Source organism: Polypterus senegalus, chromosome 10, assembly GCF_016835505.1.
Source record: "Polypterus senegalus isolate Bchr_013 chromosome 10, ASM1683550v1, whole genome shotgun sequence".
NCBI lineage: Eukaryota > Metazoa > Chordata > Cladistia > Polypteriformes > Polypteridae > Polypterus > Polypterus senegalus.
The window spans coordinates 54,174,577-54,246,665 of NC_053163.1; positions in this window are offsets into that span (position 1 = coordinate 54,174,577).

Sequence of the window (72,089 nt, forward strand, 5' to 3'; positions counted from 1 at the left end):
CAAGCCCTTTAGCTGCCTCCCATGCGCACGTGTGTGACAATATATATATTGCTAAAGAATGCTTTCAGCACCTTGTTGAATCAATGCCACGTAGAATTCAGGCAGTTCTGAAGGTGAAAGGGGGTCAAACACCGTATTAGTATGGTGTTCCTAATAATCCTCTAGGTGAGTGTATGTATGTATGTGTATATATATGTTGATATATGTAGATGTGTATATGTATATATATATATAGATATGTGTATGTGTACATATGTGTATATGTAGATATGTTTATATGTATATATGTATATGTATATATGTTTATATGTGTGTGTGTCTGTGAGGGTGTCTGTGTGTGCGTGTGTGTGTGTGTGTGTATATATATATGACAGCAACACAACAGTGACAAAACAATTACATTGACAATCATGTTACGTTATTTTTAAAATATTTCTTTTTCTTTTTCATAACTTTTTTAACACAGTACTTCTCCGCTGCGAAGCGCGGGTATTTTGCTAGTATATATATATATATACAGTATATATACTGTATATATATATATATATATTTATATATATATATATATATATATATTGTCACACTTGGGTCACAGATTTGCACAGAGACACAGGAGGTCATATAAGCAATAAAGGATTTTTATTCAAACACTGCAAGCAAACATTTGTCTCTTCAAACTTGCTCCTTGAGAGAGATGATAGTTTCGTCTATCAATTAAAGGATAGCGTACGTATCTTATTTTTCAAAGGAATATGCGTCAGGAGCAGTCTGAGAGAGAGAGAAAGCAAAACAAATCAATACCAAAACTGACAGACGTCGCACTAGGCTTTTTAAATAAGCGGAGTACCGCGCGAGTTTCTCGTTATAGCACAAGTGAGAAGGGTAAGGAGCAATGTGAGGGTAGTCTGTTTTTCAGGGTTGGGGATTTCCCAGGGGCATCTGTATCCTCTTGGGGTGCGATCAGCACTCCAGCTCACTATACAGTATATATATACATATATATACATATATATATATATACACATATATATATATATATATATATATATATATATATATATATATATATATATATATATATATATATACTGTATATATATATATATATATATATATATATATATATATATACATATTTTATGGTGACGCCGGGACGCCCCTTCACTAAATATTCAGGGGGAGCAGCCATGTACTGTGCAATACCTCCCCCTAGACGCTAGATGGCTGGTCCCCTGGGTTGGTGCAGTGCCTCGGTTTCCAGCAGGGCTCCATGGAAATTGGGGTTTGGTGCAGCCCTGTTGGGTCCCTCAGGTACCACCAGAGGGTGCTTCAACTGGGACTCCTGAGCCCTTCTGGGCAGTATTTTCACCACACCAGCCAGAAAAAAATGGGGCTAGCAGCCATCACTCAAGGAGCCAGAGTCAGGAGGAGGAGGTTGAGGTTGCCTGGAAGGAGTGGTGGAAAAACAGTGTGCCTTTTGTTGGTGTTTTGTGCTTTGTGGGACTGTGCTGTGCCTGTGGGACACGAGGAAGACGTGCCCCACAAATGAACACAATAAATGTTTGTTTTATTTTTACCTGTGTTTCCCTGTCTCTTTCTGCCAGGTCAAGAACCTATATAGCGCGTTTCACTATATATATTTCTTTTTGTTTTTGGTGAAAAATGAGAAGGTTCAAAATTATGTTATACCACAACATCATCTTTGTTTCCTATGGCACCATTGTTTTGGGGTGTTTGGTGTCAACCCATTGTCATAGCATTCTCCCACAATTCTGAAGATTGTGCACTGCATGTGATGTCATTGGATCAACCTTTTACTCAAAGTACATCTCCAAAGTATTAAAGTTTTAATGGATAGTAATAATGCCCAAACCTTCAAATCATTTTGTTCATTTTGACTACCTTTTTTTTAAAAATCTCTTGCTCTCATTTCCATCTACTGATATTTGGTTACATTTCCAGTTTTTATAAAAGACAGAATTGACATTTGGTGCTAACCTTAGCTTGCCTTTTTATTATGTATATATCCTTGTCTTCTACATTAAAACATTTACTGTGTCATTGAGTCGGTATACTCAAAAGTGACATCATATGTCTTCCAGTGGATGTTCCTCCATTCTAAAAGCAGAAACGAAAGAGTTCCTTTGTTGGACCCTTAATCCACCTATGCTTCCCCAGGCAATGACACTGCCAGACACTCTCAAGGCTCTCCTGTTTGAAAATGTATGGAGATCGGGGGGATGGCTGCTGACTGGCTGACCATCCATAAGCGTTACCTGGTAGGTGACCACCCAAATATAAGATTGTGATCGGACCTGTGCATGTAATACTCCATTCTACAACTTATCAAATCAACAAACCAGCTGCTCTGGTGCAGTGTCTCAGGCTTTGTCTCAGGTGCTGACGTCCAAGGTTCGATCCCTTCGAGGAGAAGCAAAAGTGAGTACACCTGTTTAGCCTGAATTAGGGTGAAACATATCGTGTACTCTTGGTATTATTTGACAGGTACTGTATATCATATATAAATATATATATATATATATATATATATATATATATATATATATATATATATATATATATATATATATATATATATATATATATATATATATATATGTGACGGACAGCGGGTCCCATGCCCGGCTGGGACTCCTGCTGTGTATATTCCGGGGGAGCCACTACGGACAGCTCAGTACCTCCCCCGGGGTGCTTGGTGGCAGCCTACATGGCGGACAGTGATTCCCCAACTACCCGCAGGGCTCCATGGGAGATGGAGTCCTCCACAGCCTGGTTGGGGGCTCGGGTGGCCGCCAGGGGGAGCTGTATGGATTCTGCAGCCCAGCTGCTTGAATTCTCAGCCCCACCCGGAGGGGCAATTAGGACCAGGTGGTCAGGCACCTGGAACTCTTCCGGGTGGGGTATAAAACGGGCCAGCCACCTCCACTCGAGGCCAGAATCGGGAGGAAGAGGACGAGGTTGCCTGGGAGGAGTGGTGGTGCCAGGAAGCAGTTGGTTTGTGTGAGTTTTGATACTTGAACTCTGTTGGGCCTGTGGGACACGGGGAAGACGTGTGCCCACGGCTGAGGAAACAAAAATAAAGCCCTTTGAGTGTGAACACGCGCTCTCGTAGTCTGTGCGGGTCGGGCTATATAGCTTGTTTACAATATATATATATATATATATATATATATATATATAGTGTTCCAAGCCTGGTAAAAATGCTACTACAAACATGGTTGCCTGTAGCAAACGAGTGATTTTTTTGTATACCTTTCATCCCACTGAAATATGTGTTCAAGATTTAGCTAGTATTTTGCTTGATTTTGGTGGGGCACTTTTTTTCTACAACACTATCAGATAATAAGAGCGTTAGCTCAGGTCTTCTGATTTCAAAATAATATTTAAAAAGTAATGTATTTGACAAATATGTTTAATAATAAAACAGATAGTGAGTCCCTGGAAATAACACTAAATGTATACCAGCTAAACATTCTGGTATGAAAAAAGCCAAAGTAAGGAAATTATCTTTTACGTACTACACAATATTTAGATAATACAGTATTGAAATGGTATACAGCAGGATACTTAGTCACTCACAGAAACATTGGCAAGTTTAGAAAAAATAGTCTTTGGCTGTAGCATGCTGCTTGCTTAGTGTACATTTAAATTTAATTCTACCACAAATATTTGTACTAATTAAAAAAAGGCTTGCCTTTTGGATAACAAGTTCCTTTGGGTGCAGCACGGTGGTGCAGTGGTAGAATTTCTGCCTCGCAGTAAGGAGACCTGGGTTTGCTTCCTGGGTCCTCCGTGAGTGGAGTTTGCATGTTCTCCCCGTGTCTGCTTGGGTTTTTTTTCCAGGTGCTCCGGTTTCCTCCCATAGTCCAAAGATATGCAGGTTAGGTGCATTGGCAATCCTAAATTGTCCTTGGTGTGTGGGTGTGTGTGCCCCCTGTGGTGGGCTGGTGCCCTGCCTGGGGTTTGTTCCTGCCTTGCGCCCTGTGTTAGCTGGGATTGGCTCCAGCAGACCCCTGTGACCCTGTAGTTAGGATATAGCGGGTTGGATAATGGATGGATGGATGGATGGAAGTTCCTGTGGAAGGGATTAAACAGTAATTCTGATAATACATATAGGAAATGAGAAAATACCAAATGATGTAATAATTTTAAAATGACAGCTAAATAATTGTGCACACATATGAACTAATAAAGAAAAATACTGGTCAGAAGGCAAAAAAGGATACAGAAGGGACACAAAACACAATGGAGTTCAATTGCCCAGTGACATTCTGCCATATTCTGCAGCCACAATGGACCAGTGATAAGGTGGCCTTTTCAAAATGCTAAAGGCAAAAAAATCTTTATAGTTTTCTCAAAATCATTCATTATTAAATTAACTTTAAGAAAAAGACTTCACTAACAGATCAATCTTATGATCCTGAAACACATCAATTCAAACCTTACTATAATCTTCAGGTAACATTAACAAGAAATGTCTACACCTCTTTGGTTAATTTGAAATGTTCAGTGTGCTTGGTCTCCTAACTCATGAGCTTTGGTCCCCAACTTTTTGGCATGCAATGATTTTAAACATGTTAAGGAATTTCATGTGACAAAGAAGAAATTAGAACAATCATTCACAGGCAGGCAGTGTGGTGTAGTGGTTAAGGCTTTGAATGTCAAGCCCTGACATTGTGGGTTCAGATCCACTGCTGACAATGTGTAAGCATGAGGAAGTCATTTGACCTGCCAGTGCTCAAGTTGGAAAACCCAAAAGAAATGTAGCCACTAGTATCATCAATGTTGTAAGTTACCTTGGATAAAGGCCTCATCCAAATAAGTAAATATATGAGGAGACACATCACTTTTAATCATTGAGGTTCCCAATTTAAAGGTTTTCAAAAAGGAAACTGTTTGAAAGTGTAGATGATGTTGTTGAAAAGTAAAGTAGGTACAAGTACAGAATTCAGATTCACACAAGAAGGGGATACATACAGTATGTTTGTTTTTCATTTGTGCTTGACTCTTGAAGTTGAGGTATGACAGATTAGTGACCAACTGAGAGATATTAGATTGAGATGGTTTGGGTACTTGCAGACGAGACATGAGGGATACATAAGGAAAAGAATGTTAAGAATGGAACCACTAAGCAAGAGGAAAAGAGGAAGGCCAAAGAGGAGGTTTATGGATGTGGTGTGGGAGGACATGAAGGCAGTCGGTGTGGCAGAAAATTATGTCAAAGAGATGGATGATCACTGTGGTGACCCTTAAGTGACAGCAGCCGAAAGAAGAAGATGGTTCTTGAAGTTGACAGAAATTATATAGAAAAATGAAAAGTATATCAAGTATATTTATTTTATTCTAACAATTGTGTGGTGCATTACTAACAGTTAACAAAATGATTTTCAGAACTTTCTGGTTGACCCTTATAATACTTAGACCAAGCCTTTAGTACTATATCTCAGTTGATTTAGGATTACCAGAAAACTGAGTTGCACATAAAAATCCAGCTTCTTTGTGTTTGGAGTAATAATTCTATAATAAGAGTTCATACTTGATATGTGATATTAAACGTTAACTCTGTGTTGGTGGCATTCAGTAAACCCTAAGCATGCATTTTGCACATTCTGTCCTCTAATTACCTGAGAAGTTGTTTACAGCACTCAGAGCCTACACTCAATGAGTGCAATACCATAATAAACTGAATTGAATCTAATTCTTGCTGCATCTTATTTCTACTATTTGTAAAAGGAAAGTTACAAATTAATGCACATTCTGAGTTATTTTGTCTAACATTTGCCAACCATAGCTTAATTTTAGATGTAACTGTTTCTATGATTTTGATCTGATCGGGTGTATATAGTAGTGTACAAAATGAATAAATTTTTGAGTCATATTAAAGCACGTCCTTATGTTATGTTAAGGTTCCCTCAGGGGTTATGCAGTTTAAGTGTACCTGCCTTATCCTAAAGTGCCATACTTTTGTTCTACTTAAATCACAAATGTCTAAAGGGCAAATATTGACGTGCAGAGTTTGTATGCATACCTCTCATTCATTCCAAGTGTTGTGTGCAGAAATATCCTGCTCAGACCAGCACTTTCCTTGTGCAACACTAGAATTGTCTTGTTGTCTTCCACTTACCTGAGAACACTTCATTCTCACGTCACAAAACTTTTGTTCTTAGGCTACTCATTAAACACTGTAAAGCTCATTTCTCAATTCACTTGGTCCTCCAACCTTTTGTTGTTTGCAGTCAGGCTAGTTTATTGTTTTTAGTGAAGCTCTTAAGGAAAGTGCATTATCTTGATGAAGGTTGGGTTTATTTTCCCTAAAATACACCCAAGTATGGTTTCTATACCTTAGCTTAACTGTACTCAATTCCAGGTTTTAAAACATTAATGTAACATTCTGTCACCTCATTCTTTATGATAGAAGTGCTCGCATTCTAATTTATCTAATCCACTTCTGGTAATCTATGTGTTTTCTCTTTGAAAGATAAGCAGTTTTTATCTAAGCACATTGTATTTAATTATTACTTTACATTGTTTCATTAATTTTAATTAAATTTTACCCAACAATCAGTTTACTTCAATATTATTAATCTTTAAAGATTTCAATACTTGTTTCTTTTTAAATACATCTGGTCTACTAAGGTTACTAAAACAATACATTTTTATCTCTCTTTTACTTCCATTTGAATTGTCCAGTCAGAACAATCACCATTAAAGTTTGCTCTTTCATAATACTGCAGTCCTAATGGCTTGTGACCATTGATTTAGGGCTTATTACTGAGTTGCACTATTGTCTTGAGGCCTTATTGCTGCTCGACTCTTGAAGATTTATAATGCATGGACTTAAGTGCCATCTTTGCCAATCCTCTTTGAGATATCATGAAGAGAAGCCAGACAGGCTAGGATGTCACATGAAGTCATGGTGGCCAGGTTTACACATTAACGTCTGTGGATTTTTCCATTTCAGCTCCATCTTTCCTCACACAACCTAAACATGGGCATGTTAAATTTACTGGTGACTCTAAATTGGTCCAATATGGATTTGAGTGAGTGTGCCTGGTAATGAACTGGTATCCTACCTGGCACCCAAGGCTACTGTTTCTTATTCACACTAAAGGGATAAATCGTTAAAAAACAGATGGATGGGCTATCCACCTTCTCAGTTTTCTCTACCTCTCTCAATGCGAAAACTCACAGTTAAAATATCAATTCTAAATATATACGTCAATATATCCATCCATCCATTGCCCAACCCGCTATATCCTAACTACAGCGTCACGGGGGTCTGTTGGAGCCAATCCCAGCCAACACAGAGTGCAAGGCAGGAAACAAACCCCGGGCAGGACGCCAGCCTACCACAGTACATCAATATATCTATATATGAATATATCTGGATCATATAAAACATTATTTCAGCTGCATATAAAGTATTGAGCCAGCCATGTAAACAAAGTTGTTAATATACATTAAAGAAGGTCAGAATGACACAAAATTCTATCTTCGGTCACAGAAGGGAACATAGAGCACTGAAGTATTTCATTCATTGTTAGCTGATAGCCATCAACATTTTGCTACAGACGGCTGTCAAATTAAGGAAGTTGTAGGCCCTGGAAATCACTAACCTGCTACCATCCCACTGGCAGTTTAGCTGGTAAATGTCTGAACTGTGTATTTGGTGTAACTGACTTAACAACCTAAGAAAAACACAACGTCAACCATCTCAGTGGAAAGATATAAATAATTGAGGGGACCAAGCAGTAAACACTGAAAAATATGATGGGAGAAACACCGAAAATACTGGTTTTGCCTCAAAATGGATGTAAGAAAAGAGCAAATCCAAAACCCGTACAGTTAAAGCACATCCAGAAAAGTTCTTCAGTGGTTTCAGGAGGCCACAGTAGTCAGCGATGTCAAAGAAGCTAAATTAAAAGCTTGGTAGCGTGGAAGGTCTGACGCCTGTAAGAGAACAGACAGACCCCAAAAACAAGTTAGGACACCACCCTGCTGACCCCGTATAAATGAAGTTCAAAAAACACAAAAGAAACACGCAAAAATTGTGAAAAGATCTCTCCAGGCATTTCATAGTTGAACTGTTTCAAGATGGTTGATCTTTTGATCTTAAGTTCTTTGGTCGGGGAGGACAGACACCAGAAGTCATTATCAGTGTTATTATAGCTATTAGTCTTCTGGGCTGTGTAGGGGGTATGAGTAAAGTCCTCAGGACACAGTGCCACACCCTGAAGCAGTGGGGAATTACAATCACCAGAGCCCTTATGCTGCTCCCTATGTGCACACATTTGACACAGCATCACTTACTAACATGATGTGTGGCACAGTAGATGAGTAACGCTGTTCTAATGACCAGGGTTCCAAGTTTGAAGATTGTTTAATTTCCTTTTAAAAGGTGGGGTATTTCCTGGTGCTTAACACGCTTTCCATGTGTTAAAGACAATGCTACAGTAGTTTAGGTTAATTGTCCATACTACCTTTAACAGATATGAGACAATGTGAGTGACTGCAATGGACAATCATTCTCATCCATTGGGACTTACCTTTCTTTAAATACCACTACAATAGAGATTGACTCCCCATAAATGTGACTTCAGAAAATAAATGAGTAAATGAATAAAATATGCACATACTTTGTGCAGAAGTCACATGTTTTCTTTGAAAGTTAATGTTTTCCTTGTTCAAAAGCCATACTGAAACTGAAAATGACTTCCACAAGTCATCTTACTTGCCTGCCTTTAGCACCAAATTTGCAGGTTTGACTGGAAAAATCTGGATGTGCATTGGGTAGAGTGATGTGCTGACATTACGACATAAGGGTTCCAGTTTATTTTCAGTTTTTAACTGTAGCTCTGGGAGATTGAATAAAACAGACACATAATGACTGGTAAAGACCAGCTTTGTGAACTACACTAATAGGTAAGATACTCATCAAAAGCAAAAATCTAAACAATGTTGCTTTGAGTTTCAAGTTTCTCAGATTGTCAGCACTAAAAATTTAGAGTAATTGAATTAGAGCATCTACATCTTTGACACTACTTATTAATTCCAAGGGTATTCCTATATTGTTATAGTGGATGATGAATAAGTGTTTATTTAATTAAAACACTCTTAAATGGACAAGCTGGGAATCAATACCCAGTTTTACAGGTGACCTTGCATAACATAAATAAGCGTTCATCCTCAAGGTTATTTTCCAAGTAACATCATATTAGCATATAAAATACAATGTTATCCATTCAGCCAGTAGATTATTGCCTGTTAACCATCAAAGAATCAGCCTGGTGTTCTTCAAGCCTGATGAACCTTGTAGCTTGCATACATCTGTGCTCATGCCACCTCACTATTCAATTGTGGGAATTAAGTGTATTTAAAGTGTAAGCTGAAGTGTAAAAGGCTACCTAGCTGGTAAAAGTCTGAGAGAAATATAATGGAAGAGACAGACCCTGAAATGTGTGGCTGGTAATCCAGAAGGATCCCTGTGATAAGGTAAAGAGAAATATAAGAGGAACAGAGAACAAACCACTCAAACTCCTTCAAATGCCAATCCAATCCTGAACTATCCCACTAAAAAATTCAGGACACCCCACAATCCACCATATGATCTTATCCACTTTAAGCATCATCTCTGATGTTACACAGAAACAATTCCATGATCTCTGGTCCCTTTTTGGGACAACACAACCATAAAGATGCAATCAATATAGGAGCAGAATTCTCTTTATTTATTAAAGTTGTGGGTCATAAGCGATTCATATATTTTTTTCTGTGTTATCCCACACTGTGGATAGAGTGTTAATAAAAATCTATAGGTACACCAAAGCATCTGAATACCTTCAGGGCGCAAAATGGGTTACGTTTGCCTCCACCAATGTAACAGTATTAATTTGGTGATTTTTGAAGGTGGTGGTAGAGAGCGAGATAATTGATTTGTCAGATACTACAAGAACATTTGAAAATGTCATTGTGATTTTATGGAAGGCAAAGCCATTTACTATAATTTTGATTTTCATGACACTTCTCTACATTATGTGCATAAGTGTGGGTAGTTGCTGGTATATTCAGTAACATTTTGACATTTCTACTTTATTCATGCTGTTTAGGTCAAGATTGAAGTCGACATGTTGACTTTATTCTCGTAGTTTGACATTACATCATAAATATATCTTCATCTTAAAATGAATATTTCATTTACTAGGTTTTCTCAAACCCTGGCATAAGTTAATGTAGCACATTAAATGCTTTGTGTTAAGTGTTCCCCGACCCAGTTGTTAATCAGTACATGCTTCTTAAACTGATTTTATCTTGCATAAAGAAGATGCCCAGGCAGCAATCACCACACAGAATACATTAATTTCATTATATTCCTGCTCCCTGAATATTTAAAATGCCAAGACATGTACTTTTTTTTCTTCTCCATTGCCCTAGTACGCTTCCATAGAAAAGACAACCCTCAATAAAATGGAAAAAACATGGTGACTACACACACTGCATGATTTGAACACAGAACTCTAGAGCTGTGCGGTAGCTACTCAAACTACCATTTGGCCAGGTGTTTGCTGGACAATATGAGGCTGTCAAATAATAATGAAATTGTCTTTAATGTATTTTTTTTTAAACTGCTTTTTCTTGATTTAAGTAACATGGCCGAGAGGCCCAGTGACATTGTGGAGCAAGAAGGGGCATAGGACTGTTTTTCAGCTTTGGACTAAAAGATTATTGTAAACCTTTGCCAACTAAACTTGAAACCTAAACAATAGATGTACTTTGTTAGTGGTTTGATTACTACTCTGCCTAATAATTCACACCAAAGTGACACATTGGAAATGTGCCAAAGCTCATCCATCCAATTCATGCAAGCTCTGTCCTGTATTGAAACACGACAAATTGAATGACATGAGCATAATTCATAGTTTTTGAACAATGCTTTACAGCAAATTCTTTACATTCATGTATGTTATGGGGTAATAATAGTATTGATTTTATTTTCAGTTTGAGTCTGGATTGTTTGTTTAGTAACAGAGTTAACGCTGTGGCTAAGGATCTACAGTTGTGCTTGAAAGTTTTTGAACCCTTTAGAATTTTCTTTATTTCTGCATAAATATGACCTAAAACATCATCAGATTTTCACTCAAGTCGTAAAAGTAGATAAAGAAAAACAAGTTAAACAAATGAGACAAAAATGTTATACTTGGTAATTTATTTATTGTGGAAAATGATTGAATATTACATATTTGTGAGTGGCAAAAGTATGTGAACCTCTAGGATTAGCAGTTAGTTTGAAGGTGAAATTAGAGTCAGGTGTTTTCAGTCAATGAGAAGACAATCAGGTGTGAGTGTGCACCCTGTGTTATTTAAAGAACAGGAATCTATCAAAGTCTGCTCTTCACAACACATGTTTGTGGAAATGTATCATGGCACAAACAAAGGAGATTTCTGAGAACCTCAGAAAAAAAGTTGTTGATGCTCATCAGCCTGGAAAAGGTTGCAAAACCATCTCTAAAGAGATTGGACTCCACCAATCCACAGTCAGACAGATTGTGTACAAATGGAGGAAATTCAAGGCCATTGTTACCCTCCCCAGGAGTGGTCGACCAACAAAGATCACTCCAAGAGCAAGGTTTGTAATAGTCAGCAAGGTCACAAAGAACCCCAGGGTAACTTCTAAGCAACTGAAGGCCTCTCTCACATTGGCTAATGTTCATGTTCATGAGTCCACCATCAGGAGAACACTGAACAACAATAGTGTGTATGGCAGGGTTGCAAGGAAACAGCCACTGCTCTCCAAAAAAAAACATTGCTGCTCGTCTGCAGTTTGCTAAAGATCACATGGATAAACCAGAAGGCTATTGGAAGAATGTTTTGTGGATGGATGAGATCAAAATAGAACTTTTTGGTTTAAATGAAAAAAGTTATGTTTGGAGAAAGGAAAACACTGCATTCCAGCATAAGAATCTTATCCCATCTGTGAAAATGGTGGTGGTAGTATTATGGTTTGGGCTTGTTTTTCTGCATCTGGGCCAGGACGGCTTGCCTTCATTGATGGAACAATGAATTCTGAATTATATCAGAGAATTTTAAAGGAAAATGTCAGGACATCTGTCCATGAACTGAATCTCAAGAGAAGGTGGGCCATGAAGCAAGACAACAACCCTAAGCACACAAGTCATTCTACCAAAGAAAGGTTAAAGTAGAATAAAGTTATTATTTTGGAATGGCCAAATCAAAGTCCTGACCTTAATCCAATCGAAATGTTGTGGAAGGACCTGAAACGAGCAGTTAATGTGAGAAAAACCACCAACATCCCAGAGTTGAAGCTGTACTTTATGGAGGAATGGGCTAAAATTCCTCGAAGCCGGTGTGCAGGAATGATCAAAAGTTATCGGAGATGTTTAGTTGCAGTTATTGCTGCAAAGGGGGGGTCACACCAGATACTGAAAGCAAAGGTTCACATACTTTTGCCACTTACAAATATGTAATATTCGATCATTTTCCTTAATAAATAAATGAATAAGTATAATATTTTTGTCTCATTTGTTTAACTGGTTTCTCTTTATCTACTTTTAGAACTTGAGTGAAAATCGGATGATGTTTTAGGTCATATTTATGCAGAAATAGAGAAAATTCATCATCCTTGAGATGTTTCTGCAACTTAATTGGAGTCCACCTGTGGTAAATTCAGTTAATTGGACATGATTTGGAAAGGCACACACCTGTCTATATAAGGTCCCACAGTTGACAGTTCATGTCAGAGCACAAACCAAGCATGGAGTCAAAGGAATTGTCTGTAGACCTCTGAGACAAGATTGTCTTGAGGCAGAAATCTGGGGAAGGTTACAGAAAAATTTCTGCTGCTTTGAAGGTCCCAATGAGCACAGTGGCCTCCATCATCCGTAAGTGGAAGAAGTTCGAAACTACCAGGACTCTTCCTAGAGCTGGCCGGCCAACTAACCTGAGCGATCGGGGGAGAAGGGCGTTAGTCAAGGAAGAGACCAAGAACCAGATTATCACACTGTCAGAGCTCCAGAGGTCCTCTGTAGAGAGAGGAGAACCTTCCAGAAGGACAACCATCTCGGCAGCAATCCACCAATCAGGCCTGTATGGTAGAGTGGCCAGACGGAAGCCACTCCTTAGTAAAAGGCACATGGCAGCCCTTTTGCAGTTTGCCAAAAGGCACCTGAAGGACTCTCAGACCATGAGAAACAAAATTCTCTGGTCTGATGAAACAAAGATTGAACTCTTTGGTGTGAATGCCAGGCGTCACATTTGGAGGAAACCAGGCACCGCTCATCACCAGTCCAATACCATCCCTACAGTGAAGCATGGTGGTGGCAGCATCATGCTGTGGGGGTGTTTTTCAGCGGCAGGAACTGGGAGACTAGTCAGGATAAAGGGAAAGATGACTGCAGCAATGCACAGAGACATCCTGGATGAAAATCTGCTACAGAGCGCTCTTGACCTCAGACTGGGGTGACGGTTCACCTTTCAGCAGGACAACGACCCTAAGCACACAGCCAAGATATCAAAGGAGTGGCTTCAGGACAACTCTGTGAATGTCCTTGAGTGGCCCAGCCAGAGCCCAGACTTGAATCCGATTGAACATCTCTGGAGAGATCTTAAAATGGCTGTGCACTGACGCTTCCCATCCAAGATGATGGAGCTTGAGAGGTGCTGCAAAGAGGAATGGGTGAAACTGGCTAAGGATAGGTGTGCCAAGCTTGTGGCATCATATTCAAAAAAACTTGAGGCTGTAATTGCTGCCAAAGGTGCATCGACAAAGTATTAAGCAAAGGCTGTCAATACTTATGTACATGTGATTTCTCAGTTTTTTTATTTTTAATAAATTTGCAAAAACCTCAAGTAAACTTTTTCACGTTGTCATTATGGGGTGTTGTGTGTAGAATTCTGAGGAAAAAAATGAATTTAATCCATTTTGGAATAAGGCTGTAACATAACAAAATGTGGAAAAAGTGATGGGCTGTGAATACTTTCTGGATGCACTGTAATTGTGTTTACATTTTGTATACTTGTCTCTCCTAGTTAAGGATGCTAGAAGCTTGCACTGACATTAGTGTAGGACAGGTACACACAAGCTCAGCAGTGCAGATAAAAAGATTAAACTCTGTGTTGTTAGGATTGAAGATGAAAACCATAATCCCTGATGACAGAAAAACTCCACACAAGGACAATTATTGAGAACCACAAGCTAACCAAGAGCAGAGTTTATTCTAAACACAGAAAACATTGAGGAGAAAGTGCAGTACAAAGTCAAGTACCCCCTCCCCCCAATAGGGTTAAAATTAAAGAAAATTAAAGAAAGGAAGTTTACTTGTCACTTCACACTTTTGTGCTATACCCGTTAACTGAAAACAACACAAATCATTTCTAATTAATTATGCTTCCAAAATTTGGGAAGTTTTTCAGAAAGTGATTTCCATTTGAAAACAATTATTACTTTTTTTGATGCATGTTTTAAGTAATTTAAGGTTTACATCGATTGAATATTGATAAATATTTTAAGGATTGCATGTAAATTAAATTTATATGCAAGAAGAGAAGACAAATAGTGTAACCTAATCATCCTTACGTTTTTTCAATTTACTTTTGGTATTGCATTTACATTTATTTGCAGTGCTTTTACACTTTTATCTAAAGCAACTTACAAAAGATGTCGACATAATCAAGTAATCTGTCTTGGGGACTGTTTGGGAACAAATGTTACAAGATAAGGTTATGAAATTAATCATCACAAGTGAAGAGCATTACGCCAAATTCAACACAAAACTTATTCATCTATTACAGAGTTGTAAAGGTCAAAGCTCGTTTCAGAAGATTGAAGCACAAAGTGGCCATGTCCAAAGTAGAGTACTTTCACACACACATTTAGAATTATGCTATGCCAAATTAGTCAAAAATCTATGAGGAAATTTGGGGACCCAGAGAAAAACTATGTGACCATACAAAGAATCTGCAACTTGACATGAACTTTCATTCCCATAAAATAGTGACATAACAACAGAGAACTTGACCTGGTATAAATACCTTGGCAATAAAGGCACTGCAATATCTTTACCACCTCAGAGATTTCAGGCTGCCCTCCCAATTACTAAAGAACTTCTACACATCCACCACTGAAAGTATTCTTACAGGAAGTCTCATTGCCTGTTTTGGGAACATCATGCAGCAGAACCGCAAGGCTTTGCAAAATGTGGTATGACCAGCTGAACGCATCATTAGGTGTGCACTCCCTAATGTTGAGGACATCTAATGGAGCAGGGCAAAGAAAATTATCAGTGATACCATCCCAACAAACAGCCTCTTTTATGTGCTGTGGGTAAGAAAATGGTACTGTGGCCTGAAGGCCAGTTTGGAAAGGTTCAGGAGGAATTTCTTTCCCACATCTTTCACAAGGAAAGTGTCAAGAGCTACATGATGCCCTATTCTTGATTCTCTTATATTGAGTTATTTAACCTGTTAAGCTATTATTGAGTTTTTATTTTATTCTGGTGTAATGCATACTGCTGCATTCATTTAACATAGTGATTTTGATTGATACTGTAAAGTTGTGTGTTATTGTCTATTACTTATGGTCCTTTTATATGCTTCTTTAATTAACAGTCTTGGAGCACTTCTCCACATATTGGACTGTGTGTATAATTGTATGTAACAAATAACAATTTCATTTGATTAGGAAGCTCAATTGGATGATACTTGATGATACTGATATACTTTGTAAAACCCTGAGGGGAAATTGCCTTTTTGAATTAGAGAGTAGGATCTCTTCTGGCAGAAACAGAATTTGAAATGACAGCCTTCCAGACACCAGCATACAATTGTGCTTGAAAGTTTGTGAACACTTTAGATCAGGGGAAACAGGATGCACCCTGAGCTCAATTTTGAGCTTCATGGCAAAGGCTGTGAATTCTTATGTACATGTGATTTCTCAGTTTTATTATTTTTAATAAATTTACAAAAACCTCAAGTAAACTTTTTTCATGTTGTCATTATGGGGTGTTGTGTGTAAAATTCTGAGGAAAAAAATTTATTTAATCCATTTTGGAATAAGGCTGTAACATAAAATTTGGAAAAAGTGATGCGCTGTGAATACTTTCCGGATGCACAAGTAAGACACCTATGGCGCATGCAGGGAGAAGCCACGCCCACCAACTCCAAGACCATTGGATACAACGACAACTTGCAGAGCCACGCCCACCAACTCGGACGCGACAACACAGAAAGAATGGTGTCATTTATATTCGTCTGTCGTAGAGGCCTCATATACCTCCGAGCCACCTTGACTGTTCATAGAGGCATGTTTCTCGCGGGGGTGAGTCGCCATATGCAGCGTGTAAAGCGATTTGCGAGGGGTATCCCATGGGATCCTTAAAACAATCCTTTACAACTGAGGTTAAAACACAATGAAGTAAGCAGTCTTTATAAAACGAGTTTTCGGTTACAACGCATGACCGCGTGCACCGTAGCAAACTGTTTTACATGCTACATACTGCAATTCGCATCCGCGACAAACATGCATCTTCTTCAATCACAGACAATTATATGTTGCTCTCTCTAGAGTTCCATCTTTTCATTCACTTACTGTTATATTCTCACACCAACCCGTTTTAGACAACCGTCTCTTTCCAGAAGTGTTTAGCATTCAATAAATAATTATGCATAAGATTGAGCGTGTGTCTACCTGGCGCAGAGAGGCGTGGGTAAGCCGTTGAATCCCATTCGGGCTGCAAACCGTGGAATTCCCACTAAGTGCGACTCATACGCTCCCACTGGTTACGTTACTACCCTTTGTACACACCCCCCTCCCACCTCGCTACTACCGTGGTCGGGGGTCTTGGTGAATTATATATAGAAAACCAGCCAAAACCACACAGAGCAATGAAACGTCTATGTGAGTCACAGGTGCACCTGGACTGTGTAAAGATGACAACGACTCAAGTGACAAGTTGGAGGTGGGCACAGGAGCGGGCATTGTATACTGAATGAGAAATCAACAGACTAGCATGACGGAGGAAGCTGAATGGACGTCCTTCTCTTCTCCTCCCGTTCCACACTCCGCGCCTGAGTGGCGTGCACCCTCATCCCTCCGTCTGGCAGGAGAAGGTGCGATGGCAGTCCGCCAGTTTTCATTCACGGACGATTGTGTGTTAGTTTGTTCCGTGCATTGTTACAATGTTGCTTTTCTTGCTGATTTATTACATTACCGATTTTTCAAATATTAATTTTCTCCCTGTGCTTAAAAATCATTAAAAAACCGGCCTGATTATGTGGCTTATGGTACGCCGCGGGTTGGCTAGTAGACAAATAAAGAGCCTTATATTTAAGATGTGGTAAACTTTGTATGTTACTGCAGCACAGATGATTTTTTCATGATATAACAAGTCCTACATTCAGAGACAAGGCATTTTAAGGTAAAATTGCTTATTTCCAACAATTGCACCACAAAATATGATAAAAGGTAGCACATGAATACAATCAGCAAAGCATTTTCTTTACAGAAACTGTTGGAACTTCTTTTAAGTGTTGACGTCAAAATCTCCTTATCTTGTTAAATGATCCCTAAAATAAATTCACTAGCTCTTGAAAGTATACAAGTTGACCATTAATATGTTGAGGATGAGTGAACTGCACAGACTTCACAGGTATGGAAACACGGTTTTTCATCATGTTTCACCCTTCTTTTTATTATGATAAAAATTCTGTGTCCTAATTCCTTTCTAATATTTGTGAAACCTATCACAGACAGTTTTTGTTTCTGTAGGTCACTATGGTAATCTTCATATAATCTGCAATGAGAGAAGTATTATTGATTGTGCAGTATAAATTAAATAGACATATTTTTAAATTATGCAAGCCACTGGGCCTCATACCTAAAACAATACATGTGTTTTGTTATTACAGACTTGTCACATTTATCTTTTCCTCCCCTTGCAGAACAAGCTGGTTGCTTCAAGGGAACCATTTAATGGAGTGGAATTGAGAAGCAGACCACTTGTGTGTCAGACAGGACACGCCAAAAAAGGGTTCCCAGTAGTTCCAGAGTGACAGCTTATTACAAAAATAATTGGAAAGGAAAGACAGAGAACAGCTTCTTCTGGTCACATTAAGAGAATATGTAATATTTAGAATTTTATTAGAACAGTCTTGACGAGAACAGGCCATTCAACCTAACAAAACTTGCCAGTCCTCTACTCCTTACTCTTTCAAAATAACATCAAGGCTAGTTTTGAAGGCTCCTAAAATCCTACTGCCTACCACACTACTTGGAAACTTATTCCACGGGTCATCTATGTGAAGACAAACTTCCTAAACTTTGCATGAAATTTACATTTAAGTAGTTTCCACCTGTCTGTGATGGGCTGGTGCCCTGCCTAGGGTTTGTTTCCTGCCTTGTGCCCTGTGTTGGCTGGGATTGGCTCCAGCAGACTCCTGTCACCCTGTAGTTAGGATATAGCGGGTTGGATAATGGATGGATGGATAGTTTCCACCTGTGCCCCTGTATTCTTGCTGAATCCATGGTACTAATTTGTTCCATCATTTTAAACATTTCAATTATGTCTCATCCTAATCTTCTTTTGCTTAAACTGAAAAGGTTCAGGTCTTTTAATCTTTCCTCATAACAAACCTCCTGTAGCCCTGGAATCAGTTTGGACTTTTTTCTAGAGCTGCTATGTCCTTTTTGTAGCTTGGAGGCCAAAACTGTGCACAGTACCCTAGATGAGGCCTTACCAGAGAAGAAGAAGGTCAATTCTTAGTCAGCCATCCATCTGAAAAGAATCTAAGAAACACCACCAGATAAATAATTCCATGAGATTTCTGTTCCATTAAGCACTGACTAATACCTGCCTACTTACTTTACCCATTGGGCAAATATTTTCCAAGAGTGACTAACTAAGGCTGAGGACATATACTATTGATTAAAATATTTGATCACAAAAAGAAAATATTCCACATGTGTCAAATTAAAATTCTTCTTTTATTTATTAGCCTCCCATGTGCTCCTTAACAGAAAAATTAAAGACTTTACTTTTTATAAGGTGTTTATATTGACTACATTAGGAATGAAATGTTTTCCACTACAAAGTTTCCATTTTTTTCCATTTATTTTTGTCAAGCTAAAAGATCTTTTGGGGGTTGTATATGGTAGATCCATCCATTTCCTGAACCTGTCTCTTTCACTGACCAAAGCCTACCCATCAGCATCAGGCATTGGGAAGGGACCAACTCTAAATGGAATAATATTCTATCAAAGGACAGACACATAAACCCTCAAAAAGGTTTACTTTAAGTCGTCAATTGACATCAACAGTCAATCATTGAAAAGCTAAAGAAAACCTGGAAGCGCATGGAGAAAAACCATGTAGGCTTAAAAGAAGTGCAAAACTTCAAAGATTGAGCAATCAGGCTGTGAACTCATCTTGCATCCCTGGAGATGTAAGACAGCAGGACTTACCATATGTCACTTGTAAGTTGGAAATGCTATTATCAATTCAATGACTTCATCCATTTTGTGAGTACGTTCATCCTATGGTCCAAGAGTAGTTCCTTACCCAGTGCTGGTTAATGGCCATTTGTAATCCTAGGTGAGGTTGACGGACATCGACCCTTATTGTCCACAGCGGGTATTCAATACTATTAGAATACAACAGCCTCTGGAATGTGCAACATTTCAGTAGCACAAATGTTGCCCCATTGTGTACTCAGTATCATCAGAGTTCAATGACCTTCCCACATTCATTAACACCACCGTATGCCCCTTAACTTTCATAAATAGTGCCTCTGAAATGATTGTGCCCTAGCTGGCACCTATGTTGCTTAATGGTTTGACCTGTTCTGTCCTTACCAACTTGTGTTTATTTTGCAAGAAGATTATTTAAGGCAATTGACGATGTGTAAAGATAGAAGTGAGTGAACCACATTAACATTGTGGAAATGAGGCAAAATCATTCAGTAAATGCTAGTGAATAAAGCATATGAGATTAGAATTGTATCACAGATTATGTATTTGAGTGACATGACTGGATCCTGGTGAATGTCAGCAACATCATGACTAGATGGCTAGTAGAGACCTAATTTGCAGTCCTGATTGCTACAAATGATGTGCCTTTAAGGATAAAGGATAAGCTCTTTTGTTGGTCCAGTAAGCTGATGCAAGGGTTTTGAATGTGATGCATGTGGGTTAAAAACTTATAACAGAACATACTAATTCAGATAAGATAGCAGTTTCTAAATAGTTGCATCTTACCTGAAGAAGAGGCCTGAGTTGCCTCAAAACCTTGCATAGTGTAATCTTTTTAGTTAGCTAATTAAAGGTGTCATTTTGCTTGGCTTTTCTCTAAATAGTTGAAGTAATATGTAGGTATAATTTGGAGAATGTGCCAGTTGAAAATTTTAGTAATCTAACAAAGGACTCAGAGATGCATTTTTAGCAAAATAACAAAGCACAAAGTACTTTTTTGTAGTTCCATGTAAAAATAAAAAAAATCACATGAAGTATGGCACATACTCTATGCATGTCTACTGAGTTATCAGCTCAGTATCTTACACATTACTAAAGGTAGTTTTTTTTTTTCTTCTCACAAAAACCCAATATGTTCCTTTCACCTCTTGAAAAAATGAATTACAAATCTGCCCACACCAACAGTCATAAATCATTTGAACTGTCTGGGAAATCCTTACAGCTACTTGCTATAACTTATGGCAAGTAGTATTTTCCTCTGAATGTCCCTGCTGTTTTCAGAGAGCAAAGGAAAAAGGGATGACACTATGCCAAGGCCCTGGTATACTTCCCTTGGATTGGTGCCACTGGTAGTCAGTGCTCCTCTTTGATCCTTTCCCTGCTTTTTTCTTGCATAGAGCCCTTCAGATCTTAGGTTCCTCTAGGAAAAAGAGTGACACTCTCACAAAGGGCACACACATAAACACACAATGCTTCAAGAAATTATCTGAGAATAGCACAACATTGTGAAGTGGTAACAGGATGTATACAAGCTACATAATTTGATTGACTAATTTAAAAATATTGGTTTTATTACTATTTAAAGTATGCATCCATCCATCCTTCCATTGAACATTTTTCAACCTGTCTGTTCCACTATATATTCACATGGAAGTAGCTTTTCAAGAATAAAGTAAGAAGTGCAAATTAATCTGGAAATTACAGTTCAAAGTCACAAACATCATATTGATTTAACCACCTTAATATGTGTGGTCTTCAGGAGGAGGCTGAAGTGGTGGAGGAAACTGGTGCGGACACAGAGTAAATGGGCTAACTTTATGTAGACAGTGAATGGACTAGATAATGAGCTCAGATCCAAGCAGCTTTCAATATGCAGCATCAACAGCATATGTATATGTATTTGGATATAGATATGAATGTGCAAGTGAACTCTCCCTTCCCTTTCAAAACTGAACACAAGCCTAATCAAATAAACATGAAAATCTCACTTCCTAAAATTAGTCTTGAGGAACAGGGAATATCTGCAACAAAGATCAAAGTAGGGCTTGGTACATTTTGTTTGACTTCCCTTTGTCTTTGCCAGCTTGTGGGTGCAGCTTCCCCAAAGTGTGAAAAGTGGAAGTGTACATCTGTGTGAAGGAAAAGGTAATTTTTATAATGTATTTGTCTTACAACGGTTGGAAATTCATGAGTATTTTTTTAGGCAAGCTCTTATCATGGAGATCTGGAGCTTAGTGTATGGGACTCTCAAAAGCAGTTTTCTTATTCTTGTAATAAAATACTGTTGCATCTAGACCACAAGTTTAATGAACTGTAAAATAGTGCAGCATTTCAGAGAGACCAAAAGATAAATTTAGAATTCATCAGCTTCCTCGTCACACTTTTTTCTAACTCAGAGTTGCAAAGAGTTGAAACCTCTTCTGGCAGCAGTGAGTACAAGGCACAAAGTAAACCAGATGTGAGTGCCCAAGGTCTTGTACCTTTTGACAGAAGGACGGTATGAGAAAACTAATTGTGCAGTATGGCTGAGGTCTTTAAACATGCTGTTTGTCTTTCTAAGTCAGGGTGTGTTATCGATGTCCACAACAGAAGGCATTTGGGGGCCAGTAATATTCATGCTTCCAACATCATTCTCTGCAGGGCTATACAGTCTTGAGCTGATCTGAGCAGGAACCATAATAGGATGTTACGCAGCCAATGAAGATAAGCCCTATTGTGCACCTGTAGAAATTAAAGACAACAGATGGAGAAATCTGCACTTCCCTCAGACGTCTGAAGAAACAGTGAGCCCTGGTGAGCCTCCATGCAAGCAAGCAAATCCAACCAAAGGGGTTTCAAGATAGTGTTTCCAAAATCATTTTAAGATAACTGAGCTCCAAAAGTGTGTCTTTCACCAGCTATCCATGTGAAGAAATTCATGTGAGTGCAATAAAGGTAAATTCAGGGGGCAACAACAGTAAATTAAAAATGGAAGTTTCTTTTTTGTCCATAAGAGAGCAAAAATATAGAATGATTCAGCCCAAAATTTGTCAGTGATGTCAGGAATACATCATTACATGTAAAGTTGAGCACAGGAAAGGGAATAGAAATGGAGGAAATATTTTGACTGGTGATCATGACTCACAACATGTCTAACACTCCTCCTCACTTTTCTGCTTCTGGAAAAAATACATTTTGATTATTTTTATTACTTGCTTTTTTTGGAAGGAGAGAGAGAGAGAGAGAGGTTAGGAGCACACACTGATACAGTACATTGCCGCACCCACCACATGACAAACCAACTCAGGATCCAGATTCGGACCCCTGTGCAGCCATGCAATGGTTAATACCTCAGCACCACACTAGTTCAGATGGAAAGGAACAGTGCGAGGTTTGTTATGGTGGCTGGAGTGCCAATTCTGCCACCAACCCCCAAGTTTTTCCCTGCAGGTTGGAGGGCATACATGCAGGGCTGGATGCAGATTAACATCATACCCAGGATGGAGCAATTGCAGGTTAAGGGCCTTGCTCAAGGGCCCAACAGAGGAAGGAAACTTAAAAAATAATTGGTACCTGAGATGGTTAAACAGTACGTTCTTTACAAATTTTACAATATACACAATAAAATGATGCTAGTACATGCAGTAGTAGATATTAAGTACATGAAAATATATTACAGAAAAACAAAGAAAACCTTAATCCCATTAAACTGCAAGAAGGAAGCAAAAGAATTCCAGCCAGTTTTGTATATATTATCCTAACTAATGGAGTAAAAGGAAAATGGCGAACATAAAACCAGTTATTTTGTTCCTGCACATATTCATCATCACAAATGAGTAACAGAGAGAGCCGCCATATCTCAGACACATTTCTATGCCTCAAGCACAGCTCTTCCATTTCTAGCAATTGTAGACGTGAGGTTGGGCTTGGAGGAGGCGTGGGATTTTAATAACTCTTAAGAAGCCTGTAGTCTGAAAGTTTATGAAATACAGAGGATGAAATGTATTGCAGCTTCTGATCATAATTGTTGAATGAAAAAGAAAATACTTGAAAAAGGCTTTGTCAGAAAGGTAATTATCCATTAATTTTTGATAATTGCTTGTTTTAATACATTGTTAATGTTTAGTTATATTATTTATACATTTTGCCAATTTCCTTATATCATCATTGTGTCACCATTCTGTGTGGTTGATTTGTAGCTGAGGTTGCATTGTGTTGTTTTATTAGTGATGCGTATGTTGTTTAATATAGTAGCTGAAGTTGAACTTAATTCAAGGAAAGACACGTGTTTGAAGAGTTACTGCTGAAAGAGTTCACAGTAATGTCTGAGGAAAAAGACTCCAGTATTGAAGCTCATTTTCTTTTGTTTGGATCTCTGCTAATAACCAAACATCAACCATTCATCTCCGACCCATAATGAATGACCTCTTAACTTGCATTAAATGAAATAGTCCTACACAGGCTCATAGCAACTACGAGGTTCATTTTCAAAATGAATAACCATGCCCAGTTTCTATATGTTTGGCCATCTTGAATAATGGAGAAATTCACAATGACTTAACTCAATAATAAATGAATTATGATTATCAAAAGTAAGCATGTGCTCACAGCTCCAGTAGACTCGGTGTGAACTATGGTCATGTCAGCATCTGTGTGGGTATTACATGTTCTCCTCCTGTCTGCCTTACATACTTTGATCATCTTTCCAATCCTATAGATTAACTTATTGGTAGCTCTAAATCGGCTTAATATGAATGAGTGTGCTATTCACTGAACTAGCTCACTAGTTCCAACATTTCCAAGACAGAGCATCCGTTAAAATAAGCAGATTCAAAGAATTCAATACTTTTCCTTTATGGCTGTCGGTATAGTTACATATGGCACTAATACTCTGGTTTTCTTCTTCAGCCTTAGTTCATATTTCAGGTTAACCAAACATTTTGAATTTAATGAGTAAACATACAGTACCTCGATATTTGCACATAATGGCCACTCTTCCTCTTGCGTCCATTACTATTGAAACAGGCCCAGACTCCACAAAACTCAGATTGTTAAAATTGCATTAAGGTTGGAGAACATGGGATTGATATTCATCTTATAGCCACCATGAAGGGAGATACCATTCCTTCTTCGCAGTTCTTGGGTCATATTTGAGTCAGGGCTGGGTACTCTTTATACACAGTTTACACATCCTCCATTTGTGTGTGTTCCCTGCGCTGTGGATATTGAATCACATCCACAGTCCAAGGTTAACAGATTGATTGTCACCTCTAAATTAAGAAGAGTATGCGTGTGGTGGTGTAGGTGTGAACTTTCTGATAGACAAGTCAGACTGGATTGCTGCCTTCCTTCACTTGCTGCTTCAGCTAACCAGCAATGTTTCAAATCAGGTTCATGTTTGTTTCTTATATATGCCTGGTACTGTGCCAAAATAAAGAGATGAATGTTTAAAATACATTTTTTCTAATTTAAGCACCAACAGTTAATCTTATGATTGCATCAAAGAACTTACCACACAACAGAGGGCTTCAAAAATGTAGTAGTTATTCTATATTGTATTGTTTTTGGCAAGAAAAACAAGTTTTGAAACATTTCACTTTTCAGCACAAGTGAAATCAGTACTCTATCATAAAGTATTTATATTACTCATTCTCATTAAAGTATTGAATAAATTATAAAATGTTATTATCCGGAAAATAAGAAAACATATTCAGTCTGAAAAACACAGTATGTGCATTAAAAGTTATAAATATTTTGAGGGCAACTAAATTGAATGTGAACATTGCAGTTCCAAAAACCTAACATATAACTTAATGCATAGAAAGGCAATCATTGACCAAACTAATCTATAGTCAGACAGCTAGGCTGCCCATAAATTCCTTTGGGTTACAAAATAATTGCTAAAAATCATTTGCTTTTATGATCAGCTGCAGCTGAATAAAAATGCTAAAGGCATCTGTTAGTCATGGAAATTTTACATCATGCATACTTCAAGTCTAGTCAGAGCTGGATTACAGGCTGAACAGTGAGGCAGAGACAAACACAAAGGTATGTGGCTCAGTTCCAGGGGAGACACCTTAATTTGTACCTGACAGTTGTATTCCCATCAGCGAATACAAATAATATTTGTTTGATTTATTGGCCAACAATAAAGCATGACTCTTTAGAGAACACTAATAAATACCAAAAGCCACTTCATCAGGCACCCTTACCTAACCGAGTATTGGCGTCTGTTTGCCAGCAGAACACCAAGAACACATGGAATCATCAAGATCTCAAAGTTATGACCCAGGGATTCGGGACAACTTTAACTCCAATGTGTCACATAGCTGTGGTTATTTAGCTGTTGGTACATCACTACTGTCCCATCTCATTCCAATGTTCAAGTTTGGATTGAGATTTAATAACTGAGGAGGTCACTGCAGTTAGTGGAATTCCTTATCATGGTCCTTGAACAATTCTTTGTCTAGCCTTGTAACATGAAACATTGTCATGATGAAGAAGTCCATTCTCAGATTAAACTAATCGGTAACAATATTCAGACATCAAATGATACTCAGCAACTTTTTGTTTTGCATTTAAGTAACTAACACTGGCCATATAAACCCACTTGAAATAATAAACAGCCACCAACAACCTGCACTGGTGATTTTCAGAAGGACTCATCCTTGGACTCATCCATCCAGTTGTTCTCAAGGTTTTTATGGCCAACAGTCACATCTTCATGAATATTTAATGTAACTATTACACATTTATGTTACATCATGTACTATACTTATGTAAGAAACACTAACATTAATATTAGGTTTTTTTGTTAGAAAAAAAACAGAATTCAGCCTGTGATGTATAAATTCCCAACATTAGCATTGAAGATAGTGTATTGACAAGCAACATGACAGTATTGATGTAGCAGAAGAAACATGCATCATTGTCCACTTGGAATTAAGGATTTACCTTCACTGGGGTGGGCTCAACATCAGAATTGCAATACAGTGATAGAGATTAACAGGAGAGAAAGCTGACAATTTTAAAAGAACATTAGGAGAGAAAGAGTTATTACTACAAATGGACACGAGCAGAGTGGGAATAAGTGGAGTAGGAGTAAAAATTAACATCCGCCAAGTGCTCTTTAGTGGTTGTTTTAAAGCCATCCCCCTTTGCAATAAAAAGGAAGTTAATGCAGGAGATCATAGAGTGGGCAAGTAAGTAAGACCAGAACTGAATATCATATGCCAATGATTGAAGTCTTACCCTGATCTGATATGATGACTATTAGCTTTCACAATGATTTGCGTTCATTTTCAGGCCACATTTTAAAAACAACTACATTACAGTTCGTGTTGTGTTTACATTCATCCACTGTTCACATTTAGCATTCATTTCCCTGAAAAAGGCAGTGTTTTGTGTTTTGCTTTCAGGATTAGAATCATGTTAATTTGCCAACTGTAACTTTTCACCCATGTCTAGGTATAAATGATATAGACTCTGCTATTGTACTCAGTAGTTAACCAACAGAATCAGAATTTTAACGACAGGACCATCGACACAGGATGTTTTTGTATGTGGACCACTCTCAATTTACCCATTATCATGCAATAACAACAAATTCAGCCTCATTAGTCTTCCCGATGTTTTCAAGAGAATGCCGAAGAAGTAGGACTCTGAAGATGCTGCACCAGAGTGGGTAATGAGAGAGCAGTACATTGGGCCATCAAAGTGTGATTTCTAGATGGGCAATGGAAAGCAAGTGGCAGTTAGGTTGGCCATCTAACTATATTTATAGAAAATTAACACTTTTAGTATACTGATGTACTTTATGGATAGTGATAGGGTACAGCTTTACACAACTCTCCACATATCTGTATAAAAAGATGAATAGATTAGATGTTTTGATTTTCCCTGTAAAAAAGTTAATAGATGATTATCAGACTCTGCCACACTATGCCTGTAAGCCAGTAGCTCGATTCAGGTATTTTTTCACTCATGTGTGACACAGACCCGATCAGTTTACAAAGGTGTACAGTGCAATCAGAAAGTATTTAGATCCCTTTGCTTTTTTCAGATTGTGTTATGATAAAACATGTGATAAAAATGTTTCAATTCATTTTTTCACACATCAAGCAATAATTAATACCTCAGAATGACAAAATGAAAACAGGATTTTAGAATTTGGAAAATTTATTTTAGAATATGTTTTATCAGAGCAAAAACTAAACCTGGAGGTTTAAGGAAATGTCTGCAAAGTTTAGAGACAGGTTTTTGTCAATGCGCAGATTTGGGGAAATCTACAAAAAACCCTCTGTAGCATTGAAAGTTCCCAAGGGTACAGTGCCCTCTTTAATACTTAATTGGATGAAGTTTGGAACAACTACGACTCTTCCTAGAGCTGGTCACCCAGTCAAACAGAGCACTTGTGGGAGAATGGCCTTGGTAAGAGAGTTGACTAAGGCCCTGTCAAAATGGACATCAGAACTGAGCATTTTTATGACCATCTGTAGTGTCACGTGAGGGCAGAATGAATGGAATGCATTTTCTGCTCATTGCACTGTATCTGACCATCCACAAAGGCTTTCACCACTTGCGTTTGGTCTGATGTGCATTCAGATGGCATCAGAAAAAGTCGCATGCAGCTTTTTCTTGCCGTCAATTTCTGGCAAAATCCCAATAAGTGAGATGAAAATGTCTGTATTGCATTTATATGTCGTTCATTTAGCATTCTGGAGGACTAGATATGTTTACATGATTACATGTGTATACACACATATGCATATACTGTGTATATATATATATATATATATATATATATATATATATATATATATATATATATATATATATATATATATATATATATATATATATATATATGCGGTGGGCTGGTGTCCTGCCCGAGGTTTGTTTCCTGCCTTACATGCTGTGTTGGCTGGGATTGGCTTCAGCGGACCCCCTTGATCCTGTAGTTAGGATATACTGGGTTGGATAATGGATGGATGGATATATATATGTATATTTTGTCACTCATGGGAGGCAGCTAAAGGGCCTGAATGAGAGTAATTCCATGCCGGACCAGGTGGTGGCGGAGTGCGCTAACTCTTTCTCTCATTTCTCTGCAGACCTGTTACAGGAAATTCTGCCTGGCCCCGATTACGTCACTTCCAGTTCTGACCCTATGGATGACATCAATTCCAGTTCCGGACCCAGTGACACTACTTCCAGTGCTGGCCCTACTGATGACATCACTTCCTACACTCTCCTTTAAATCTGACATCTTTTTACAAGGAAATCAGTTTTGTTCTGGACTCCAACCTGTAGACTTCAGTACAATTATTTTCTAAATTTGCAGCTGGGAAATAATATACGTGTGGCTGCCCCAAACCTTTTGTGGCTCATTGTTGACTTTGTACAGACAGACACACACACGCACAAACACATCATCATCAAAATACTAATGATAATAATGGAGAATTCAAAACAGTTTGTAGGTTTGTGCTAATCATGTTACTTTAGCTACTATGGATTATTAATACTGGTGGGCGAGTAAATACGAGAGTATTCTTTGAATATTTGCTTACTTCAACGTGACAAGTAGCCCCTCTTCAGGGCTAACACTGACTCACATATTAATTCACTGGAGTGTAATATGGTGTTGTATCAGGTTTTCTTTTTCGCATTTCTTCATAGATTACACACACGCTATGCAGTCAGAGGGTAAACCCAGTATCCACGGCAATGTTTTCTCTGCCTACATCGCCGTATTAGGAGGACTTTTAACACAAGGAGATCATGGTACAGGTTTAATAATGCCAACTGATCCCTATTTCGGGAAACCAATGAAGGATGAACCTCAAACCCCACAGGTTAAAAACACTCTCCACTGCCTGATAACTGCCCAAAGGTAAACACACAAAGCTACAATCTGGGCTGCAAGTTGGCGTTTACCAGTGGCAAACAAATGTGAAAGTAATATCATATTGAAGTCAATTAAGCTCCACTGCAAAATGCAACTTAAACACCTAGGTCGCTCAGATTGCATTAATTTAAGCAACATAACGCCCATGTGGACAGGGCCTTAGGAGACCGAGAACTCAATGGTCATTCTGGCTAAGAAAAAAGAACACATGTAAAAATTTATAGGAGGAAAACCATCACTGTATCACTCCCCTAATCTAAGCTTTCTGGCAAAGGGATCAGACATAAGTCTCTCCTCAGTAAAAGACTCATGAAAGACAACTTTAGAGTTTGCAAAAAGACACGTAAAGGATTTGCAGACTGTGAGAACCAAGACTCTCTGATCTGATGAAACCAAGCTTAGCATCATGTGTGCAGGAAACCAAGCATGACGCTATACCATTTTTGCACAATACCATTCCAATGGTGAAACATGGTTGTGGCAGCAACATGCTGTTTTTAAGCAGCAGGGAATGGGAGACTAAACTGAGTTGAGGGAAAGTAGAATTGAGCAAAGTACAGAGATATTCTTAATGAAAACCCTCTCCAGCACTCTCTGGATCACAGAACATGACAAGCATTGCAAAGGCAACATAAGAATGTCTTTGTGTGTCCCAGTCAGAGCCTGGACTTGAACTTAATCAAACAGCTCTAGAAAGACCAGAAAATAGCTGTCCAACCTGACAGAGCTTGAGAAGGGTCTACAGGGATAGAATAGAACTCCAGATGCATGAAACTTGGTGCATCATAACCATGAAGTCTGTAATCGCTGTCAGAGTAAAAGGTCTGAATAGTTGTGTTAATGTGAAATTTCTGTTTTTATTTTGAATAAATTTACAAAAAATCCTAAAATCTGCATTTGCTTTTAATTCTCAGTTGTTGAGTGTTGCATGATGTGAGAAATAAGAATTGAAATGATTTTAGCACATGGCTGCAACATAGCAAAATGTGACAAAAGTGAAGGGGTCTGAATATTTATGAATGCACTGTAAACAGCAACAAAATGGAAAATAAAAAAGCAAACAAGGTGGCCAACTTAAATAGAATATGGGGTGACTGTCACAAGCCAAAACTGTCCAATTGCTATTTGTTTTCTGATGGAAATTCTGTGCCTCAAGTGGGTATTTGTTCTGAGAGAGATATTGACATAAGTAATACAAATAACACCTGAACATTTTGAGATGGTCAAAGCAACCAAGCTCTTGACAAATATTGTCCCACCAGTCTGGACTCCTCTCTTGTGTCCACTGTTTTTTAACCTACAGATACAAGATAGATAATCATGCTCAAACTAGCACGCTATCATTTTTAATTTCGCTTTACTTTTCCTTATCATGATGATCTGGAAACTTTCTAGATGTCCAGCACTGAAACAATTCTAAGTAGCATAGCAGCCATCACGCTGATGGTTTTCATGGTGGTCTATTCAGTCGCATCTGATTGACATATTTGTTTTTATGAATTTTGCACATATAGACCACATTCAGATATCTGTACACACTCATCATGTTTGATATGCTTGCAAAATTAATTTGATCAGTCAAACAAAAAAAATATTGCCACTTTTATCGCAGTATAAACGTAGCCCCAGATTAAGGACAAAGAAAAGACGACTGGGATGTCAAATGGATACCCCTAACATATATGGTCATCTGCCTTTTACTAATGCTATGTCAATGGAGTGTCAGTTAATTCTTACTTTTTCTAATTGTGAAACACTAACACTGTGAAATTAGGTGACATTCCTATGTCTGAACAAAGAAATCTCTCCATATCTCTGAGCTCATGTGGAAACCATTACCATATTGCTTTCAAAGGAAAAGAAATCTTCAGCTATGCCCATTTTCCCTCCAGTTTTTACACACACATACACACAATCTGCTGGTACCAGCCTACCTGCTTTAAAGGCCAAGCTGTACATATGATACTGTCAGTCAATTCTTGTGGGAGTGGCTTGATGTGCCTAATAAAGTGCCCACTCCATTTATATTTTTGTTAGGGTTCTGATTAATTGTACAGACCACTTTATAACTTGTAGGAGTGTATGTCTTAACCACCAACCAGAAAGTTTAATTTTCTTGTATCATGATTAATTGGAGAATGGACCATTTCTGCTATGTCCAGCTCCAATTCCGTAGGGCTGCATTGGCTGACATTTTTCTAATCTGTGACTAATTTCTACTGTTAACTGACTTCTTTTCATCTCTGTTTAAACAGCATTTTTAAAATTGTCTCTTCTGAAATTCTTCATTTTTTCCTTAAACTCAAACAGACATGAGATGTGAAGGAAGACAACAAATGACCAGCTGAGTTTTTTAATTTAAAGCCAGTTTTTACTATTAATTAAACCCTTTATTTAATTCCAAGGCTTGTTGGTGCTGTTATTCTTCCACAGCAGACATTCCCTTTTTTCTATGAGCACTGTCAAAATGTTTTGGTGGACCTTTGTAGATCAACACTACTAAGACCTTCACCTTTCTTTATTTTTAAATAATCTATAATGTCTCGTTTTGTTATTGTTATTTGACTGCTACTGCAGTTAAGGAAAAAAATAATTAAGGGGTCTGAGTCTTAAATTGCATGTCAATTACAATTAAGACAAGAGTTACTTAGCAGCAAAAACTGAGCACTAAATAAGAAAATGGTAAGCATGAAAAGCTCTCTATTATATAAAAAAATCCTGGGACCAGACAAGACATTTTAGCCTTGGACAAGATGTGACTTTTTCAGAGAGATACGTTCAAGTCCCGTGAGACGAGACTTTGTGCCAAGAGATTGAACCATGCCCTGGACAAGAAAAAAAGACAAAGAGTAGATGACAAAGTAGAATGTCATGAAGAGGTTCAAAAACATTGGTGTGATACATATGCAGAGCAGGTTAGAGATAATGAAAGTGCTAAAATTCAAAAGTCTGAAAAAAATGAGAGAAAAGATCGCATTAGCGCAAACAAATGGAAATTATTACTTAGTGAAATAATGGAACAGCGAAGAGAGATCTAATATATTGTTTGCATTTAAACTTTAAGTCAGAGACTTGTAGATCGTCTGATTCATGTTGCCATCAGGGAAAAGTAGTGTCTCTTCCCAATGAAGAGGCATGTCCGCGTGAATTAAAAATTTGTTATTTGGTGAAGGTGAAATCCAAACACGTGAGTGGCAGAGACACGAAGTGGCTTGCACATAGCGCAGGACTGGGGGGTGGCTTATTAAGAAGAAAATGAAACCTTTTTAAACTGAGGGAAAATATACCAATAATTATTTGTTAAGGATCTCTTTGTATACCACAATGTCAGTTCAGCCCTCCGGTTGTAATATGACCAAGCTGTGCGCTGAGCTTACTCTTGAGCATGCAACGTACAGTTGGCCATGTGAAAAGTAATCTTGTTTCAAATCTCACAGCTTGGATTGCTGCTGTCATAATCGGTTTGAGTTTCATGGTTTGTTTCAATTATGACAGCATTTGCAGGACTTGTGTTGAAGTGACATTCAGCATCTGTCAAGCGTTGTAAGCATACAACCGGTTTTATCAATAACTTCACATCAAGCTTTTAAGAGTTTAAACATTCATAAACATCAAAGTGTCCAAATCGGCACCTGTAAACATAAGATGTTTAAGAGGCATTGGCGGTTGTCGAAAGGTGTAAAATATTTGGCCATTTCGGTACACCTGAAAGCAACAACCAAACAATACAGCGGTAGCCTCACATGTAGAACCATAGGTGAAGGGCTTAAGCATTTCACTCTTACAGTGCTCCTGTGTAGTATAATTATCTCCTGTACCATCATCAGTCCACACCTTGAACCTGTCCCAGTCATTCAATACATAAGACACAATGTTCCTTCAGATATCAAGAGTGAGCCTGATATGGCCGTGCAATATGTAACAAAGAGAATGGAAAACACAGGTGCCATCTCCGGCATGGAAACCACTCGGTAAGTGACAGTTCTTTGATCGATGGTGATCGACTCGATAGACATGTTACTGGGGGTACAGTTGGAACGATAAAGGAAATGGGCACCTGAACAATGTAAAGTAAGTCTGAAATACCTACACAATGACTATAATCGTAATAAACGAACAATAAAACAACAAAGAAGCCGTGGATTAAATAAAAAGGCTGCAGTTATCAATCAGCAGGGAGACGTGAATCCGGTGGCGAAGCAAGGAAGAGAATGTAGAGACTGAAGCGACGGACGGCCTTATATAGGCAGGCAGCCAACAACGTGTGAGGCGTTGGGATGGGGAACCCAACACCGCCTCACACGGTGACCGAGCTGCAGGCTATGGACGTATATATGTACGTAAATAGGATTCAGTTAGTGCTGGGAACCTGCATTCCAGATTTCTTGAAGATGGGCCCATAAGTAAAAATATGGCAGCCAACAGTGGCGTCATACCACCGAAATAAGTACGTACATTGGTTTTGGTTAGCGCAGGGAAGCCGCCTACAAAATTTCGTGAAGATGGGGTCACTCTTCTACCTACACGGTAAGTTAGAAAATTAGTGACGTTGGAAAGTTCAATATGGTGGCCGACGGTGGCATCATACCACCGAAATAAGTACGTACATCGGTTTCGGTTAGTGCAGGGAAGCCGCCTACCAAATTTCGTGATGATGGGGCCATAAATATGAAAGTTCAATATGGCGGACGTTGTCGACCGTTATGACCATTACGTGTAGAATTTCGAAATGAAACCTGTTTAACTTTTGTAAGTAAGCTGTAAGGAATAAGGCTGCCAAATTTCAGCCTTCTACCTATGCGGGAAGTTGGAGAATTAGTGATGAGTGAGTCAGTGAGTGAGTCAGTGAGGGCTTTGCCTTTTATTAGTATAGATACATACAGTATATACTGTATATATATATATATATATATATATATATATACAGTATATATATATACTAGTAGAATACCCGTGCTTCATGGGAGAAGTAGTGTGTTAAAGAAGGTATGAAAAGAAAAGGAAAAATTTTAAAAATAACGTAACATGATTGTTAATGTAATTGTTTTGTCATTGATATGAGTGTTGTTCTTATATTTATATATATATATATATATATATATATATATATATATTTATATATATATATATATATAAATATATATATATATATATCAAAATACCCGTGCTTGGCAGCGGAGAAGTAGTGTGTTAAAGAAGGAAAGAGAAACAAAAGGAAACATTTTGAAAAAAAGTAACCTGATTGTCAATGTAATTGTTTTGTCACTGTTATGAGTGTCACTGTGATATATATATATAGCAAAATACCCGCGCTTCGAAGCGATATGTCGTGTGTCAAAGAAGTTATGAAAAAGAAAAGGAAACATTTTAAAAATAATGTAACATGATTGTCAAAGTAATTGTTTTGTGTATTTGGCGGCAGCGTCACGAAGTTGTTTTCGTCTTCGTCTTTCGTGTATGTTTGTGTGTGTGTATATATATATATAAATAATGTAGATAGGTGTGTGTGTGTATATATATATATATATACACATACATACAAACATACACACAGGTATTTATATGTGTATATATATGTATGTGTCTATATGTGTGTGTATCGCTTTGGTCACTGAGTGCAAGGGAAAAATAATAAAATATAGTCTATAAGTTATTAAACAGTAAAACATTAACATTTTAAGAAGTACAGGTACATTGAGCACTACTGGAGTGGTTGCTGGTAAACTACATTTTAAAGACTGTGTAACACAACAGGTAAGTAGTACTAACAGCAGCTAAAATGTATATGGATCATTTCTCGGTAGAAGATCCCTTTTGAAAGGCGCTACACGACGTGATATAGAAATTACATTTTCTATGTGAACGTTCAAATTTCTGCCTCTGGTAATGTGCCCTAAAATTAGTTTTGTGTCCTCTGCAGGGTTAAGAGAGAAAGGCTTTGGTTTGGGATAAGAGGTGTAAAGAAAGGAAAGTTGTCTTTTTCTTTTATATAGTATAGAGAGATGTGTTCGCTGATGTTATGATCGCCTTTTGGGGACAGTCGCAGTGGGTTTTGTGTAGACTGGTGAGACGTCCCTGGCATTAATCGGCTGTGAAGGCACTTTCAGTCACTGTCACTCGTGTGGGTGTCTTCTTAATCAGAGCTGCCGACCTCATAATAATACGTTGAAAAGAAAGTGCGAATCGCCTTAATATTAGTTTGCCACGGTGTAGAAAAGGGGTCCCGTGTTTGCACTTGTCTGGGCTATAGCTCAGGGGGAGGATGAAAAGAATGAAAAGTGCTAACTTTGACTTAAGGCAGAAGCGCAGTCAGTGTCTCAAAGGCCGGCACAGCTATGCGCGCACGCTGGCTGCTCGACTTTTGCTGGGCAGGAGACCCCAGTTTGCAGACACGTTCATGATATCAAAAGTCTCAGCGCTCTTTGGAGGTCATTCATATATATATATATATATATATATATATATATATATATATATATATATATATATATCAAAATACCCGTGCCTCGCAGCGGAGAAGTAGTATGTTAAAGAAGTAATGAAAAACAAAAGGAAACATTTTAATAATAACGTAACATGATTGACATTGTCATGAGTGTTGCTGTCATATACAGTATATGCCTGCCTAAATAAGTCACCCTCGCTTCACTCTTACTTTTTTACCGTTCATTTAATCATGGCTAGTGGCGGAAAAATTATTAAATGGAAGGTGGATTACACTGAGTATGGCTTTACCAAAACAATTATTGATGGCGAATCGATTATTCATAAAGCTTGAATTGGTGATCTGTTTTTCTGTGTTAACCTCATATTTTTTCTTACTTCTTCTCAAACCAAGGGGGTGCGAGGGTAAAATGAATCGAGAAGCACTGATCAATGTAATCGGTGTACCAGGAAATCATGCATTGACAAAAGTTCCCCTTTGCTTGTAATGCAAAGTTTGATTAAATGCATTAATTTAATTTTAACGCGTTATGGAGCACATGCATCGAAGCTTTTCAGCTGTGCTTGTGCTAAGAAAAGGAAAGATTTTAAAAATAACGTAACACGATTGTCAATGTAACCTTTTGTAAGTAGGATTCAGTGTGGAGAAACTTTAGAGACAGCGTGTGTATTAACTTGTGGATTTTTCTGTGAGTATTTGGTGGCAGTGTGACGAAGTTGCTTCGGATGATAGCGTTAGCCGCGGAGCTCAGCTCAGAGAGAAATTAGGTAAATGGGAGGGGAGATGATGACGTGACTCCCCCACCCACCTTAACTGTCAATCCCCCACAAAAACAGTCTGTCGGAATTTGCATAAGCACACCCCTTCACCTGCAATTTTAACTTAGATACAAAGTGATCAAAACTTTCGTTTATATCCTGCGTCCTCTCATTAAACATTACCCGTGGGCATGAGAAACGCCAGCGGCAGACTGTCTATGAACTTAATTTAAAGTTTGGGTTTACACCTTGCTTTCTTTCCGAAGTAGCAGCACTCATGAATATGGTAGTATATGTCACTCGCTCGCTTCTTATTGTTTCGCTACCTTCTCAATTATATAACGCATGTTTTCTTCAGCGCTTTTTGGAGGTCTTCCTGGTTTTCTACGCACTGCATTGACAGTCAGTTCACGTGATTACGTGGGAGGCGTGGTGATGTCACACGAAACTCCGCCCCCACGGCTTTCGAGCTCAACTCCATTACAGTAATTGGAGAAAAATACCTTCCAGTTATGACCATTACACGTAGAATTTCTAAATGAAACCTGCCCAACTTTTGTAAGTAAGCTGTAAGGAACGAGCCTGCCAAATTTCAGCCTTCTACCCACACGGGAACTTGGAGAATTAGTGATGAGTCAGTGAGTGAGTGAGTCAGTCAGTCAGTGAGTCAGTCAGTCAGTCAGTGAGGGCTTTGCCTTTTTAGTATATATATATATATATATATATATATATATATATATATATATAGCAGAATACCAGCGCTTGAGCGGAGAAGTAGTGTGTTAAAGAAGGAAAGAGAAAGAAAAGGAAACATTTTGAAAATAACGTAACATGATTGTCAATGTAATTGTTTTGTCACTGTTATGAGTGTTGTTGTCATATCTATATATATATATATATATAGATATATATACCTGTATATATATATATCTATATATATATATCTATATATATATATATATATATATATATATATATATATATATATATATATATATATATATACACGTGGACAAAATTGTTGGTACCCTTCAGTCAATGAAAGAAAAACTCAAAATGGTCACAGAAATAACTTTAATCTGACAAAAGTAATAATAAATAAAAATTCTATGAAATTTAACCAATGAAAGTCAGACATTGATTTTCAACCATGCTTCAACAGAATTATTTAAAAAATAAACTCATGAAACAGGCCATATATACACATACATATCTTCATATCTACATATCTATATACATATCTACATATACACACATATATATATATATATATATATATATATATATATATATATATATATATATATATATATATATACATACATACCTATCTACATCATATACACACACATACATACATACACACACACAAATTATATATATGTGTGTATGTATGTATGTATGTATGTGTGTGTGTATATATATATATACACATACATATACTTGTGTGTATGTTTGTATGTGTCTATATGTGTGTGTATAGGTTTGGTCACTGAGTGCAAGGGAAAAATAATAAATTATAGTCTATAAGTTATTAAACAGTAAAACATTAACGTTTTAAGAAGTACAGGTACATTGAAATTACATTTTCTATGTGAACGTTCAAATTTGTGCCTCTGGTAATGTGCCTTACCGGCATTTAAAGAAAATTAGTTTTGTGTCCTCTGCAGTGTTAAGAGAAAGGCTTTGGTTTGGGATAAAAGAAAAAAGGTGTAAAGAAAGGAAAGTTGCCTTTTTCTTTTATATAGTATAGAGATGTGTTCGCTGACGTTATGATCGCCTTTTGGGGACAGTCGCGGTGGGTCTTGTGTAGACTGGTGAGACGTCCCGCCATTAATCGGCTGTGATGGAACTGTCAGTCCTCACTCGTGTGCGTGTCTTCATAATCGAGGTGAGGACCTGATAATCGTATCGTGCAAAAGAAAGTGTGAATCGCCTTAATATTATTTTGCCGTGGTGTAGAAAAGGGGCCCGTGTTTGCACTTGTCTGGGCTATAGCGCAGGGGGAGGATGAAAATAATTAAAAGTGCTCACTTTGACTTAAGGCAGAAGCGCAGTCAGCGTCTCAAAGGCGGCACAGCTATGCGGCGCTGGCTGCTCGACTTTTGCTGGGCAGGAGACCCCAGTTTTTGCAGACACGTTCATGATATCAAAAGTCTCAGCGCTCTTTGGAGGTCATTCATATATATATATATAGCAAAATACCCGCCTCGCAGTGGAGAAGTAGTGTGTTAAAGAAGTAATGAAAAAGAAAAGGAAACATTTTAATAATAACATAACATGATTGACATTGTCATGAGTGTTGCTGTCATATATATGCCTGCCTAAATAAGTCACCCTCGCTTTGCTCTTACTTTTTACCGTTCATTTAATCATGGCTAGTGGCGGAAAAATTATAAAATGGAAGGAGGATGGCTTTACCAAAACAATTATTGATGGCGAATCGATTATTCATAAAGCTTGAATTGGTGATCTGTTTTTCTGTGTTAACCTCATATTTTTCATACTTCTTCTCAAACTAAGGTGGTGCGAGGGTAAAATGAATCGGGATGCGCTGATCAATGTAATCCTGTACCAGGAAATCATGCATTGACAAAAGCTCCCTTTGCTTGTAATGCAAAGTGTGATTAAATGCATTATTTTTAAGCGTTATGGAGCACATGCATCGAAGCTTCTCAGCTGTGCTTGTGCTAAGAAAAGGAAAGATTTTTAAAATAACGTAACACGATTGTCAATGTGACCTTTTGTAAGTAGTGCCTGGAGGATTCAGTGTGTAGAAACTCTAGAGACAGCGTGTGTATTAACTTGTGGATTTTTCTGTGAGTATTTGGTGGCAGTCTGACGAAGTTGCTTCGGAAGACAGCGTTAGCCGCGGAGCTCAGCTCAGAGCAAAATGAGGTGGGAGGGGAGATGATGACGTGACTCCCCACCCGCCTTTAACTGTCAATCCCCACAAACACAGTCTCGGAATTTGCATAAGCACACCCCTTCACCTACAATTTTAACTTAGTTACAAAGTGAACAAAACTCTTGTTTATATCCTGCGTCCTCTCATTAAACTTGTATCCCGCATTACCTGTGGGTATGTGAAACGCCAGCGGTAGCCTGTCTATGAACTTAATTTAAAGTTTAGGTTTACACCTTGCTTTCTTTCCGAGCTGGCAACACTCATGAATATGGTAGTATATGTCACTCGCTCACTTCTTATTGTTTCGCTGCCTTCTCAATTATAAAATGCATGTTTTCTTAAGCGCTTTTTGGAGGTCTTCCTGGTTTTCTACGCACTGCGTTGACAGTCAGTTCACGTGATTACGTGGGAGGCGTGATGATGTCACACAAAACTCCCCCCACGTCATTCCAGCTCAACTCCATTACAGTTAATGGAGAAAAATACCTTCCAGTTATGACCACTAGGCATAGAATTTCGAAATGAAACCTGCCCAACTTTTGTAAGTAAGCTGTAAGGAATGAGCCTGCCAAATTTCAGCCTTCTACCTACACGGGAAGTTGGAGAATTAGTGATGAGTGAGTGAGTGAGTGAGTGAGGGCTTTGCCTTTTATTAGTATAGATAGAGAGAGAGAGAGAGAGAGAGAGATTTCATCCTTAGCTTTAATTATTTAATTTAGGGTTGGGTTTGCATCATTGACAGAAGCATTAATGTTTTTGAAATAGTATGTCTTGTTCAATGCAAAAATTAAAATATCCTGGACCAAAGTGAGTTCTAGACCTGGGGATGGTTTTAGAGCTGATTTTGGAGCTTAAATTCTTTTGAGAATCATGCATTTTTTCCAATATTTAAAATTTCCTTGAGTTGTGATCCAGAAGCATGTGTACGACCATATAAATGAGATCTAACATTAAACGTGTTTCTTTGTCTTGCTGTTCTATCAGCTGCACTGCTTCATCAATCTGGAGCCCCAGGTTTGAACTCTGGCCCATGCACTGCTTCTCAGGAATGCACAGCATTGTTTAGTGTGGACTTTTCTCTGAGTCATCCATTTTTTCTCCCACAACCCCCAAGATGTGCAGGTATGGTTACTTTGACACTCTGAACTGGCCCTGTATGTGTGAAGGTAGCTGGGCCCACTAGTGGGATGAAAAGCTTGAGTATTCCAAGATAGCAATGACACGATCAAGTAAGTTACTAAATGAATGGTTGGATTTAAAACAATATAATAAACCAACACAATAAAACATAAATCATAATAAAATTGAACATATATCAGGGTCAGCAGAGGGTCAACAAACCTCTGGGCTCCTATTATAACTGTATTTGCAAGTATAACAAAAATGCTGCTACAGAATGTTTTCAGTAGATTAACACTAATGATATTTATTTGGGTTTGCTGTGGTTTGTATGAGGTTAGATTTCTTTGACCGATTAAAAAAAAATGAGATCTGTTTTGGTAACACTATAAACAGCTATTAATAGTCTGCACATTATAGAACATATTACAAGCCATTTTAACATGGAATAAAATAATTGAAAAATGACAGTAAATAAGATTTATTGATAATCTATTATTGATAATAGCATAGATAATAACAGGATTAGAAATGTAACAATTGGTGTATCATGGATGCCTAAACTAAAGTGTGATTTTTTTTATCCAAGAAAAATAGATTAATTTGTTATTTTTAAACATACTTTAAAATTTGGCACAGAATCCAAACAAATAAATAAACTGGTGTCACAAAAACAGTCAGAAGGTTTGGGGCAGCCACCCGTATATTATGCCCTGGCTGCAAATAGTTAATTTTGCTTAAGTTCTTCACAGGCTTTAGTACAAAACAGAACTGATTTGAGTTTGAGAATATGGTGACTTTAAAGACCAAGATAGGAAGTGACATTATCAGGACCTGAACCGGAAGGGATGTCATCAGGACCGGAAGTGACATCATCCATAGAACCGGGCCCGAAAGTGATGTCTTCGAGACTAGAAGAGATGTCTTCAACGGTGCCAGAACCTAGCGGGATTTCCTGTGGATGGTCTGCAGAGGATTGAGAAAGAAAGTCAGTGCAGCTCGCCACCCCCTGGTCTGGAGTGGTATTACTATTATTCAGGCCCTTTAGTTGCCTCCCAATCGCACATGTGTGACACTGGCTATTGCAATAAAATACAGAATCCCAAATTAAATATACTTGGGTATCAAATATATCTTATAATTTTAAATGTCAGCAGATTTGTTCCTTCATTAATTCTGCTACATGCTTTATTTTCCTATGATGTATAAAGCTTATTCTGTGCCATGGTTTATCATATAATGTGAGAATTTGGTTTCTGATATAATAAAACTTGACCTTTAACCCCGTGACCCTGTAGTTAGGATATAGCGGGTTGGATAATGAATGGATGGATGGATGGATGGACCTCTAACCCTAAAAAGTCTGGACTCCAGTTTTGAAACACAAAATGCAAGGCTTGCATGACAAAGGTTAAATTGGCACAGGCTGTCTTTGAAATGCATGTGATATACACATCAGTCAGTCAGTCAGTCATCTTCGAACCCACTATATCCTAACACAGGGGTCTGCTGGAGCCAATCCCAGCCAACACAGGGTGCAAGGCAGGAACAAAACCCTGGGCAGGATGCCAGCCCACACACACCAAGCACAATTTAGGATCACCAATGCACCTAACCTGCATGTCTTTGGACTGTGGGAGGAAATCCACACACACACAGGGAGAACATGCAAACTCCACACAGGGAGGACCAGGAAAACGAACCCAGGTCTCCGTACTGCGAGGCAGCAGTGCTACCACTGCGCCACCAATATACACATCAATGCAGTCCAAATGAATACTTCTGGATTAGAACTGTTTTGACATTTCTATACAAACCCATTTCTGGAAAAAGTAGTGAAAATGGTAACCATACAGAAATACAGGTGCCGTAATAGAAAGCAGCAGTCAGCATTTCCATCTCATAAAAGTGTCACATAAGCAGGTATTTTCTATTAAACTATGTTTTACTAACCACAGAAAAAGAAAAAATGTTACAGTTTGAATGATGTTTCCATCCACTTTATTTGGTCACTTTCCATCCATCCATCCATCCATCCATCCATCCATCCATCCATCCATTCCTATCTCCTTAGCCCAGGTATTTATTACAAGATATTCTGTTCAAATAACAATATGTAATAGTAATTATTTAATGCATTTTTAGAATTGTATATACTCTGTCTAAGTGCCATGTCCGATGAAGACGTCACGATCATGGTCTCCCATCTGTCTCTTTTCCTTCCCATACTAAAAATCTCATTGCAGCTCATGTTGTTCCCATACTGTCTTAAAGTATTTCCACTGTTGATGTTTCTCTGCCTTCCTCTTGCTCTCTTTCTATTAATTTTCCTGAACACTTTTAATGCCTTCAACTCTGATGATGTGGCCCATGTATTTTAATTGTTTTTTCTTTTTACCATTCTTCTAAAACAGGCCTTGTTTCACAAACATATGTTAAGACAGACCAAATATAACACTTTAGAAAGCTCATCTTTGTTTTCATTATTATGTGATGGTTTATAAGTATATGTTTTAACTGCATACATTCTATTTTTGCCATAGCAATCCTTCTCTCGATTTCCTGATCATTTCTTCACATGCCACCCAGGTAGCAAAAATGATTCACCTGCTTAACATTTTCAGATTTCATATTTTGGCACTACTTTTTGTAAACACCATGCTAGCTGTCTTCTTGCAATTCAATGTTACTCCCTTTTCCTCACTGCCTTCTACTCACACATATAAAGTTTTGTGTAGGTCTCTTCACTTTTATCAATAAGCACAGTATCATCTGCATATGACACCTCCTACCCTAATTCTTTTCAGTCCTTTGACGCCTCTTAGAATCATTTTGTTGTGCAATATCTGGTGATATTTTATACACTGTATTGCAGTGGTTCTCAGACCTAGTCCTGGGGACCCACTGTGGCTGCAAGTTTTTGTTCCAACCAACTTGTTTTTAATTGGTCTGCTAGCCTAATAAAGTGCTCTTTTATTACCCAGTTTCTGTGTTTTGGAGTCAATGTGAAAGTTTGGTAAATTTTTATCAAAATGTATTAAACAGTTATATGGGAAATGTATTTTCTACTTTTAACAATTATTTCATTCTGGTTTTCATTGTTGCTTTCCATGCTTTCTAGTTATTTAATCCATTATTTACTAATCAGTGGATCCTACATTAAAGTAGTTACAGCCTTTCGTCATTCAGTGTTGTTTGGTGTCTGCTATGCTTCTTTTTAATTGTCATTATTAGGATACAACAAAAGAAACAAACTCAGCAGAAAAAGATGAAAATAATAGAAAAAAATGAGTTAAGTATTTAAAGATATTGAAAAAATAGAAATACTTCTAAATATTTTCCAAATGTAAAAATCATACTGTTGTGCATTTCTGAGTGTACCATAGAATAATAATGAGAAAAAAGACCAACTAATTAAATGAGATCAGTTATTATTACTGATTGTGAATTTGGCTGCAGCAAAAGCCTACAGCCACAGAGGGTCGTCAGGACCGAGACCTCTTAGAACCCCTGCTGTATTGTCATGTGCATTTCAGATAGTTCACAAGATACGTGTCTTAGACGGCTATTTTATGTCTTTGGATTAATGTATCAGTGGAAAAGAGTACATTTTAGATTTCTGAACTTTCTTTTTGCATAAAGTGACTTGAATGTCCTTAAAGAAAAAAAACAATATAATAGACCACTTTTCACTTAAAAAGACATATAACCTGGGTCTTGAGTATGCAAATATAAGAAACAGGTGCTAATGATCATTGACATCTTGTGCAAGTTGAACCAAAGTGATCAGATGCAATAAAACTGGACCAGGGACGACCAGACTGAAAAGGGGAGGCTGCAGTAGTTGTGGCAGTTTAGCCTGCAGACCTTACACCACGGCAAAGTAAGCATGGTGATAAGACACAAGGAAGTTATCCTGCATCATCAACGTCTTTTTTTCGTATGGAAGAAGTCAATTTTACTCTCAAGTTGGCAGGTAAATCAGAAATGAGGGAAAGGTGCCTTTTTTGCTTAATTCTGTGGAGGGGGATGTTTTTTTCAAAGTAAACGTTTTAAACTAAGCTTACCATTGAGAGCATTTGAATGAACACCATGAAACAATTGAATTTAACTGAAATGAATTCAATTCCTTTAATGTTATCATCCACAGTACAATGAGATTCAATGTGCAACTCCTCCAGAAAACAATAATCTTCCCATAAAATGAAAAATAGTACAATAAAACAACAAAAAATATACAATATATTATAACGTTAAGTACAGTGTACATATATTGTACATATAGTGCAAACTGCTCTACCAGGAGCACTTAATGAGCTGATTGAGTATGTTTATAGCTCTCAGGATGAAAGTGCCTCTGAGCCTCAAGGTCTATCCAGGAAAGGCTCTGTAGAGTTTGCTGGATGTGAGAAATTCATTTAGACTATGGCATGGGTAAGTGGAATCCATGTAGACACAAGTGGCTTTCCTGAGGCAGTGGGTCCTAGAAATGTCCTACAGAACTGGACGTTGCACCCCAACAATCCTCTGCACTCTCGACATAACAAATCAGCAGCTGTGCAGGTGAGATACCACTAACAAATACAATAGGTTACAATACTCTTTGTGGTGCAGCAGTAGTAGGTCAGCAGCACCTGTTGAGGGAGGCTGGCTTTCTTCATCTTTGTAAAGGAAAACATCCATTGCTGTAACTTCTTCAGCAGTGCTGTGGTGTTAGCTGTCCATGAAAGGTTCTTGGTGATATATATCCCCTAAAGCTTGATACACACTCCAACCTGTCCCCACTGATGAAAACTGGAGCATGATCCTTATCACATGATCTTCTCATATTGATGATGAGCTCTTTGGGTCTTCCCTGTGTTGAAGGGGATAGGTTATTCACTGAGTACCATCCCACAAGATTTTTCACCTCTGCTCTGTAGGCTGATTCATTATTGGAAATGCCCAATCATTGCTGTATCATCTGCAGATTTTATGATGGAATTGGTGGTGTACACAGGTACACAATCATGAGTGAAGAGGGAGTGGAGGATGGGGCTCAGTACACAGTCTTGCAGTGTGCCCATGTTTAGGGTTATGGAGCAAGAGAAATGGGGGCTCAAGCATACCATCTGATAGTGCTCCAACAGGAAGCCATTTCTGACCATTTCCAACGTCAAGAAGAGATTAAAGATATTTGTAAATACCTCAGCAAGGTGTTCAGCACAATAAATCGAAATATAAAGTATATTAAGAGCAGGCTATTTTGAAAGACAACTGAAAATACCAGTACAGTATATTCAATATGTCTAATTACTTTTTTTCTCATATTTACCAAACTCTGTGGAGAAGCTTTCTTGATTTTTAGTAAAATACACGTTTATTCAGTGAATAGAAGAGCCCTGAAACTAAGAAATACCCTGCTGTCTATTGAAATAAATTAAAATAGACAGTATGAATGTCTCATAGTTGGGATCACTGAAATGGAAAAAGATTAAAAACATACCTTTTTGGCCTTATATGATGCTACATGCATACAAAACAAAGCAACCTCATCTATAGTATACAATTGAAGACATTATAATCTGCATAATAAATGTCTTTTTAATAAGTACTTACTTGCTCTAAAATCAACCCTACCATGTGCACAAACCACAAAATACAGTCTGGAACAGTTTTTCACTTTCAGTTTGCTCCCAGGGAAAAATGAATGCTTGGTGAGCTGATGGCGAATGAAGTTAAAAAGTAAGTGTCTGCACGAGTGCTTTGGTTGTGGGTGCATGCATTTCTTTTCTTTTTTTTTTTTTTTTGGTGTATGTGTATTTTTCACGTTGCAATGTAACCATAAATGAATGAGAAAGGCTTCAAAATTATCTGCACTGTTAAAGCACCGTATTTCATTCATTCTCTGTGGTACAGACATATGGAATAATTTGCTGGCATATGGCTGAATGAAAGTGGCATATATTATCATGTGTACAGTCGCCAATTTCAGTAGTCATATTTACAGGTCTACAGGTCTACAGTGACATTGTTCAGATGATTTTCATAATTCATTGTCATTGCACACTGACACAAAATAATGTGTCTGCTCATATGACATCAGGCGTGAAGGTTATTCTTTTGCCAGTGATATACTTGGGAACATTAGAACATTTGAATAATTTAGATGAGAACAGGCCATCTAAGGAAGCTTGCCAGTCATATCCATTTAATTCTTCCAAAGTAATATCAAGTCGAGTTTTGAAAGTCCCTAAAGTCCTACTGTCTACCACACTACTTGTTTCCTTTTACCACATGTCTACGGTTCTCCGTATGAAGAAAAATTTCCTAATGTTTGTGTGAAATTTGCCATCAACAAGTTTCCATCTGCATCCCCGTGTTCTTAAAGAACTCATTTTACAATAACAGTCTTGATCCGATGTACTAATTCCTTTCATAATTTTAAACTCTTCAATCATGTCACCTCTTAATCTTCTTTTGCCTAAACTAAAATGGCATAACTCTTTTAATCTTTTCTCATAATTCAGCCCATGTAGCCCTGGAATCAGCCTTGGATCTTTTCTAGTTCTGCTATGTCCTTTTTGTATCCTGGAGACCAAAACTATGCACAGTACTCCAGATGAGGCCTTGCCAGTGCATTATAAAGCTTGAACAGAACCTCCTAGGATGTGTAATCTACACATCATGCTATATAACCCAACATTTTGTTAGCCTTCTGAACACTGTATGGGATGGACGAACAGCCCACCAGAACTGGAAGATGTCGCAGAGAACCTTTTACACCCCCAGCACGTTAGATGGCAGCGGTCCTGGATAGCGGTACCCAATATAGAACCTGTAGGGTATGTTGGGAAGTGTAGTCCAGCAGCACAGCCCTGCTGGAGCTCCTGGGTGCTGCAAGGGAGCACTGTAGAGAGATATGCCCCCTAAAATTGGACTTCCATATGACTTGGAAGTAATTCCATCGGACAGTGGCCCAGAAGTACTACCGAGTCCTCAATAAAAGGGACCATACTCCCTTATCCAGGTAAGTTGGAGCTGGGAGGAAGGAAGGCAACACTGAACTGGAGGAGTGCAGTGTGGTGGTAAGAGGAAAGAGATTGTGGAAGAAAGAGAGCCTGTGAATGTGTTTTGTGTTTTTGCAGCTGTGTGGAGGTATTTGGATGAATAAACCATTCATTATTTGAACCCGGGACTCTTGGTATGTTCAGGTTGGGGTTTGGGGCTGGCTGATGCCCAGGGGTCCTTTACAATATACATTTATATACTCTTAATTCTGATAAGGCTCCTTGCACCATAACCCTTTGTGTTCTGTGTCTGAGCCAATTTTTCACCCATCTACAAACATCATCCTAAACTCCCACTTCTTTTACCTTGATGCCCAACCTGTCATGTGGCACTTTATCAAATGCTTTCTGAAAGTCAAGATAAGTAATTTCATAAGTGCCACTTTGATCACATCCTTTTGTTGCTTCCTCATAGAATTCCAGCATGTTAGTGAAACACAGCCTAAATCTAAATCCATGCTGACTATTCAGCAAACCTTCTGTTCTTGCCATGTGTTACTCAATCTTTTACTTAAGAATTCCTTCCATTATCTTATCTGTGATGCACATTAAGCTTACTGACCTATAGCTGATTGGAACTGCCTGATTACCTTTTTTATACTGTATAACCAGATATTATTTACCATTTTCCAGTCCTTTGAAATTTCCCCAGTGCACAGTGACTTCCTAAAAATACGTGTTAAGAGTTTATATATGTACTAGCTAGCCCCCTTAAGAACTTGAGAATAAATATTATTTGGCCTTGGTGATTTGTTTGATTTCTCCCTAAAATTAACAGATGACTTAAGGATTAAGACCTAAATGACTTTGCTTATGTGTATAAACACCAACATATCAATTCATGTTTTGTCCATGTGTGAAAAATGTATATTTTTAGCAGGGGGCAAACAAACAAATCTTCCATGTTTGTTAAGAATAAAACAGGATGTTTAATACATGGATGGACTTCTTTGTTTAATTGTTCTTTTTTAAAACAAAGTTTTTTGATTCAATATGCCAATGACGTTTCCACATCACTAACTATGGTCTTAACAGGGACTACTATGGCAAATATTAAGAAAGGCATCATCACCTTATCCTGATGAGGGATGTGGTAGCAACATAGGGAGGTGGGCTAACTAAGTCACCTACCCTCATCAAATTATTTTAACACCTCCTGGAAGATAATTCCAGGTTGGCTAGGGCATCAAAATTCTTTGAGCATGTTCAGGGTCTGCCCCTGAACCTTCTCATAGCTGACCAGACCCTTTACAACTTTCATGAGGAGCATTTTAAATACAAAAGCAAACCACTTGAACTAACATCCAGAGTAGCATTGGTTTTACTTTAAGATCCTCCATATTGCCGAGCCTTTCATAATATCATATATTCCCATAATACTCAGCATACTGGTGTAACATACTGTACAGGCAGTCAGTCCTCCACTATTTCTCCATTATTCTGCCTTCCCATCTGAGAAGGGTACCACCAACCACCTTGGCCTACCCTCCTTTACTATATATAGTAAAGTGTTGTCTTTTTACGCAGCTGCATGGATGATAGGAATCACAATGTAAAGGGTAATGATTACTCATAATTACTACATGTCCGTAAGATGCTGTGCTCTTTGTTGTCTGTTATCCAAGGCTGATAAGATGAGTAACACCCACTGTTTCTATTTTTGTTTCCTTCAGTTTATGTATTGGTTTATTTATACTTATTTCACAGACCTTTCTTCTTTGTTAGGAAAATGAAAAAATACAGGACATTCTCAAGTCAATCCCTTAAAATAACACACATCTTCATTTAGAATTTGAAAGTAATTGATAATACAGTATAACTATACTAATAATTTAATTTCTATAATGTTGGCTGGACCTACTGTATATGAATGATATGGACACTTTAGAAGCTACATCTCTATATATATATAACATCCAACGTCTCTCTGTCTGTCTGTTTGTCCGCTTTTCATGAGAGAACTACTTAACAGATTTAGATCAGGTTTTTTTCTATAATTTGTTTGAACATTCCAGATCATTTTGTGACTTCTCTCAATGCGCTAAGTATCATAATTAGCATGCAGGAGTGATTTATTCGAGACAGAGGCTGCAGCCGAGGAGAGGGGGAAGCGTGATGTCTGGACTGGGGAGCTGGATGGGGCCCTCCTCACTCACGCGCCAGCCTCCGTTTGAGTCGGTCTACCTCTCGCCACGTGTTGGAGCATACCTTGCCGCCATTTAGCTAGAGATACCTGTTTGTTTATTGATTTTTAAAGCTTGTCTTGTTTCACAGTGGGTGGTGCCATGGGGGATGGCTAGTATTATATAAACAAGAATGTTCTTCACTTGATTTTGGAATTAAACTGGTAACTAGATATTCATTCTATATAAAAAAAATGTCTTTGAATCAAAAAGGCAAACACTATAAAATAAAAAGGAAATAATAAATGTAGTCATAATTCACACAATCAATATGACTCCAAAAATTTCAGGCCAGCTTAATTCAATTAATTCAGGTTCACATGAGATGGAAGCCTACCATGGCAGTGCTGGGTACAAGGCAGGAAACAGAAGATATGCACTGACATGTGGGCCAGTTTGTATCTGCCAATCACCTAACACAGATATCTTTGGCATGAAGACTGGAGTAAATGAAGGATAAACCACACAGACACATAGACAATGTGTCAAAACTCCATACAGACATCAACCGAGTGTAACATTTGGACCCAGGATACTGGATCCTGGAGGATGCAGCTCTGCCCAATGCGCAACCATGCCATCCTTAAGTATATTTAATTCATTTCTTGTTTGTTTAAAGTTCTGAACAATTATAAATGTGGAAGAAGTACCGAAAAATGAATAACAAACTGACCCAATTAAAATTCCACCTACTAGTAAAAGTGTTGCCCCTGCATCCCTGAGCACAGAAAAATCCTTCTTTTTGGATGTTACACTTTGACTGCTGATTACACTATTTGGCACAGAGAATGAGTAATAGTATTGATTTACAACAGCCACTTATAAAAAAAAAATCAGGATCTGGTTTAATAAAACACAATTTCATGTCAAATCTCAATGTTCACTTTTAAGAGTGTTTTATTCTTGTGTAATTGTACCCACTAGCATCTCGGATTTGTCAAATGGTGCCCATTTCTTTACTACTAGCTGTCCCCCTCGGCTCTGCCCACATAGTAGTGAAATAGGACAAACTTTAAAAATCAGTACAAAAAGAAAAAAAATTTATTTCTGGCCAAGCGGAAGGTGGGAATTTTCCAACGTCAAACGTTGCCACTGTATCTGATCATGTTCAGCTCTGATGGGAGAGCGTTCCCCAAGTGGGAACGTTGCCACTGTATCTGATCATGTTCAGCTCTGATGGGAGAGCGTTCCCCAAGTGGGGAGAAAAGCTTGTGGCCATGATATTTCTGACAATCAGCAGCTACCCTCTAAAACACACGTAGCTCTGATCTCTCTCTCAAAAATATCAAACGTTACTCTTTAACAATCTCTAGATGTACTGTACTAGGGTGTTGTACCGTGTTAGCCATTATGAATGTACTTCTCTACAATCCCTAGATGATAATGTCCACTGAATAAACAGGTATCACTAGCTACGCGGAGGCAAGGTACCCTCCCAACACGTGGTGAGAGACTGACTCCAACCGAGGCTGGTGCATGTGGAAAGAGGGCCCTGCCCCTCGGCCCGCAGCCTATCTGTCAGATTTGCACAAATAAATTGGTACTGCAAGCGAACTATGATAATTAATGCAATGAGAGAAGTCACAAAATCAACCGGAATGTTCAAGCAAATCTAAATCCGTTAAGTAGTTCTCTCTTGAAAAGTGGACAGACCAACAGACAGACAGAGAGACATTGGATTTTATATATTGAAATAGATCTATTATTATTAGTTTTTCTGAAACTGAAGTACAATGTCATGAGATAAAGAATAACTGATATAAAAACAAGTATGTGTGACACAGAAGGAATTTCTAGACAAGCCCACAAATATAATGATACAACTGTTCTGATGTCAATATAGGACCAATTTTAACCTGCTGGTACACACCGGAAAACTCCCTGTACCTGTGAACAAACATATCAATCACAGATAATTATTTCAAGGGAACATTCGTCACAGTGTAAGCATGACAATTAATGCAGATATGAAGACGAATATATGGCAAGTGGTGCTATGGTTATTAATTGCTGGATTGATCTCATGGAATGAACTGTCCTCAAGATGGCCAGCAACAGTTTACTGCTACTGTAAATTCAAGTGCTTTATAAATCCAGGCATTTTGGATGACCAAGAAATGCACAGAGAAAACCTGTGATTATCACAGGTAGGTCATACTGACCACACATAAGTGATATCATTCAATGATTATTAACTTTGGGTTCCAGTGGCTCCAGAAACTGCTGTGCTCAGTTTAATTGTTTGATCTATGACTGTCTAAAGTTAACATTATTATGGTTATGTAGCATGTGGATGATGCACTGTTATTAATCTATTATACTAATGCTTGTTGTAATACTTTTTTACCTGTTACTGGTTTCGCATGACATTTCTGTGTAGTGCTATTCAGGCGTGATATCTGGACAGAGCTAAAACTCTGATTTGGCACAAGGTTGATAAAATTAGAAAGCAGGGTACAGCTATACATAATATGAAACATTCAAAATTGAAATTTCGGTAGCGGGCATCACAGTGACACAGATGTAGTTCTACTGACTTGCAGTAAGGAGATCAGAGTTTGTGTCCAGGGTTCTCCCTCTGCTTGCTTGGGTTTCCTCCCAGTGTCCAAAAACATGCAGGTTAGGTGAACTGGTGACACTAAATTGTCCCTAGTGTGTGCGTGTGTGTGTTTGGGGGTGCCCAGTCCAGGGTTAGCTCCTGAATTGCACCCTGTGCTAGCTTGAATAGGCTCCAGACCCCATTCCCCTGTGAGCTTGGTCTGGATTAAGTGGGGTAGAAAGTGACAAGACAGATTTTTTGCTAGCTGTATATGAGAGGGATAGTTTCTTTCACCTCTCTTTAAATAATTTTAATGCAATGAATAAAACTATGGGGTAGTCATTTTACTGTTTAATGCATTCATATTTAGTTATGTGCCCTGTACCCTTAAAATAGAATATCAGGGACCATGGCCACCATGGAGATCAGCTGGAAGACCAGCTTCCACCTGTTTATTCAAGGCAGTGAGTCAGGCCCTGTAGAACAATATTATGAGTTGTGGAGATTACATCATTGTTAAGTATTATTGGATTATCTGGTTTCTGATTTTTGGTCCGTGTTTTGTGATTTAAGAACTGCATTATAGACTAGATTTGTTTCGCTTGCCTTTTTAAGCACAATATTTTTTGTTTTTCTTTCTTATGTATTGGTTAACAAATCAACAAACTGAAAGATAAAGGACCTGAGTTTTGTTCATGCCCTAAATACCAGAATCTTCATGCATAATGCCATGCTTAAAATTCACACTAAAACATGGTGTACAGACAAAAGTCAAAATGAGCGTACACACAAAAAAATTCAGATGCAGAAAACCATGTGTAAGCCAACTTCCATGCACTTCCGCTACATAAATCCCAGTCTCCGTTAAATGTAACGCTCATGTACACGCCTGCCGCCCCACCCCATTTACTCCTAGAATTACACCTCTTTGAATATGCAAATCAATATAAATATTCCCTTAAGTTCAGCATTCTAAGAAAAGACAATGGCAAAAGCACGGGCAAGAAAGAAGAATATCAGTGATCGCCAAGTGGAGGCAAGGAAAAATGTACTATTTTTTGGATTAAGTGATTGTATAAACAACAAAAGGAAGTTGATCGAAAGTTCAAGTTCGGAAAGTTGCACAGTTCCCAAAATAAAAAAGAAGTTGCCAGATATTAAAGTTCTCCATGAAAAGGTGAGTCGTAGCCCACTGTCAGAGTGTCATATGGAAGCTTATTAGGGTACAGAGAAAAGAATAAAATAGTTACACAGTGAGAAAAAAGCTTGAAATGTTAACTTTAATCTCGAAAATTCCACTTTAATCACATAGTTTATTTTTTCATTAAAGTAGAACTTCATAAACTTGATCTTAAAATCTTTTAATTTACTAGTTTCTCAAATCCCATTGTAGCTGAAGTAACATGTTAAGTGCTTCACATTCTGTGTGTTCTTCTATGTACTCTATGTGTGTGAATCACTATTTGCTACTTGAACTGGCTTTCTCCTACACCAACAAGCCACAGAATACATTACATTCATGATGTTACAGCTCTCTGAATAATTTAAATACTAAGATGTACACTTGATATAATTTTCATGATGAAATTAATTAAAGCATGTATTAAACATGGGGCCACTGTGGTGCAATGGTAGCAACGAACTGGTGCCCCGTCCAGAGATTGTTCCTGTCTCCTGGAAGATGTTTGCTGCACCATGTGTGACCCTTGATGAAATAATTTATTGCAGCAGTTCTGTCTCTTTCAAGTTTACTAACCCCCAATTGCTCTCCTTCCTTTTCTTTCTCCAAGTAACCAATCGCCACACAATTAGCTCTTTAATAGATGTCAAGCCATACTGTAAACTTAGAATGCCGATTTTTCAAAACTTTTAAGGAACATTGAAATATATTTGCAGTACATGTTTAATTATTACATCCATCTATCCATCCAGGGTTTTGCCAATCCAAGAAATCATACAACGTGAGGCAGGAAAAATCCCTGAATGGTGCGCCGGTTCATCACTACCGCTGAGCCACCATGTCCATACGTTTAATAACATTATACATTATTTAAATGAAGTTAAAAATGTATCTGTATAATGTCATATATTTATTTTACTGCATTTCATCTGAAAAATGACATCAAGAGCTCCAAGATAGCCCCTGGAAATCTAAATTGTTATCATCTGTATATATGCGCTCTCTTCTATTGAATTGAATTGATTTCCTTTTATGTTACTGCATGGTAAAATGAGATTCAATATTCAAATTCTCCATAAACTTATTTTCCTATAAAATAGTAAAATAACAACAAAACAATGATAATAATGATAACATGATTAAAAAAACCAACGAAAAACATACAATATGAAAGCATAAGTGGCTCAGGTTGTGCAATATTATAACTGTAATGCAAGTTTACAGTGAGGCAATTGTACTTTTAAGTAAAAGCAGTTTTTCCGGGAGCACTGATTGATTGTGTTTATATCTATTGGGATGAAACAGTTTCTGAGCCGCAAGGTTTGTGCAGGAAAGGCTCTGAAGCATTTGCCGAATGGGAGAAGTTCAAGAAGACTGTGTGCATGGCTGAGGCAGCGTGTGCTAGAAGCTGTACACCTGATAATTCTCTCCACTCGAAACAATCTGCAGTAGGGCTTTCCGATCAGCTGCTGAAGAGTTGTGATTCCACACTCAAACGCAGTGGGTTAAAATACTCATAATATATGGAATAGTTTGTACATTCTGTGCACCATATGGTTACCAGCTGATTACAATCAGATATGCCTTAAACTAAAAAAAGTATATGCAATTAATGTCCGTGTATTTGATAAAGGTGCGTCAGGGATGTGAATCTAAAAAATAAAGGGAAGCCACCCAGGAACAGTAGCACTGCTTTGATGCTGGGTGCTGCCAGTTTGCAAAACCAAACAGAAAACTTGTGTACGCAAAGGATTGATCTGGCATGAAAATGTGCGTGGCTTTATGCCAAGTTTAGTTTTTATACATTGTGATGTGAACATGGAAACAGGCGTACACACCATTTATACATGAGGCCCCAGGGCTTTATGGTTATTCTCTCCTCTGAAAGGCATTTTTGAGCAACTGTTAATTTTTTTTTTTTACTTTAAAAGTCTAGCCCCATTTTAGGCCTGTACTTGTCTTTTGAGTTGGGTGGCTAGAATGTCTGGGGTGAGGCCAGTTTTAGGGTTCCAGATCAGTTCAGTACTGTTTTGGCTTTGAATATTTTGAGGACTCCACTCTTTTCATTGTGGTGTGTGAAGGAATTTATAACAATTCCAATGTTAGAAGAATGACATACAGTCACTGCTGCATAATTCCGCATTAATTCTGCTAGTAAAAATAATAACCCCTCCATAAAGAATAATATCATTTAAATGAGATTACTTGAGGGTACTTTCCCTACTCATCATTTGGAAGGATAAAAAACACAGGAAAAGGATTCTGGTGATATTATCACAGCAAACTGTTTGTTGTGTCCTGCTATACCATAGTCATTGCTGCTGTGCACGGCATATTCAAATATGATGTCAACAACACCATTTTGAATAAAAGTAGATGACTTTTTTGTTTGGTGTCAAAACTTTTGACTGGTAATAGAACACCCCATCCACCTGTTTAAAAAAAGAAAAGCAAAAGTAGATCTAAGAGAAAGTGTTTGTATGTTTTGTATTTTGTATTGGAGTTTCGGACTGAGCAGGTATTTCAGGGAAAACCATGGTTAGGACCATTTTATTTTGTTGTGTTTTGTTCTGTGCAGGACATTGTCTAGGTTTAGTTTTTACATGTTTTCTTCCAGAATATTCCAAGATCTCCCCTTTTTGACACTCACTTCTATTTAATGAATGTTTATTGTTGATAACTTTTATATACCTACTTCTCAGGTAAAACATCTATTAATGTGCAGAGCATAATCTGAGGTAGTGTTGAAAATTGTTAGATTCACAAGAAATTGAATTTCAAATACTGTACAAGATAAAAAAACTACATTAAAGTCAATTAATATTACAAAAATAGTTCATCATAATTATAATAAACATAGTAGACTAACAAGATGAAATGAAATTTGCAATAGTGCAAAGAGTACGCCCATTGATTTCAATTCAAAGTCAAGTCCTTTCTCTATTCAGCTGTTGCCTTGAGATAACAGTCGAGTGCATTAACAGCCAAGTAAGAGTAACAGCTTTTCCTAGAACAGAAAAATGTGCAGAAGAAAGCTTAGAAGAGGTGCATATTAAAAAAAAGCCTCACCCATTATATTTTTGAAAATAATTAGTAATCCAAAAAAAAAAAAAACTGACATAATTTACCTTTTTTCAACATTATAAGGATAGTCGACCAAAGCATTTCTAGTTTTGTTTATTATTAAACAAAGAAATTAAATCACATTTTTTAATGTTCTCATAATCATATTTCTGATTCATGAGACCAGTTCACAACTCCTGTTTAGTACAAGTGCTCAAATTCTCAGCCTGCAGATGAAGTGCTGGCATACACTGACAAGGCCTTTACAGGTCCCTTTATGTCAGAAACCCCATTGGTGGTTATTGATCCTGATCTCGAGGGATTCTGTAGACAGCAAGATATCCTTCTCAATAACTATGAAACAATTAGGGATATTTAAGGCTAATTGTTTATGTCTAGAGAAAGCCAAGGGAAAAAATGCATGTTTTTCATAATAAACATTTATGCTGTAAAAAATGTTAACGGTAAGATAAAAAAGGAAATACCTTACTTTCACTTAATCAATTCAGGGTCACGGGAACTTGGAACCTACACAACAGTATTGGACACATATCAGAACAGTCCTATATTATTAGGGAAACTTTGAAGCAAGGATAGACCCGAGAAACAGTGAAAACTAGGAAAGCAAAGCTCCAAGAGGGGTAAAGCAAACTCTTTTCTGAAAGCCATGCAAAAGATTGAATAGCATGAAACAGAAAGAGGAAGAACCAAATGGCAAAACCCAATAGATTACAAGCTTTATAGTGCACTGGTTCAACATTGTCTGGAGCACTATGTAACAGTTCTGGTTTCCAGGCTACAAAAAGGACATAGCAGCAATAGAAAAAATCCATGGAGCAGCAACTAGGATTCCAGGGCTACAAGAGATGAACTATGAGGAAAGATTAAAAGAGCCAAGCCTTTGCAGTTTAAGCAAAAAAAGATTAAGAGGAGACATGACTGAGGTGCATAAAATTATGAACGAAATTAGTACAGTGGATCAAGACTGTTACTTAAAGATGAGTTTATCAAGAAAACAGGGACACTGTTGAAATCTTGTTAAGAGTAAATTTCATCCAAACATCTTCACACAGAGAATCATAGACACTTGGAATAAGCTACCAAGTAGACAGTAACAAGACTTGATGTTATTTTAGAAGAATTAAGTAGATAGAACTGGCAAGCTTTGTTGGGCTGAATGGCCTGTTCTCGTCTAGATTGTTCTAATGTTCTAAAATGCCAAAAAAAAAAAAAAAACTGAAACGTCCTAACACTAATGTCTTCTTAGAAGTGCACTTTAATTTCTACCAACTTTGGTTGGAGTTGGAAAGATTTTATGGAGATCCAGAATAAAAATGCTAGTACATGCATTGTGCCATTATATAGGTGGGCCATGATGCTGTAATAGTCCAAATGCCTTGTGTGGCATGGATGGAAAAAAGCATAATAGCATTAAATAACAACAAGCAAAAAATGACAGCATTATGTCACCAAACATAATGATAAAATATATCAAAATATAAAATAACAATTACAAATTAACAAAATCTCAAGTGATGGGCTAGACTGTGCCACAATGGTCAGATCATAACATTCAATGGTGCCAGTCACAGATATGCCTACTTAAGGACCAGTTCATAATCACCAATTAATCTAACCAGTGTGTTTGAGAATATGAGAAGAAAGTACCTGGAAGAAAACCTACCCATACACGAGGAAACATGCAAATTTTTTTATGGATGACATCAAGGTGCTGGATTTAAACTCAGGTTAGTGAATCCACAAGGCAGAAATGCTGACCACTGCACTACCATACTAACCTATACCACATCAAAAAATAATAAAAAATATAAAACTTGTAGAATGTGATTATATGAGTAGGATATGGATAGCACAAGAGTTCCACAGAGAACTGTAATGGCTCCCTTCCTGCTATCCCGAGCACATCATACTGTGAATACAATACTGAATCATGTCATCTGCAGAAAGACTATGATGACACAGCCATAGCGGTGTGGCCAGGAGAATGAATACAGGACACTAGTGGAGGACTTTGTTGAACTGAACCCCTGACCCTCAACATCAATAAGACAAAGGATAATTGAAGACCTCAGGAGCGTCAAGCTCACTCTGCCCCCCAATTCTTTCTGATTGAGAGCATGTGGAGATAGTGAAGACATACAGTACAAATACAAGTGCATCTGAACAATAGACCTGAGCAGAGTATCAGCACAGAGGCTATATACAAGAAGGGTCAGAGTTGCCTCTATTTCCTGAGGAGGATGAGGTCATTTGGTGTATGGAAGCCACTCTTACATGGTTTCTAACAGTCGGTAGTGGCCAGTGTATTGTGTATGATGTGGAAGGATGCTGGGGAAATTACATGAGTGTAGGTGATGCAAACTGACTAAACAAACTGATTAAAAATGCTGGTTCAATCTTGGGAATTAGGCTGGACTCACTTGAGGTAGAACAGAAGTCACTCAAAAAGCTGCTTACTATCTTGGACAATGAGTCTCACTCTTGTATGAGGTTTTAGTTAAACACAGGAGCACATTTAGTAACAGATGTAGGCAACTGCATTGCTCCAAGAAGCACCATGCAAGGCAGGGGTTGGCAAAGTCAGTCCTGGAGGGTCGCAGTGGTTACAGGTTTTTGCTCCAACTCAGTTGTTAATTAGAAACCAATCCTTGTCAAATATTCAATTTCATTCCTTGTTAGTACTTTAATTCATGTCAAGTCATTCTCATATTCTACATTTTTTTCCTTTCTAAGAATATCATCCAAATGATTTGAAGTCTAAAACAGATGAGTAATTCTCAGTGTTTCACTTTTTTCTCTTCACTTTCCTTCCAAGTATTTTTCCATCCATCTATCTTTCCATTATCCAACCCACTATATCCTAACTACAAGGTCACGGGGGGTCTGCTGGAGCCAATCCCAGCCAGCACAGGGCGCAAGGCAGAAACAAATTCCCGGGTAGAGCGTCAGCCCACTGCAGGGCACACACACACACACACACACCAAGTAAACACTAGGGACAATTTAGGATCGCCAATGCACCTAACCTGCATGTCTTTGGACTGTGGGAGGAAACCAGAGCTCCAAGTATTTAATTAAACCAAATAGTGCACAATAAATGCACACAGGTGTAAATGGAAACAAGCTAAAAGGAGACATACTGGTTTATTTTGTCATTAGCGTCTTATTGCTAATAAGGAGCAATTAAAAACTAAGAGTACAGCTGTTTAAGACTAAAATAAGCAATAAGGATTCAAAATCTTAATGAGCGAGACAAATAAAATGAAGCAGAAGTGTTATTTAATCAATAAGCACTTCTTAATAAGCAACTGGGTTGGAACAAAAACCTGCAGCCACTGCGGCCCTCCAGGACTGACTTTGCCCACCCCTGATGTAAGGTCATACCTACCCTCAGCCTCCAGGCTCTATAATGACTCACCCTCAGCCAAAGTGGTATTTTGCCCCCTTATTTAGCAGACATACTGTACCAATAACTGACATTCACTACTGTAAAGCTGTAACTTATATGAATATGCAGTTGTAATCACTTTACATTTAGTAAATACCTACACTTTGTTAATTTACTTATAGATAATTCTTCTTATTTGTGTATTTGTGTTTTTTAGAAATATTTGTGCCTTTTTTCCTGTTGCTGTAACTCTGCAATTTCCAATTGGAATAATAAATTATCATACTATCTATCTATCTATCTATCTATCTATCTATCTATCTATCTATCTATCTATCTATCTATCTATCTATCTATCTATCTATCTATCTGTCTATTTCTGGTCATCGGTCATCTGTTTATTTCTGTCACTAAAAAGTAATGCAAAAGGGCCGCTATGCACATCAATGCAAGAACTCAAATATTCATAAAAGAAAGCCATTAGGCTAGGAAATCAAATAGTTCTGGTCAAGATGAAAGAAGCCCTGTTCTGCGATGTGTTCTTTTCAAGACTAAACACCTCCAGGCAAATGAGGGTTTTATAGGTGGGTAGAGAGAGTTGCCTTCAAGGGGCATCTTCTGTGTACTGCAGTGGGAATAAAAGAACAGAGGGAACCCTTGACCAGGGTTTTAGTCCAGAAAGTGATACACAGATAACACTTGATAATAAGCACATAATATTTATTTCAAAATATGAGTGAAAAATCATCTGCCTTTGCATCTTTTTAAAGTATATAGTTTTAAAAAATCATCTTTCATATTTTTTATTTTATGTATCATTGGATTTATGCATGTCGGTTAAACATAAAAATAGTAATTCAGATTTTTAAATTGCCAGATGACACTCTAATTAGCATTAATAAGTAACTGAACTGTCTATATTACTATAATACAAATTAGTAGGATAAAATGTAAACAAAGAAAGCACAAGATGACATGAAAAGTAAGCAATGGAATTGTGCTTTTCAGGGTAATTAATTGCTTTGAGCAAGGCATACACCATCTGTTTTGTATCCACTGCCTACTAAGTACATGGGTTTACTTTACACACAGAAGCAAAAAAAATGTTATAATAAGCATATATAGACTAATAATGTTTATGGGTTTGTGAATTTCAACTTTCAGAAATGTGTATATTATACAAATTCTTGAATTTTATGTAAAAAATACAAAACATTTTTAATCCAATTCAAGGTTGCCAGGAGCTGAAGGGGTCACTTTTGCACAAAACACACGCTCCCATTCATATGGGGCTAATTTCGGGTCATCACTTACACCATCTCAACTTTCTGGACGCAGTGAGAATGTCCAAAGTCAATGGCAGACAAAGACCAGACAAATGTCACTAACAGAAGAAGTGCTAACCATTAACCTTCTGTGCTATCAATACATAAACAATATTACATTGGTAAATTACCTAAAACTACCATGACCTACAAATTAATGTTTGTCATTTATTGAATACAGGGTCATGGAAGAAGGAAGCCTATCTTGGCAGCATTGGAGACAAAGTCCAAGAAATTTAAAATGGGCCTTACACTGTTCTTTGTTTTTCTGTTCCTATGACCTAAACAATTACTCAAACAACATGAATTTTAATACTATTTATTCATGTTCATTAAGTGAAACATTTAAGCTAATATGCTTTTCAAAAAGTGAACATGTAATAACTCTTATAAACACCAACAAACAAACCACAGTTGGGTTTTTCGACACAACAAACGTGAAACGTTCAGCAAACGTGAAAATCCCATGTGCCTCTACAAGCAAATTTTCCTTGGAACATTACTAAAGAGAAATCTCCAGGTTAAATAAGGAAACATTCTTTTAATTTATAGCTCTAAATTAATTTGAAGGAAAGAGGAGTGTGCATATGTGGGTAACAAGCCATAGACAGGCACCTGCCCAGTACAGCTCCTGCCATACGTCTAGTGCTGTTGGGACAGAATTTTGTTCCCAGTATCACTCTATTGAAAAAAACTGTCCTAGAAAATGAAAGAATGAGTGCTTATCAGATAAAAGCAAAGAGTTAAGAAACATCAGCACTTTACAAAGAACAATTTACATGGCCAGTTGTTTCTATGTTTTTGCTTTTAGTGTTCTTTATTTGTCACCAGGGGTAAGTTTTGTGTTAATTACCTCCTTTTTGTTTTACTACCTCCAGGGGGGTCCAGAGTCCCATAATTGAGCTTGATATTTTAATTTGCTTTTTGATTCTGTGGGCATCTCTTGAAGTTATGCTACCAGCCCAGCACACCACAGCCAAGAAAATTGCAATGCCCATCACAGAGTTATAGAAGATGTGAAGAATGTCACTGCCTACATTAAAGGAATGGAGAATCTTAGGGAAAAAAGTGCTGGTTTGGTACTGTCTTATACAGTTCCTCTGTGTTCTGAGACCAGTCCAACCTGGCATTGATGTGGACCCCTAAGTACTTTTAGGCAATGGAAACTCTCTACATCCAATCCTTGAATAGTGATCAGACCTAGAGTGAGGTGAAAGTCAATAACCAGTTCCTTGGTTTTGCTGATGTTAAATTGCAGGCAAGTTTTTCTGCATCAAGAAACAAAGTCCCTCATCTGACTCCTATAATCTGTCTCATCCCACTTACCAGTACACCCTATAAGTGTGGAATCACCTGCGAATTTCTGCAAGTCAGGTGACCTGGCGTTATACTGTATTTATAGCCTGAGGTGTGCAGAGTGAATAGAAAAGGAGGCAGGACTTTCGTGTGGAGCTCCAGTACTGTTCTTATTTGAATCTTAGACACAGTCCTTGTGTCTAACAAATTGTGGTCTGCCTTACAGTTAATCCATTATCCAGGACACCACAGGCTCATACACCTGCATATCTCTGAGTTTTCTCCTTAGCACATGCTATACTGTGAAAATCCATTTGAAATGATTGAGAACATTTCTCTTTTGAGTGTGTTTATGTGTGACTAGAGTGTTACATGCCCTATGTGTTACCACCCCACAAGAAAGAAGAGTGGCTGGCACAGTGTTTTGGAATGAATGCCATCTGTAATATCGGCAAATAAAGTCTGCTTTTTTGTCTGAAAACTCCAGCTTTATTCCTCTACAAATGACTTCAGTATGCTGCAACCCTCATATTTTAACTGCTTGGTGACACTGAAGGTATTGTAGAGCAAAAGGTGTGGTGGAATGTTATACTGTATTTGTGGGTGAAAGCATAAAAGCTGCAAAATAGGATTGTCAATAAATGAACACTAATGAATCTCAATTACATTGCCAGAGAAACGTCACATGCAAAATAAGTTCATTTATCTATCCATCCATCCATCCTCTTCCGCTTATCCGAGGTCGGGTCGCGGGGGCAGCAGCTTAAGCAGAGAGGCCCAGACTTCCCTCTCCCCGGCCACTTCTTCCAGCTCTTCCGGGAGAATCCCAAGGCGTTCCCAGGCCAGCTGGGAGACATAGTCCCTCCAGCGTGTCCTGGGTCTTCCCCGGGCCTCCTCCCGGTTGGACGTGCCCGGAACACCTCACCAGGGAGGCGTCCAGGAGGCATCCTGATCAGATGCCCGAGCCACCTCATCTGGCTCCTCTCGATGCGGAGGAGCAGCGGCTCTACTCTGAGCCCCTCCCGGATGACTGAGCTTCTCACCCTATCTTTAAGGGAAAGCCCAGACACCCTGCGGAGGAAACTCATTTCAGCCGCTTGTATTCGCGATCTCGTTCTTTCGGTCACTACCCATAGCTCATGACCATAGGTGAGGGTAGGAGCGTAGATCGACTGGTAAATTGAGAGCTTTGCCTTACGGCTCAGCTCCTTTTCACCACGACAGACCGATGCAGAGCCCGCATCACTGCGGACGCCGCACCGATCCGCCTGTCGATCTCACGTTCCATTCTTCCCTCACTCGTGAACAAGACACCGAGATACTTGAACTCCTCCACTTGGCGAAGGATCTCTCCCCAACCCTGAGAGGGCACTCCACCCTTTTCCGGCTGAGGACCATGCTCTCGGATTTGGAGGTGCTGATTCTCATCCCAGCCGCTTCACACTCAGCTGCGAACCGATCCAGAGAGAGCTGAAGATCACGGCCTGATGAAGCAAACAGGACAACATCATCTGCAAAAAGCAGTGACCCAATCCTGAGTCCACCAAACCGACCCCTTCAACACCCTGGCTGCGCTTAGAAATTCTGTCCATAAAAGTTATGAACAGAATGGTGACAAAGGGCAGCCCTGGCGGAGTCCAACTCTCACTGGAAACGGGCTCGACTTACTGCCGCAATGCGGACCAAGCTCTGACACCGGTTGTACAGAGACCGAACAGCTCTTATCAGGGGTCCGTACCCCATACTCCCGAGCACCCCCACAGGATTCCCGAGGGACACGGTCGAATGCCTTTTCCAAGTCCACAAAACACATGTAGACCGGTCGGGCAAACTCCCATGCACCCTCCAGGACTCTGCTAAGGGTGAAGAGCTGGTCCACTGTTCCGCGACCAGGACGGAAACCACACTGTTCCTCCTGAATCCGAGGTTCGACTATCCGACGGACCCTCCTCTCCAGAACCCCCAATAGACTTTTCCAGGGAGGCTGAGGAGTGTGATCCCTCTATAGTTGGAACACACCCTCCGTCCCCTTTTAAAGAGGGGACCACCACCCCGGTCTGCCAATCCAGAGGCACTGTCCCGATGTCCATGCGATGTTGCAGAGATGTGTCAACCAAGACAGTCCTACAACATCCAGAGCCTTAAGGTACTCCGGGTGTATCTCATCCACCCCCGGGGCCCTGCCACCAAGGAGTTTTTTGACCACCTCGGTGACTTCAGTCCCAGAGATGGGAGAGCCCACCTCAGAGTCCCCAGGCTCTGCTTCCTCATTGGAAGGCATGTTAGTGGGATTGAGGAGGTCTTCGAAGTACTCCTCCCACCGACCCACAACGTCCCGAAGTCGAGGTCAGCAGCGCACCATCCCCACCATATACGGTGTTGACACTGCACTGCTTCCCCTTCCCGCTTGGCCTGCCAGTACCTATCAGCTGCCTCCAGAGACCCACAGGACAAAAAAGTCCTATAGGACTCCTTCTTCAGCTTGACGGCATCCCTCACCGCCGGTGTCCACCAACGGGTTCGGGGATTGCCGCCACGACAGGCACCACCACCTTGCGGCCACAGCTCCGGTCAGCTACCTCAACAACAGAGGTACGGAACATGGCCCATTCGGACTCAATGTCCCCACCTCCCTCGGGATGTGGTTGAAGTTCTGCCGGAGGTGGGAGTTGAAGCTACTTCTGACAGGGGACTCTGCCAGCCGTTCCCAGCAGACCCTCACAACACGTTTGGGCCTACCAGGTCTGACCCCACCATCGAAGCCAACTCACCACCAGGTGGTGATCAGTTGACAGCGCCCTCTCTTCACCCGAGTGTCCAAGACATATGGCCGCAAGTCTGACGACACGACCACAAAGTCGATCATCGACCTGAGGCCTAGGGTGTCCTGGTGCCAAGTGCACATATGAACACCCTTATGCTTGAACATGGTGTTCGTTATGGACAATCCATGATGAGCACAGAAGTCCAATAGCAAAACACCGCTCAGGTTCAGATCGGGGGGGCCATTCCTCCCAATCACGCCCTTCCAGGTCTCACTGTCATTGCCCACGTGAGCATTGAAGTCTCCCAGCAAAACGAGGGAATCCCCAGAAGGTATGCCCTCTAGCAACCCCTCCAGAGACTCCAAAAAGGGTGGATACTCCAAACTGCTGTTCAGCGCATACGCACAAACAACAGTCAGGACCCTTCCCCCCACTCAAAGGCGGAGGGAGGCCACCCTCTCGTCCACCGGGGTAAACCCCAATGCACAGGCTCCAAGTCGGGGGGCAATAAGTATGCCCACACCTGCTCGGCCTCTCACCGGGGGCAACTCCAGAGTGGTAGAGAGTCCAGCCCCTCTCAAGGAGATTGGTTCCAGAGTCCAAGCTGTGCGTCGAGGTGAGTCCGACTATATCTAGCCGAACCCACCAACCCCGCGCACTAGCTCAGGCTCCTTCCCCTTCAGAGAGGTGACATTCCACATCCCAAGAGCCAGTTTCTGTAGCCGAGGATCAGACTGCCAAGGTCCCCGCCTTCGCCACCACCCAACTCACACTGCACCCAACCTCCTTGGCCCCTCCCATAGGTGGTGAGCCCATGGGGAGGAGGACCCACGTTACCTCTTCGGGCTGTGCCCGGCCGAGCCCCATGGGTGCAGGCCCGCCACCAGGCGCTCGCCATCGAGCCCCACCTCCAGGCCTGGCTCCAGAGGGGGGCCCCGGTGACCCGCGTCCGGGCAAGGGAAAACGTCGTCCAAAGTTTTTGCTCTTCATCGGAGGTTTGTTGAACCGCTCTTTGTCTCATCCCTCACCTAGGACCAGTTTGCCTTGGGTGGCCCTACCAGGGGCATAAAGCCCCGGACAACATAGCTCCTAGGATCATTGGGACACGCAAACCCCTCCACCACGATAAGGTGACGGTTCAAGGAGAGTAAGTTTATTTACAAAGGCAAAAAAAGGAAATACAGAAATATTGCAAAACATACAAAAATGTTCCTGACAGTTTCCTATCTATGTCATTAAAGGCAGAACCATTTTCTAAATGTAGTTGTAAGCAGGCTTGACTCTTGTTTGTAAATAAGTTCCTATTGCGATTGGTTGCTCATAAAAAGTCAGAGTGCTTCTAAAGAGATGACTTTTATTATGTGATTTAAAGCCCTGCTGTCTCACTGATCCAGAGTTCTGGATTCTTATCCTTCACCCACTTGTTGTCTCTGTCAAGTTTAGGCATTGTTGCAATGTGTATGTGAGTTCTTTTTGTTTCGATACTCCAGTTTTCTTCCCACATCCCCAGAGATATGCTGGTTAGGTTATTTACCATTCCAATTTGTCTCCATGTGTATGATTCAGCTCTGCAATGAACTAATGTCCTCTGTAGATAGATAGATAGATAGATAGATAGATAGATAGATAGATAGATAGATAGATAGATAGATAGATAGATAGATAGATAGATAGATAGATAGATAGATAGATAGATAGATAGATAGATAGATAGATAGATAGATAGATAGATACTTTATTAATCCCAAGGGGAAATTCACATAATCCAGCAGCAGTATACTGATACAAAGAAACAATATTAAATTAAATAGTAATAAAAATTAAAAAAAAAAAATTAATTAATTAAAAAAGCAGACAGTAACTTTAAATAATGTTAGCATTTACTCCCCCGGGTGGAATTGAAGAGTCGCAGTGTGGGGGAGGAACGATCTCCTCAGTCTGTCAGTGGAGCAGGACAGTGACAAAAGTCTGTCACTGAAGCTACTCCTCTGTCTGGAGATGACACTGTTAAGTGGATGCAGTGGATTATTTATGATTGACAGGAGTTTGCTTAATGCCCGTCGCTCTGCCACAGATGTTAAACTTTCCAACTTTACTCCTACAATAGAGCCTGCCTTCTTAACAAGTTTGTCCAGGCGTGAGGCATCTTTCATATTTATGCTGCCACCCCAGCACACCACTGCGTAGAAGAGGGCACTCGACACAACCGTCTGGTAGAACATCTGCAGCATCAGACTGCAGATGTTGAAGGATGCCAACCTTCTCAGAAAGTATAGTCTGCTCTGACCTTTCTTACACAGAGCATCAGTATTGCCAGTCCAGTCCAATTTGTCATCCAGCTGCACTCCCAGATATTTATAGGTCTGCACCCTCTGCACACAGTCACCTCTGATGATCACAGGGTCCATAAGGGGACTGGGCCTCCTAAAATCCACCACCAGCTCCTTGGTTTTGCTGGTGTTAAGATGTAAGTGGTTTGAGTCGCACCATTTAACAAAGTCTTTGATTAGCTTCCTGTTCTCCTCCTCCTGCCCAGTCCTGATGCAGCCCACAATAGCAGTTTCATCAGCGAACTTTTGCACGTGGCAGGACTCCGAGTCATACTGGAAGTCTGATGTATATAGATTGAACAGGACCGGAGAAAGTACAGTCCCCTGCGGTGCTCCTGTGTTGCTGAACACAATGTCAGACCTGCAGTTCCCAAGACACACATATTGAGGTCTGTCTGTAAGATAGTCCACAATTCATGCCACCAGGTGTGAGTCTACTCTCATCTCAGTCAGCTTGTCTCTAAGGAGCAAAGAGCAAAGGTTGGATGGTGTTGAAGGCGCTAGAGAAGTCCAAAAACATAATTCTTACAGCACCACTGCCTCTGTCCAGGTGGGAGAGGGATCGGCGTAGCATATAGATGATGGCATCCTTCGCTCCCACCTTCTCCTGGTATGCGAACTGCAGAGGGTCGAGGGCGTGACGGACCTGTGGCCTCAGGTGGTGAAACAGCAGCCGCTCCATGGTCTTCATCAGATGTGACGTCAGAGCAACAGGCCAGAAGGATGTGATACCTTTGGAACAGGGGTGATACAAGATGTTTTCCAAAGCCTTTGGACTCTCCCCTGTTCCAGGCTCATGCGCTGTAGAGGACTCCCCAGATCCAACGCACAGGCCTTCAGCAGTCGTGGCGATACACCATCTGGACCCGCTGCTTTGCTGGCACGTCTTAGAGTTGTTTCTTGCCTTGCCCCCCAAGTGCCACCAGTATACACTCTCGCTCCCTATGACATCGAACTAGACTAAAAGGATTTGACAGAGTTATGTTACTTAAAGTATTTGCTTTTGTGCAGTTTACTGTAATTAAAATTTCAAATAATAAAAACTGCTAATTTAAATAAAAACTTTATAAAGCCTTTATAACTGGAAACAGGTTCACAATTTCACAAGCTTATAAAAAAAATAAAAGTCTCTCCTTTTCATTAAAAGGAAAACAATTGCATTACATTTTGAGTTTTAATTGAACCTGGGGCTGCACTCCCATGCTATGGGAAATTTCACAGATACTGCTTATGACATCTCACTCTTTCACAGTACTGTGTTCACGTTAATTTCCATCAGCTTTTTTTTTTAGAAATGTAATGCTGCTGTTGGCCATCAATTGAGAAGATTCATGAATGAAATCATCAGTTCCAATTCAACTGAGGAATAGGAGTTGGATTTTAAAATAACTTTCAAGAATCAGATTTGGAATTGAATTGGAGTTAACCATGGCCACGCATGTGCACCTGGAGCACACCTTCCTGGCTCTGATGAGGTAAGCAATACCTTTCTGGGGATGAGAGAGGGCATTCTCACTAATGGTATCTTCTCCTTCCATCACAGTTTGACAAGAAAACCAAGCTGGTCATGACCGTTCCTCCCTGGACACCGGTGTCCACTGGAAGATGGCGTTCATTTGGACTGAAGCTTCATGGAGTACAGAGCTCCTGTTGACACAACCTTTTGAGATTTGGTTGTTACCCTGGGTACCATTTTTGTTATTTTGCTTGAGTAAATGAGGTAGCCTGGTGAATACAGTCACTCTATATTCTCTATATTCTGCTGTTGAATTACTTGTTGGTTTACATAAAACAAAATTAAAGATAAGTTGTAGTTTTTCATGAAACCAAAAATCTAAGACATTAACTGGTCCAGATTGTTTTGGCTGAACTTGGGTGCTATTTATTATTTGACATTAACAAAACAGGTGAAAGGTCATCCCTACTGTATATCACAATTGGGCCAGTTCATGTAGCACTGCTTTCTATGAATCACTACCACTTTGAAGGGCGATCATCTAAAATTTTCCATTCAGAAGTTTGTATTCCCTATCTGTCCCATACTACGCAAATGCAACATAAGATTTAGCAAAGCAGAGGTCAGTTTAAGTATTTTTGTTGTAAGGACTTTATCCACTGATTACTTTTACCAGACAGAAAACAATATCACTATTCATGATTATTTTGTTCCTGTTTAGTTTTAGTTTCAATATATCTTTTGTTAACAAAATTAAATATTGTGTCATGTTTGACTTTTTTATTCAACACAGCCTGCTTTGTTTATCCCAAGAGAGAAGGGAGCCAAGTCCTCAATGTGAAAATTGACATAAGGCAGGAATCACCACTAGAAGGGTTTACCTGTCCATGTCTGCACCCATAGTCACTGAAGTCTTAATTAAGCTAGCACACTGGAGGCAATTGGAGTACTCCATGTAAAATACATGTAAACACAGGGAAAGCATACACGATCCATACAAACATTGACAAAGTGGAAAGGTGAATCCAGGTCATGGGAGCTAACTGCAGCTGCACTGCTAATACAACAAAATGTCCAGAAGGATCCAAAGTACTCACTAATACTTACACAGTATATTGTTTGCAACTTGTACTTTTCTATAAATAGTAATTAGTTAAAGTCAATAAATGAAAGTCAGGAAATTAACATTTACAATGAGATATCTGCAGTATAACAGATTTTAAGGATTATGCAGGAAGCTAAAAAGCACCTGTCCCTAAAAAGATAAAGGAAATGAAATAACAAATTTGTGATTGTGTAGTATTGTTTCTAAACGCACATCACCTGAAAGAAACATTTTCACATTTTGTCAGGATTGGGATAATTCGGGTGTGATTACAGAGGAGGTTAGGAGCATACAGTGATACAGCATGTTGCCGCACCCAAGACACAGCAAACCACCTCAGGATCCTAGATTAGAGGCTGCGTGCAGCCATGCAACAGGTGACACCTCAGCACCACACTAGTTCAGATGGAATGAAACAGTGTGAGGTTTTTTATGGTGGCTGGAGTGCTAGTTCTGCCACCAACCCCCAGGTTTCCCATGCAGGTTGGAAGGCCTCCTTGCAGGGCTGGATGCATATTAACATCATACCCAGATAGGTGCAATTGTAGGTTAAGGGCCAGCTCAAGGGCTAACGAAGTAGAGTCACTTTTGGAGTTTATGGGATTAGTAACATTCTGATTGCCCATGCAGATCCATAGCCTCAGAGCCACCACTCTAAAATATTTCCCTCTTTCCCCCACAGTCCAGAAGTCACCAACCTAGAAGAAAAATGGGTATCCTGACCTGCCTCTATCCATTGAAAGTCCCCAGACTACTCTGACTGTCTTTACACTAGACTGGAGATAACTTTCATTAATCCATTAAAATAGTTGCTGTTGGCAGTGGGCTTCTTCATCTACCCTTCAACACTCAAGATTTTGTTTCCACATGGGACCACAACATTCTTTCATCTGGTTTGTGCTGTTTTTTATGTTGTTAATAATCAGCTGCCCATGTACAGGCAATGATCCTCTTCTTCCTCTTTCTCAGTTTGCAAGCAAGAGTTACCTACCCTTAACTTGCCAGTATTGTCCAGTAAAACTAATATAAGATATCCTTATTAACTCAATTAACTGTTTAAAGTCTTGCAGGCAGATAACATTCCACCCAACCCAATTTGTTAACAGTAATAATAAAGCAAACGCATATTTTTTCCTGGTTGGAGCAGTGGCTAATGCTGAGATCTCTCAACTGCAGACGTGTCTGTTTGTAAATTCTCCCTTAGTCTATGTTTTCTTCAAATACTCTCTTGTACTCCAAACCATTTTAATTTTATGTTCATTATTGGCACTAAAATGGCCGACTGATTTGTATACATGTGTTTAGTCTGCTGGCAACTTTATAATGAACTCTGTAATGAAATAAGAACGATTAAAAATAGTGTTTGAGTTCCCATTTTGCCTGTTATCTCTGCAATTGAATACCAGGGATGGCACTCTTATGCATATTATACAATACTGCAGTGTTTCTCAACTTGTTGGGAAATGGAAATCGAAGTAGAAGCATTTTATTGAAATAAACTTGTTTATTGCAACTCTTCTTATTAGAAAAATCACTCAGAGTATGTAGACTATCGGATCTGTGGTATTCGTGTAAATGACCGCAAAATCATTCCGCAAGTAGGGGACGTAATGACGCAGAATCCCAGAAGTGTGGAGAAACTGTGAGGAAATAATAAAAGGCAAACATTGATCTCTAAAATGGTAATCTTTAAAGTTGTTGCACCCGTGGTAAATGGAGCGAGGTACGCAATTGATTATATGTTGTTTCATTTATTTATTTTTTCTGTTTCT